Source organism: Mauremys mutica, chromosome 15, assembly GCF_020497125.1.
Source record: "Mauremys mutica isolate MM-2020 ecotype Southern chromosome 15, ASM2049712v1, whole genome shotgun sequence".
NCBI lineage: Eukaryota > Metazoa > Chordata > Testudines > Geoemydidae > Mauremys > Mauremys mutica.
In genome coordinates, this window is record NC_059086.1 from 27,389,209 (window position 1) to 27,460,311 (window position 71,103).

General features: G+C 49.1%; 1 protein-coding gene and 2 long non-coding RNA genes across 3 annotated transcripts; all 3 read left to right on the forward strand.

Annotated features, from left to right (window-relative positions):
• The first annotated feature begins 515 nt into the window (after window positions 1-515).
• Window positions 516-6,583, forward strand: LOC123350597. Its single transcript, XM_044989245.1, has 6 exons — window positions 516-638; window positions 1,572-1,654; window positions 3,436-3,474; window positions 4,365-4,667; window positions 5,737-5,820; window positions 6,510-6,583. The coding sequence occupies exons 1-6, from the start codon at window positions 598-600 to the stop codon at window positions 6,581-6,583; spliced, it is 624 nt and encodes a 207-aa protein (XP_044845180.1). The 5' UTR covers window positions 516-597.
• A 600-nt stretch (window positions 6,584-7,183) lies between these two features.
• On the forward strand, window positions 7,184-14,919 carry LOC123349747. Its single transcript, XR_006573632.1, has 4 exons — window positions 7,184-7,251; window positions 10,606-10,655; window positions 13,579-13,610; window positions 14,664-14,919. It is a non-coding gene; the product is annotated as an uncharacterized LOC123349747 (long non-coding RNA).
• A 4,935-nt stretch (window positions 14,920-19,854) lies between these two features.
• LOC123350061 lies at window positions 19,855-21,871 on the forward strand. The gene is made up of 3 exons (XR_006573704.1): window positions 19,855-20,092; window positions 21,051-21,145; window positions 21,777-21,871. It is a non-coding gene; the product is annotated as an uncharacterized LOC123350061 (long non-coding RNA).
• Window positions 21,872-71,103: the final 49,232 nt, after the last annotated feature.

Here is a 71,103-nt window from a genome sequence, read left to right on the forward strand (position 1 = left end):
CCCAGCTTCTCTCTGACACTTGCCCTGTGTTTTCGGGCCCATCCCAGCCAGGCTCTCCCCACACTGGGACACAAACAGCCATTATGTGTTGGCTTCCAGGGCCAGAAGGGACCTTAGCTCAGCCAGTCTGACCTGGACAGCTCAGAGACTCCCCCAGCCCCCTGCATTGAGCCAATAGCTCGTGTGGGACCAAAGCCTCTCCCAGGAAGGCCTCCAGCCTGGCTCTGACACTGTCAGAATCCCCCCTGCCCTGGATGATTTGTCCCGGGGTTAATCACCCGCCCAGATAGAAACTGGAGCCTGTTTCTCACTGGGATGTGTCTGGCATCAGCTGGGCCCAGGCTCCCCAAGGCTTAGCCTGTTCCCAGCGTTAGAGGGAGGAGGGACGTGATGGGGGAGGTGGGAGCTTTGGGCGAATAGCCCCAAGTCACTGGAGCCCTGGGCTGTGGGCTCAGCTCTGACGTAGCATTGTCAGCCCTAGAACTCAGATCCTGTCACCAAGGGGGGCTGGACAGGTGGGAACTGGCTGCCCCACGGGCCCCCACGAGGGAACGGCAGAGGGGACGGAGCCCAACTCCCCTAACAACTGGGGACTGGATGGCGCCACCTCCCCGGAGTCAGCAGCATGTGGCCCCGAGGTGATAACTAAGGGCTTCCCGGGTGACACACGGCTACAGCTGCTGTCCCAGCAGTGACCACCCAGCGCCCGTGCAGGGCACAGCTCACACATGAGGGCAGGCGGCTGGGGTCTTCCTGGCCCTGCTCTGCACGGAGAAGGAGCTGCCCTTTCTCACCTGCTCCAGGTCCTTCATCACCTGGGGCCAGATTCAGGACCCCAGCAATGCAGATGGGCACCTTATGTGACAGACAGAGTGCCCAAGGGAGTGATGAGCCTAACTCTCATTGGCTGCCAACAGGAGTCAGGCACCCCGCCTGCCCAGGAGCTCTAGTGAATCCCACTAGGCGCCTGGCTGTGTCACTAGGTGCCTAAATACCATTGTCATACTGGCCCCTGGTGCAGAGAGGCAGCATGTCCTAGTGGTCAGAGCACTGGCCTGGGAATCAGGAGATCTGGCTTCTGTTCCTGGATCTGCCCTGCTGGGTGACCTTGGGCTGGTGTCCCCACCTTCCTGTGTCTCAGTTTTCCCATTTGTTTCCCTCCTGTGTAAAAGATTTTGAGATCTATGTATGCTCTAGTTATGGTTATTGTTAAATGCTCCAGCCAGGCCTTGGTTTAACAGGGTGGGTTTGGCTGTGTCCTCTGTTACTAAATCAGGAGAGGGGTTTTATCAATGTATTTAATGTGTGTTTGATTCTCAGGCTCCCAGCACTAAATAAAGATGCTGTGGCCAGGGGGGTGTATAGGACAGGAAACGGGGAGCAGTGACAATCAGACGTGAGGACAGGACAGGCAGAGCAGAGAGGGGCTGCGGTGTCCCTGCTGCCTCAGCCATACGGCCCTGACGGGGACTCAGAGCAGCGACAGTGTCTGGGATCACAACCCTGAGGGGCAAAGGGAGCAGGTCAGAGCAAAGAATCACTGCAGATTGTCCCATCCTATCCCTATCCAGAGCAGACATCGCTGGGCTGTTTCTGTCCCTCTCGGTTCCCACCACTGCCTCGATGATCCTGTCTCTGTGCCTCTTGCTGCCCGGTGAGTATCCAGGAACCCTGTGCTAATTTGTAGGGGGTTGGGAGGAAACAGACCCGAGAACAGCCCTTGGCCCAGGGAGTCGGCAAATCCCCTTTAGTGGCAGAGAGGGTTGTGCTGTTGCGATGTTTGAGGGAGTGGGACTGTCCCAAACCAGCACAGGGCCAGCACTCAGTGCTGGGGATGGGCCGGGGCTAGCAGTCAGGCCAGGCTGGGGTTACAGTCATAGCTTCACAGAGTTTAAGGGTGGGAGACACCATTAGCCCATCCAGTCTGACCCCCTGATAGTCCAGAGCAGAGAACTTCCCCCAGCTCCCCTGCACTGAGCCCAGTCACTTGTTTTTGACTAAAGCATCCTCCAGAAAGGCCTGGCTGTGACTCCCCCACTTCCCTGGGGAGCTGGCGCAGGGGGTTAATCCCCAGTGTGGTGAGAAACTGCTGCCTCCTTTCTCACTGGAGTTTGCCCAGACTCAGCGTCCAGCTCTTGGGTCTGGTTCTGCCTGTCTCTGCTGCACTGAGGAGCCCGTCAGCACCTGGGATTTCTCCCCAGGAAGGAGCTTGGACACTGTGACCAGCTCAGCTGTCTGACTAGCTCCACACACGGAGGTCCCCCAGCCTCTCCTGGGAGGCCTCTTCTCCAGCCCTCGCAGCATTTTTCTGGCTCTGTTCTGCACCTGTGCACTTTTCCAACAGCCTTTTAAACTGGGACTCCCAGAACCGAATGCAGGATCCAGTATCGGCGTCTCCAAGGCTGCATGCCGGGGGAAATCCCCTCCCTGCTCCTGCTTCCTGCTCCCCTCGTTACACAGCCCAGGAGCCCATCAGCTCTGCTGCCCTCATGGCGCCCTGGGAGCTCATGTCGAGTTACTTTTCCCCTGGGGCCCTAAATCCTTCCCCTGGTCCCTGCTGTCCTGGCCCAGGCCTCAGGCTGCAGGTCTGGCTGGGTTCCTTTTTGGGAGCTGTGACCTGGCATTTGGCTGTATTCAAACCCCTGGGTGTCCCTGGGCCCAGCTCCCCACACCAGGGACATGGAGTCGGGACGGGCTGAGCTCGGGGCAGGATGCTCATGGGGTTTCAGCTCAGCCTGGAGGCAGAGAGAGCAGGGAGGGCTATTGTCATTGGAGGGTGGGGGATTATCGGGGTCCAGCCCCAGCGCTCCCTGTTACCAGCAGGCCAGAGACACTGAGCTGGGGTCCAGGCTGGACTCCAGTTCTGGATTCCCCCAGAATTCAGGGGTTCTTCATCTGGGGCTCGGAGTCAGACTCGTAAAGCCAGGTCCAAGTCACACAGTTTGGGTCCAATCCCAGATCTGTGTTTTTGGGGGGAGAGGGTTAGGATCGGGGGTTCTGCTTTTGGCCTGTCTCTCAAACATCTGCATCAGATCTGGGCTCAACCCTCTGTCTGTCCGTACCATGTTCCGTGCTGCATCTCTGCTGGGGGAAGTGAGGGGCTGAGCTCAGTTAACGGGTCTGGGGATGAATGTAGGCGCTGCTGGGCTGTTAGCAGAGCCCCATGCAGAGACGCTCAGTGCTGATCCCCTGGGGGCATGGGAACCCTCCAGGCCGCCCACCTGGGCCTCACCAGCCCAGAGGGGACCTGCGGGGGTCAGGGCTCTGCACAGTGCCTGGCACAGCCTCATGGAGCAGATGGAGGTGCCCTTGGTGGGATGAATTGGGCAGGAACCAAGACTCGGGGGGAGCACAGACCCCATCAGACATTCAGGGCATCTCACAGCAGGGGAGATTGTAGCTCGGCACTGAACACAGTCACCTTTCTGTTCCCAGCGCTGAGTCCCAGCAGCCAGGAGATCTGCTCAGCTCCCGGTGAGTCTGTCTGTCTGTCCCCAACCAATCCATAGCCTTTAGCTCTCTGTCTCCAGGCTTCCAGCCACCACCCATTGGGCCGCTCCCTGCTCAGCACCGTGTCAGCGGCAATGGCACGGGAAGGTGGATGGGGCTGTGTGAGATCTGAGCTGGGCGCCAGGTCCCCTGGCTGACCCCTTCCTGCCCCGATGCCTTGCAGCTCTACACTGACCCAGGTCCGGTGTGACACATGGGTGAGAGAGTCACAGCCACGGCCCATCCCATGCACCGGGCATGGCCAGAAGGGATCATTAGCTCATCCAGGCTGAGCTCCCGAATGACCTGGGCAGGGAACTGCACCCAGCAACCTTTCATCCAGTCTAGCAGGGGCTGGCAGAACCGGGATGCGGCTTTTCAGTCATGGCCGCGTTTCTTTTCTGGCTGCCTGGGCAGCAGGACTAAGAGATGCTGCCGGCCAAGGCAGCAGCCGGGGACACTGCCAGAGCAGGGAAGTTGGTGGACAGATATTGACCTGCCCAGAGAAAGCAGCAATATCCCTGCGAGTTCAGAGCTGGTTCCCATCCCCCTGGCGATTCCCCTGCCACTGCTCCAGGACCTTCCCTTCGCCTGGGCCTGGAGTTGCCCTTGGATCCCCTGAACCAGCTGGGGGTGGGAGGGCATAAGGACAAGGAGGATGCTAGAGCAGATGCCGAAGGGGTTAGGGACTGGACACAGTGTAACACTGACAAATGATCTGACATGGGCCAGATGCAAGTTTTTAATTGCAGCGTAGACATAACCTTAGAAACTGCAAGCTGCTTCCACGGCAACCAACTTTCTTTGGCAAAATGGTCCCTGGGCTCCCCATAAAATGGGAGCCACTGACAGCTCTGACTCATTCCCCTTCCCAGGCACTCTCCGTGCCCCCACCCTCTACCTGAGCCTGATGTCCGCCCGGCAGGGGGACTCCCTGCTGCTCCAGTGCTCCGTGTTCTCCCAGGCCCCTGCCACTCGAGTCATCTTCTGCAAGGACGGGGAGGAGGTTTTGTTTCAGATGGGTTCAGAGGAGAAGATCACTTACATCTATAACCATACGGTGTCCAGTGACAGCTCTGGGAATTATGCCTGTGGCTACGAGATCAAGGACAAGAATAATCGGGTGATCAAATCCCAGCTCAGCCCTGTTAAGCACCTCAGTGTGACATGTGAGTCAGGTGAGTCTGTGTCTGTGTGTCAGACCGTGAGGAAGGGAGGGAAAAGGCATTTCTCTCCTGCAGGAAATTCTGATAGTTTAAATTTTATTTTCATATGGAATCAAGACAAAAAGTCAAAATTTGATATATTTCACGGAACAGAAATTCAGCAACATTTTGATTCAGAAACATCAAAGATTGTTGTTGAAAAGTTTTTATTGTGGAAAAGCAGCATTTTCTGATGGAAAACTGTTCTGTTGGATATTTGTTGACCAGCTCCACACACATTTCTACACACCATACTGATCTTTGGTTCCAACTCGGGAAAGTTCTCAGCTTTGTGCTCAAGTCCCACCCTATTCAGTACAGCACTTATGTAGGGGCTTATTTTTAAGCACCTGGTAAAATTCCATTCATGGAACTAAAGTGGTTGTTTAAAGTTTTGTACCTGGGTGCTGTCCCTAATAATGATGCTTCCCTGAAGCAGGGCAGTTCCCACAGGGATATTTCCACAAAAAATTGTGAACAAAACTATTTCATTCAAAACTCATTATGGAAATGTCAGTGCTTTGATGAAAAAATATTCATGAAACTCAACATTTTTCCTGTGATCTCATTTTGACTAGATATTTTCCTTTGATTTGGGTTTTCAGAACAAAAATGAGGCAAAAACGTCAGTTGGAAACACAAATAGTTTTGCTTTGTTTCCTTTCAAAGGGCCGTTCTCCTATTTCTGGATTTGGAAACCCAAAATGAAACAAAACCATCAATTCAAAACAAAACAAAATGTCTTTCTTTTCAAAATTATTTTTCTAGCATGACTAAGAAGATCATTGCATGTACACTGTTTGCGGGAAATATTTTGATTCAATCAAACTGTGTTTGGATTAAAAAATGTTGGGTCAAAATGATGTGTGGAAAAACTTTACTCACAAAAAACAGTCAATAATGTCACCCTGCAGATAATCATGGGGTGAGCTCCCTGGGTATGTTCATGAGGACCTGAGGGGTCACTTACCACAGGACTCAGCCAATAGGGAATTGCTGCTGGTTGCTTGGAGAGGCCATTCACATTGAGGTTCTTCCTTAGGGCTGGATCTAAAGCTCCTGTTGGGAATTACAATCCCTGCTGTCCTGGTTCTGGCTGTGGTGCTTTATCTGCTGGGAAAGAAAGGTGGGTATGACAGTGAGGCCAAGCAGTGTTAGCAAATGTACAGACAGACGTGGCAGAGAAAACCCCTTAGATTCCCTGTACCAGTGTGTCTGGGATGGGCCACACAGATCACTAATGCTGCAGTTCAGGAAGGCATCCCCTAGTCAGGAAGGGCCCTTACATCTGTGCCCTTGTGTAAGTGCTTTCCTGAATCAGGACCTAACAACTCTGAAACTAGAGCTCTGGACACAACTCTGCCCTGACAACCTTTCCTCACACAGCGTCCCCAGCCCCAAGCTTTCACAGCACTCGAGTCACCCCAACAATCTCAAGACTGGCTTAAAACTCATGGGATTTCCAAGAAGTCACCAGTGTGGGTTCTTTGTATTTACCTGAGGGTTTTGATCTTTGGGGGCCTTTGAGTCATATTTTCAGGCTTTTCTCCCCAACAGAGTTAAAATTTATGTGTAATGAAAGCTGAGATTCTCACTAACTCCCCTGACTCTCAGACCTGGGGCTTTATGGAGAACATAAAATGCTGTGAGACTGACTCTAAAATTGTTAGACTTGGTCACACCACTCCCAGGGACAGTCAGTGGGGCTGGTGCAGAAGAGCTCAAGGCTGGCCCATGGGGACAGGGCTTGGCACAATACAACGATTAATTGGGGCCATGTCGCTGAGTTTCCATCTTTCTCTCTCTGCCCACAAGGAAACGTGTCCACGCCTCTGATAACATTGTCTAACTGCCTTTCAGCCATGTCTGTACCAAGGAATCAAAGGTAGGAGAAATTATTCCCTTCCCCCATCTCATTTCCATTCTGCGTCTCTTCCCTCTGCCTCACAGAAGGGCCAGTGGCCACTCCAGCATCTCAGCAGAGCTGAGCTCTCCTGCTGTGGGGGGTTTCAGTCTGTTTGTTATCTGGAGGAGTTTTTGAAAGCTAGGGCAGGATGAACTCCCAGGTTGGGGTGGTATTTGGGGGTTCCATGGAAACGCTTTAAGGAAGGCGTTTGCTAAAGTGGTGTGTTCCCATCGAATTCACCAGCAGCAGGGTGAGCGTGTTTGACAGTCTCCCCTGGGTGTGTGAAGGAATGAAAGTGACCCTGTTCTACACTCAGGGGAGATCAGGGTTGATTGGCCACAAAGTAGCATTGCCTGACCCAGCAAGTTCCTTAGAACCGGGTCTGTCCTTCTGGGGCAGGGCTGGGAGTGACCAGGCCTGGCTGGGAACCAAGGGTCTCCAGTCCATCCAGCTGCAGTGGGTAACACCCAATGTTAGCTCTATCAGCTGCATCTGGTTTAGTGCCAGGCTCGGTGCATCCACACACTGACTCACCTCGAAACACCCACAGTGGGTTTCCTCACAGCGTCTGTGATTTCGTTGCAGGTCTGTGCATGGAGTAGCTGTAGCATTTTCCCGCCTGCTGGGGAGAGCCAGGCAGCAGGGACGCCCGTGAGTATTCAGAGTGAACTGTACGTGTAAGCAACATGCTGTGCTGAGGGGCTCTGAGCTGGTTGCCTCTTCAGCACGGCCCAGGAGGACCAGCTCATAGGGACCTCAGGCTTCCCCTAGCTCCAGGGGAGCTGCCAACTGCTGCTGGCTTGCTGTCTGCCCCCCACCCAGCCAGGGGGCTCTGAGAGAGCCCTCCCAGGGCCCAGCACACACAGAGACCCTGAAGGGACCCCCCAGAGAGTCATAGAATCATAGAATCTCAGGGTTGGAAGGGACCTCAGGAGGTCATCTAGTCCAGCCCCCTGCTCAAAGCAGGACCAAACCCAACTAAATCATCCCAGCCAGGGCTTTGTCAAGCCTGACCTTAAAAACCTCTAAGGAAGGAGATTCCCACCTCTAGGTAACCCATTCCAGTTCTTCACCACCCTACTAGTGAAAAAGTTTTTCCTAATGTCCAACCTAAACCTCCCCCTCTGCAACTTGAGACCATTACTCCTTGTTCTGTCATCGTCTACCACTGAGAACAGTCTAGATCCATCCTCTTTGGAACCCCCTTTCAGGTAGTTGAAAGCAGCTATCAAATCCCCCCTCATTCTTCTCTTCTGCAGACTAAACAATCCCAGTTCCCTCAGCCTCGCCTCATAAGTCATGTGCTCCAGCCCCCTAATCATTTTTGTTGCCCTCCGCTGGACTCTCTCCAATTTATCCACATCCTTCTTGTAGTGTGGGGCCCAAAACTGGACACAGTACTCCAAATGAGGCCTCACCAGTGCGAGGGGAATGATCACATCCCTCGATCTGCTGGAAATGCCCCTACTTATACAACCCAAAATGCCATTAGCCTTCTTGGCAACAAGGGCACACTGTTGACTCATATTCAGCTTTTTGTCCACCGTAATCCCTAGGTCCTTTTCTGCAGAAGTGTCTAAGGATCACTCCCCATTACTCTGCAACTAGCACCTGCCACTCAGGGCTCCCCCTCAACTCCTGCTCTGATTCCCGATGCTTGTTCTGCAGCCCAGTGGAGCAGCTGCACTTCTGAGGGCCACGGGACCCATATGCTTGTTCTAAGGCCTGCCTGGCCCATGCCGGCCTCACAGCCCAAAGATCAAAGCAGATTCATCAGCTGCACATTGCCCCTAGAGGGACTCCAGCAAATCTACCCGGCCACGGCCCAGAGGGGCATGATGTGGGGAGCAGCCTGCCCTGGGCTGTGGGTGGGGCAGAAAGAGCCAGGTGGGAGTTCAGGAAGCCCCTGGGGTGACCAGCTGAACACAGAGAGGGAAAGAGGCAGATTCCAGGCTCTGCCAGTATCCGGCCCAGTCTGGGTTCTCAGTGCAGCGACTCTGCCAATAAAACTGGTGGGGGCAGGGGGGACACGACACACAGACCCTCAGTACTGGGAGCCCCTACTCCGCAACTCCCAGCTGTGTGTGTTCTCTACCTGTCTCCTGTCCCCAATTTAGGGCTTTAAACAGCTGCCTGTCTCCAAACATTCCTCCCTCCTTCCTCTAGCCATGTGACTAGCCTGTCCCCACAAACACCCCCACTTCCCCTCCTGACACATGGGAGCTGGTTAGCAGATTGGGCCAGCAGTAATCTGGCTGGGGATCTGAAGCTGAATTTCCTTTCTGTTCTAAGATATTGAAGCTGAGCCTTGATTATTGTAACCCTTCTGCCAGCTGGAGTTGGCAGGGATGAGGGCCCGGTTCAATATCTGGGGGTTCCTTTTCAACAATACAACCAGAACTGGCTCGAGCCCCACCCAGTGACCTGAGACAATTACACACCATCCCTGGGTGCCTCTGAGAGGCAAAACTTCTGCACTCACAAGCACAGAGTCTGAGTGTAGAAAAGAAACTTTTAATGAAAAGAGGGAAAGTAACCCAGCATTAACTTGGGAAAACACCGCAAGCAGGATTCATAAACATAAAACTATGAGCAAAACACCCACCCAGAGTACATTGGGCTGTGTCCTTTTGCCTCAGGTTCTTAAGTCTTTAACATTTCCTTCCCTTCTCCCACCACCACACCCCACTTACAGTTGTTATCCTTGGTCAGTGAAACCTCAGACCCCAAAGGTGCATCTGCAAAGTTCACCTCCCCACCTGAAACTGGGTGCATGTGGGGAAAATACCTTGCTTGTTCTGCTGTCTGGGTACTCAGTCTGGCAGCAGTGACCCCACTAATCATTCAGTACTCTACGGGCTAGCCTACACCCTCTGTAATGTTCTGAGGTTCTATCTTTCCATACAGTACCAAGCTCTCAATTATTTCAACTATTAATGGTAGAACCTCACTGCTAGTGCAGATTCTTGTATCAGAAACACTGTCCCCATCCCCTGCCTAGCGAGTACAGTTATGTAGAGGGTGAGTCCCTCAATCAGGGTATGCCAAGCACTATCCTGCTTCCCTTGATTGACACAGCAAAGATAACAACGCTTTGTTACTCCTGCCCCCAATAACAAAGTGACGACAACAACAGCCAAGAGTGACCATTCTGGCAAAGCAGCTCCATGAGGCTGTGCACCTAGGCAGAGTGGGTGTGTCTATGCAAACAAGATTGCTTCATGAAGTCTCCTTCCCCAGCTAATCATTGGATTTCAGGAGAGAGCACATGCAGACCCTGCTTACAACATATATGTTTAGTTTTCAGAATCTACATATTGTGAGCCAAAAATGCAGTTTTATTTCAGTGAAAAAATTGCAAACAAACAATGTTATTGATAATGTTTCATAGAACACATTGGGGTTTTTTGACAGAAAAAATCAAAGTGAACCAAAATAAAACTATTCATTTCATTCTGAAAATAAAACAAAAATGTCCATTCAAGACAAACAAAATTGTTTCTTTCAGATTTTTTTCATTGAAAATTTAATTAAAATGAAACTGTTTGGGCCAACCATGTCATTTTGTTTAAACTATTGTTGGGGGTCGGGGGAAGCCATTGAAAAATTTTACCAAATTCTAACTGAGCACAAATGACAACTTCTGTCCTGAGATGTCAGGGATTTTTGATCCTCCTCCCTCCACCCATCCCAATCTTAACTCCAACCTGACCAAGTGGAGCTTTAGCTGGCTGTTTTGTTGGCTGTTTTGCTGAAATAGGACAGGACATTAAATTCTCATCTTTATTAGACATTCTCTGCATAAATGGTGAAGCCGCCATGTTCCCTGATTATCCAGAAGTAGGGTTTGCTGCCTTTCCACTGAGTGTGAGCTGAATCAAGATCCAAGGTCCTATGAGGAGGACCAGTCATCACAGGAAGAAATGTGCTCACAGCTGGATTGCTGAAAACAGAGACTGAGCATGCAGTGTGACTGATACACCCTGTCCTTATTCCTCCCTACAGGGAACGAGTCCAGCGTGACACCAGTAACCCTTATGAAGAGGATATTCACTGTAAGAGCTTTTGGAGAGTATTGGGGTTAGTGGGGTCACATGAGGGAGAAAGGTGGGGGTTGAGGGTAAATGTGTTAATTGGTGGGGGATGGACAGATCCCAGCTCAGACTGTCTGGCCAAGAGTTAGTCCGACAAACTGCCTGTGATAAAAGTGAGTGAGAAGAAAGAGTTTGCAGGATCCCAGGGATTGTGCATCTGAGTTCCTGAGGTTCCTTTGTCCTACCTTTTGTCTGTAATCCCCAGTCCTGCATTGCCATGGCTTAGGTGACTGACAAAGTGTTACCCGTTCCTGTCTCTCATGGAAAGGACACATCCAGAGAAAGCTCCCATTGGAAAGTCTTCCACTCCCTTCACTGGGAGCTGGGTCTGCTCGGTGATGACCAGTCCTTCCTGCCCCGTGCTAACATGGACCTGTAGCCATCTGACAGCTGGTATGGCTGAAGTGGCCACCGTGTTTTCCCCTGACTCACAGCTTGAGGTGTTGGGAGTTGCCCAGGTTTTGCCAGGTTGCCTGCTGCACCTCCGGGTCCACGTAGAGGGGCTGGCATTGAACCGTGTCAACATCTATGCCCCAACATCAAGCCTGGACCAGGGGCGTTTTTTTCAGCAGGTGTCCACCTTCCTCAGCTCCTTGGTCCTTGAGAGTGCCTGGTCATGGGTGGGGACTTCAAGACCACCCTTGAAGATTGGGACATTGTAGATCATCATGCCCTGGTGGACATCTGGTGCGACTACCACCCAGACAATGAGTCCACTTTTACTTATGTCTGGGTGGAGGTAGCTTGGTTACACCACTCCCAGTTGGGTTACATTTATTTATCCCATCATCATCTCTCACGGGCCCACTCCTCCAGCATTCGGCCAGCCCGTTCTCGGACCACCATCTCATCTGGTGGCTGTGACAGCCTCTCTCATCTTAGAGAGACCAGGGCCAGCCTACTGGCATTTTAACAATAGCTTGCTGGAGGATAAGGGCTTTGTGGCATCTTTCTGGGAGTTTTGGCTGGCCTGGTGAGGGCAGAGGAGTGTCTTTCCCTTGATGCTGTGGTGGTGGGATGTGGGGAAGGTATGTGCCTGGCTTTTCTGCTGTGACTACACCCAGGGCGCCAACTGGTGGAGGAATGTGGTGATAGAGCAGTTGGAGTGGGAGGTCTTGGAGCTGGAGAGGCATCTGGCCGCCAGCCCCAGGGATCTATTCCTCTGTGGAGCATGCCGGGAGAAGTGGGAGGAGCTCTGGGTTCTTGAGGACCATCTGGGCTGGGGCATGTTTGTTTGATTCTGCATCTGTCTTCTTCGGGAGACGGATCATGGCTTCTGTTTCTTCTACACCCTGGAGAAAAAGAGTAGGGGGCTAAGAAGCATGTCACCTGCCTTTTGGCAGAGGACAGCTCCCCCCTCATGGATCTGGAGGAGATGCATGGAAGACCATGACCTTCTATGCCACCTCTTTTCCCCAGACCTGACCAATGCTGACATTTGCAGAGTGCGCTGGACTGAACTCTCAACGGTCAGCATGGGTGACCAGGACTGGCTGGAGCTGCTTCTCACTCTGGCTAAGTTTTGGGAAGCCCTTCATCTCATGACCACTAATAAATCCCTGGGCATGGATGGGCTGATCATGGAGATCTACCGTGTGTTCTGGGACATCCTTGGCCAAGACCTAGTCACTGTCTGGGCCAAGTCTTTTGGGAGCAGGGTTCTCCCTCTGTTATGCAGCTGAGCTGTGCTCACCTTGCTACTGAAGAAGGGGAACCTCCTCGACCCATCTCGCTCCTCAGCACGGACTACAATGTCATAGCAAAGGCCATCTCACTGCAGCTGGGGTCTATGCTGGCAGATGTGGTCCACCCCAACCAGACCAACACCGTCCTGGACTGCTCCATCTTCTACAATCTATACTTGGTCCAGGATCTCTTGGAGCTTGGATGTAGGGATAGTCTGTCGTACCCCCTCCTGTCCCTGGACCAAGAGAATATGTTCAACAAGATGATCCATGGGTATCTCCTGGGCACTCTGTGGGCATTTGGCTTTGGATCCCAGTTTGTGGGTTTTCTCCAGGTGCTGTACGCCTCGGCGGAGTGTTTGGACAGGCTCAACTGAACCCTGACCAAACTGATCAGCTCCGGGTGAGGGATACATCAAGGGTGTCCAGTGTCAGGCCAGCTATATACTCTGGTGATCAAGCCCTTCCCCTGTCTCCTCCGCCAGAGGTTGACAGGGTTGGTGCTTCGAGAGCCAGAGTTGCAGTGGGTCCTGTCGGCCCAACTGCCGATGATGTGTTCCTCATGTTCCTCGTGTTCCAGGACTTGGGTGACCTGGTGTGGGTGGATACCTGCCAGGCTATCTATTCGTCGGCCTCCTCCACCCAGGTCAACTGGGTCAAGAGCTCTGGCCTAATGGTTGGGGACAGGTGGGAGGCGAGCTTCCTCCCACCCACACTTCAAGCCATTTGGAGGAGCGCAGGTCCGATGGTCTATCTTGGTGTTTCCTTTCTGCCATGCATCCTTCTGTGCTGGAGAACTGGAAGGATTTGGAGGACAGGGTGGGTGAGTCCCATGCAGCACCAGGCTGGTATTTTGAATCAGAATATTTCCGGTTTTGGCCAAAATATTTCAGTTTGGCGGCATTTGCGTTTTGAACAAAATGCTGAAATTTTCTGCAAAAAGCTGCCTCTGTTTGTGACAAAAGAGCTCTGTAGAAACCCAGACAGACAATTTCCACTGAACATCTTCAACAATTGTATTTAAAAGTCCTTCTGCCATGGTATCACCTAGCAACCCTGCTCAGGATCAGGCTCCATTGTGCTCAGTGCTCATGGGGGATCCCTGCCCTGCCTGGGGGAGGTGGGAGCCGTGGGGTTATAGTTTGTGCTCGGCGTTGTGCCTTCCAAGTGACAATGTGTAACTGTCATTCTGTCCCCAGACGCCTCGGTGGATTGGCTGGGAAGCTCCAGGGTAAGTCACAGTTTTTATTAATGATAAAGTGATAGAAAAGAGTGACTTGTTTGCCTGTTCCAGCTCTCCAGTGACTCGTTGGCTTGGAACATGGATTTACTCAGGATTCCCAGGCTTCAGGTTATGAAGGAACCAGAGAAAGCAACAAGAAAGACAGACACAGGCAGAGAGCACTTGGAGCAGGACACTGAGAAAAAGCTGAGAGGGAGAGAGAGTTTTTGGGCAGAGTGCTGGCTGGAAAAAGACGTGGAGCGGGGATCAAAGAAAGTGCTTCTGAGGTGTTTCTGCTGCTTGTGTCTCACACACAGACACGCAGCTGCAATCAAATCAACCCCTGCCCCTTAATTTCTTAGCAGACCCTTAGGAACTCACTTAAACCACATGACTCTGCCATGCCCAGACTTGCCTGAGCTCCAGTCCTTGGGTGCTGGTTGCCTATTGCTTCAGCTGAAACTAAATAAAGGGACATTTAATGCTGCCCTTATTTAGTCTCAATCAAAGGTTGCTGTGTCAGCCACCAGCTCCAGCAAGGTGCTACGATTGTCCATAGATTAGAGAAGTACTTGTTAGGAGCAACTAATCTCCAGCATAATAATATTATTTTTAAAATTGCCTAGAATCATTATAAATGTCGCCATTAATAACATCAGTGATTTAAATATGAAACTGGACAGGAAAAAACTACACTGCCTGCAGCACAGAAGAATCCTTATTTCAGATAATAACACCCCACCACAGGGAGAACCTGGCACTACCTGGATGTGTCAGCTGGCATGGAGAGAGGGAGAAGGACTCCTCTGCCCAGCTGGCAGGTATCACGGCAAAACCCGGCTGCCTGGGGGCAGAAAAGGGCCAGACTAAGGCTGGGGAGGGGGAATTCTGAGCTGCCTGCCTCAGAGCGGTTGATGTAGGAAGTGGGCCCGTTGGTGTTTCTCAGCCTAGATGCCCATTAGAACTGCTCCTGATGTACGTACAGCAGTGCTATCAGAGAGACATTTTCTGGCTTTAGACTGGCTTAGCAGAAAAGTAACATTACTGTGTTTTATCTTAAAGCAACCACTGCCCCAGAGAGAAGAGACACTGACATACGCGGACATCAATCTGCAGCGGGGCAGATGTCATTAATGCTCCACTTGCTGAAATGTAGGACTCAGTGTGCAGCTGCATCACAGAACCTCCCAAAATCAGAGGCAACTGTAGGGGCCGTGCAGCTAGGCAGTGGGGATCCTTCTCCGGGGACACACCTGGATAATGCAGTGTGCCCAAAGTGATGCATGAAAAAATGTTTCTGCTGAATAAAATTGGGGAAAATAAGCAAACTCTATATTCCTATGCCTTGTCTCTTTATATCGACATCTCCGCACTGAAGTCCACTCAGTGCTGTTTAGAGATTCCACTGCCAACCCAAAGTGTACCAGAATCATGAGGAAGGCCCTCCAAAATCCCAAGATTGTGTTTCAATTCATAAGATTTTTTTTTAAAAGTACGATTTTTGTATCCTTTTATTTGCCTTCTGGTGTTTGAGCCTTTAGGGGTCAGGTTTTCCAGTTTTTCTTCACAACCAGGAGGGCTGGAAACTTAGTTTTTTAAACAAAAGCCCAAATCCCCACCTAATCTGAACAACCCAGGAGCTGGGGCTCTAAGAAAAGCAGCAAATAGTTAGTAACACATTGTAAAATCATGAGGACTTACAACAGCATCAGCGTCACCTTTGAATTTGCAGGTTCTGTGACCCACGTCTGTTAAATGCCATGTTGGTTTGTAGGGAGGTTATGAAATTTAAATATCAAGCAAAAAGAATTTGTCACAAACTATGGCTTTGTGAAACTGTGTTTGTTCCCCTCAGCCAGATACTGTAGCCATGTGGGTGCAAGAGAACATCACGAGAGCATTTAGCTCCCTGGAAAGCAGTTACTGCATGAAGCAATGCCATTACTTTAGTGTATGTGATCCAAGGACTTCTGGAGCCAACTACCACAGGTCCCAAGGGTACATAAGGGTTACAAGGATCCCTGCGGTCTGGGATTTACATTTCAGTTCACCAAAGTGCACCATGTGAGGTTTCTACTGAAAGCCTGAGTCACACCTGGCCTCATCATTTTTGTTTTGTAGATGGCGGCATTAATGAGTGACTGGAAACAATAGGTAAAATGGAGTTTCCCAGTGAGATTGGTGCAAAGCCCCGTCTAGTGGATGGGAAGGTGCCTTCACCTGGACAAGGGTGCAGGGGTCAGAGATGAAATATTTCCAGGGGTTTGTGATCTCTGCTGCCCTTCTTTAAGAATTACGTGTTGTCTATAAACCTCACAATGGAACCATGGCACCATTCCATTCCCAGATGTGAAATGCACTTAGGTACATCTTGCTGAAGGCTCTGTTTACACATAAGACATCCAAGGGGGTGTATGTCCTGCCAGTGGTGGGAAGTGCCCTGGCACCACATACAGATTAGCCTCAGTCACTGTTCTTTGGTCAGTCATCCAATGGCTAACCTGACGGGAGTCTTACTCTGATGAGAAAGTAAAACCCAGGGAAACTAACAACAGAAACCCAAATAATTAACAGTAGATTTAAGTAGACACTTAAACATTCTGCATCTTTATGATTTACCATTTTTATTGTGGTAGCACCTAGAGACAGACTGTAGCGGGGTGATCACCCCACTCCGGCCCTGGAAGGGTAAAAGCAGCCCTGGAGAGGGCTGCAGCAGGGTAAGAGGGATTAAGAATGGCTGGGGAAGCTAAGTGGGTAGCTGACCACAGCTGTGGCTGGCTTAATGAGGGCCCAGCTGGCCCTTATAAGAGGGCTGGGGCCAGAAGCCAAGAGACAGTCTCTCTCTGGATGTTGAGAGGGATGCACCTGGCTGCTGGGAGCTGACCAGGGTACCTAAAGTGGAGCAGGGCTGGGGAAAGGCCAGAGGAGCTGGGGAGATCCGGCCTGGAAAACCGCCAAACTGCAGGCCTTGTTAAAGGCTGAGTAGGTACTGGGGTTGCAGAGGGAAAGCCTAAGGGTAGGCAGAGGCAGCAGCTCCAGACCCTCCTCGCCAATGATGAGTGGCAATTATACTACAGTCTGCCCCAGTGAGTGTGGGGGCTAGATGGTGACTGCAGTAGCCCAAGACTGAGGCGAGGTGGAGATAGAGGGTTGGGGGTCCCCCAGGAAGGGGAGACCCAATGAGACTGTGGGGTACTGCGGGGGGAAGAACCCTGAGAGAAGGGGCACTGGGGTCCGGGAGGGACACGGGGAGCCAGCGGCAAGGCGAGGCACTGGCCTGCAGAGGGCGCTCCGGAAGCTGGCAAGCTAATTCCCAGGATGACCAGCAGGAGGCGCTGCCCTGGTGAGTCGTTGCTCTGCTACACCAACCTAGTCAGGGGCCTTTTGTGCCAGTGCTGTAAAAACAGAGAGCAAATGACAGCCCCTACCCCCAAGAGCTCAGATAACTTTTGAGTGGGCAAAAGTACAGCCCCTCTCCTAGTGCTTTAACACCATTTTTATACAAGAGCAGGTGGAAAGCCACAATATAGTTATTTGAGGATTTTCAGCAAGGATTGCATAGGGTTGACTCTTTTAAAATTAAATTTAAACAGAATAAAAGGAATGAACTTAATTCTTTTATGAATTAACTTCATAAAATTGTATAATGATAAAAAATAGCCTAATTTTTACTAAATAACAAGACTATTTTATAATTTGTGTATATTACTTTTCCTACATATACATATAAAGAAAAGGGAAAATTAAATTTGAACCAGTTAGTTACACAAGCAGTGAGAAGTATCTCAGAGTTCTAAAAGCTTCGATTGCATGCACCCAAGTTTTAGTTAGCATCTTTGATAATCATCTTTATATAGTTTGCTGAGTGAAAAGCACTGTAATTTTTTTTTCTCTTGCTAACCGATCATTTTAATTGGAATTCATACAGACTTTTTCTCTTCTGGATTATGGCATTACTTAGCTAATTAACTAATTAATTAGTATTAAATATATAAATGAAAAGCCTTGTTACAAGCAGATACAAAAACGAAGAATAGCAAAACTGTCAAATACATGTGTGCAACATACAAAGAATTCACAACCTTAACCACTCAGCCACTCAGCCATCTTATGTGGTGTGGCTATGGGCTTGGCATGCCGGCAGGCCAGCCCTATGTTTTCTTCTCTACTTTCACTTGGATGCCTGGTATTAGCTGACTAAATGACAGCTCAAGCAAAAGATGCCCCATTGGGTGATGAGGTAGCCAAGAAGTTAAGGCTGATTCAGTGTATTTGGTATGGGTGGGTTTGAATCCCACCTTTGTTGCTAGCCAGCCTTTCCTTTGGCAGTGGTGGCCACTGGCTCTTTCCTCTTCAGGCCTTCGCTACCCCAGCATCCCTTACCACAAAAAGTGGTTGTCGGCAGTGTTTTTGTAGCCATGTAGGTCCCAGGACAGCAGAGCTGTGTAGCTGGAAAGCGTCTCTGTCACCAGCACAAGTTGGTCCAATAGAAGGTTTGACCTCACCAGCCTTGTCTGGCTAATAAAAACCAGACACACCCAACAAACCAGGGGCTCCACAGTCCCTGGGCCAGCTGGACTCCAGGCTCACAAAGGTGGGAATTTTGTCTGGTGCCTCTCCAGCGCTGGCACCTCAGCAGGCAGAGCCCGTCTCTTCCCCACGCTCGCTCGGGTGTCTGGCCGCGGCTGAGCAATGCCAGCGTAACCCCCGTGTTTGCATTTCAGGGCGCGGTGATGTCACTAGGGGAGCAAACAGTCAGGGGCTACGTGGCCCTTTGCTCTGTGGGCTGGAGACTTGCTGTAGCCTGGTGGGGCCCTGCTGGGACGGGCCGAACCCTCCAGTCCTGAAACATAGAATATCAGGGTTGGAAGGGACCGCAGGAGGTCATCTAATCCAACCCCCTGCTCAAAGCAGGACCAATTCCCAACTAATCATCCCAGCCAGGGCTTTTTCAAGCCTGATCTTAAAAACTCCTAAGGAAGGAGATTCCACCATCTCCCTAGGTAACCTATCCCAGTGTTTCCCCACCCTCCTAGTGAAAACGTTTTTCCTAATATCCAACCTAAACCTCCCCCTCTGCAACTTGAGACCATTACTCCTTGTTCTGTCATCTTCTACCACTGAGAACAGTCTAGATCCATCCTCCTTTGAACCCCCTTTCAGATAGTTGAAAGCAGCTATCAAATCCCTCCTCATTCTTCTTTTCTGCAGACTAAACAATCCCAGTTCCCTCAGCCTCTCCTCATAAGTCATGTGCTCCAGCCTCCTAATCATTTTTGTTGCCCTCTGCTGGACTCTTTCCAATTTTTCCACATCCTTCTTGTAGTGTGGGGCCCAAAACTGGACACAGTACTCCAGATGAGGCCTCACCAATGTCTAATAGAGAGGAATGATCACGTCCCTCGATCTGCTGGCAATGCCCCTACTTATACAGCCCAAAATGCTGTTAGCATTCTTGGCAACAAGGGCACACTGTCCACTCATATCCAGCTTTTTGTCCACTGTAACCCCTAGCTCCTTTTCTGCAGAACTGCTGCCTAGCTATTCAGTTCCTAGTCTGTAGCAGTGCATGGGATTCTTCCATCCTGAGTGCAGGACTCTGCACTTGTCCTTGTTGAACCTCATCAGTTTTCTTTTGGCCCAATCCTCTAATTTGTCTAGGTCTCTCTGTATCCTATCCCTACCCTCCAGCGTATCTACCACTCCTCCTAGCTTAGTGTCATCTGCAAACTTGCTGAGAGTGCAGTCCACACCATCCTCCAGATCATTAATGAAGATATTGAACAAAACTGACCCCAGGACCGACCCTTGGGGCACTCGGCTTGATACCGGCTGCCAACTGACATGGGCCCATTGATCACTACCCGCTGAGCCAGATGATCTAGCCAGTTTTCTATCCACCTTATAGTCCAATTATCCAGGCCACACTTCGTTAATTTGCTGGCAAGAATACAGTGGGAGACCGTATCAAAAGTTTTGCTTAAGTCAAGGAATAACACATCCACTGCTTTTCCCTCATCCACAGACCCAGTTATCTCCTCATAGAAGGCATCCGGGGGTGGGGAAGATGGCCAACTGCCACCTGGGGAGATGGGGGGATGTCACTGGTCTGGGGGGGGGGGGGTGTCAGGAAAAGCCTTCAGATAAGAGGGGGAGAGTGGGATAGAGGGAGGGGATGGGGGCTGGGCAGAGGGAAGGGGGATAAAAATGGGGAAGGGAGGAAAAGGGAAGGGAATGGAGATGGGGGAGGAGAACAGAGAATGGAAACAGGATGAGAGGAGAGGAGAGAAACAGGATAGAAACAGCGGGTGGGAGTGAGAGCCCAGACAAGGCCCAGGAGAGGTGCCCTTTTTGTCTCTGGATGACTGTGGATCTTCCCCCAACACACACTCACATAACCCTTCTCCTTAGCGCATAATTAAAGTTCCCGCCTTTTCCAGTTCCCTGATCATGGGACAGGGATCCGCTGATGGGGATGCGGCAACCAGGTCAGATAATCTCTTATGTCACATGGGATATGCTGGGACCCTCAAGTGACAGAGGTCAGGGGAAGCCAGTGGAAGCCGGATGGCAAACCCCCCACCCCAGACCCCAAGGTGCCTGCAAAGGGGTTGACCCCCCCCACCCCCCGAGGCTGCAGAGCACATCCCAGAGCTGAGGTGCCACCCCAAGGTCTGTCTAGATTTCATCCATTTCTGATTGGTGTGTTTTGCTGACATTCATACTGGGTTTATAGGCTTCTGCGATGTTGCTTTATGGGTAGAATAGGGCGAATAGTTGATGTTTCAGTCCATCAGCAAACTGAAAATCAGAGCACGTATTTGGGTGTTTTGCCTGTGGAATTTGTCAGTAAATCAGGAAAGTCTGTTTGAGGTCATAGAAAACTTTTCATTCAGGCCATTCTGGGGTGGGCTGCTCTCTTGTCAAAGCACAAAGCACTTTGGCACAATTAATATTTATATAGCTATGCAAAGAGTGAGCTAGTGAAAATGACTCTGTAGGTTGGGGATTGAGGGGCTCACCTGTGTGGTAGGAGTGATGGATTCAAATCCCTCCTAGGAATGAGGAAGAGAGAAGATTTGAGTCAGTGTCTCCTACCTCCTGAGTGCCTTAACCCCCAGGCTGGAGAGTCGTTCTCGTGCTCCTTGGCCCAAGGAATAACAAATTATTAGCTGATAGTTAGGGGTCAAACACACACTTCTGAAGCTGACCTGAAAAACATACTAAAAACTTTTGCCCAGCTAAAAACTAATCTTGTCAAATTCATGAATAGATTTGGATTGGCCAAAACTTCATTTTCCAGTGAGGAAAGTATTCATCCAGTAATTTTCTCCCAGCTCTGGTTTGGTTTGTTGTTGTGGGTTGTTGGTGAGTGCCAGGACTGCACACAAGTGTTTGTTTGAAGGTTTGTGACTGTTGGAGTTACTTTTTGATTTATTTTTGTAGGTGCATCTATGAGCCCTGGGACATTTTCCATGTGGGATTGTTATTGTGTCCATAAGCATTGAGGCTATTCATATGCTGAAGCTGCATGAATACAGGTTTGTTATCACAGGGTCTTTTCATGAATTCTGGGGACTACTCTTTCTGGCTTGTTATTGTAGGGTTACTTGTGAGTGCTGGTGTTATGATCACTTTGGTTTGTTATTGTAGGGCTGCTCATGGATGCTGTGTGTGTTAATAACAGTAGTGAAGTGGAATGAGAATCCCCAGTTGTTTCCATGTGTAAATTGCCACCCTTGTCAGAGTCAAACCCCCATGTGCAGTGAGTCTGTTCTATGTGCAGGGGAGGTGACTTCACTGGGAGAGACCTCCCTGTATTCCTGTTTCCCCAACTCTGACACAGAGCAGAAACTCCTTGTCTCTCTGAAAGTCATCTCTTAGGGGATTGGTTTCTTTTATAAATCCCGCTGCTGGGATAAGGGCAGGTCTGTGGGCTTGGGCCCTGTCCCACAAAGGGTCCCCCTGTTATCGTTTGACCAGAGTGAATGAGAAACTGAAGCCACTCATAGCCGGGGACCACCAATCCCACTGAGTGCCCCCTCATGTCAGGACCCTCCCACATTGTGTCATGTGACTGAGGAGTGCAGGGGCAGTCACAGAGATTGATGCACATGTTCTGTTGGAGGAAAGGAGGCCACTATCCATCCCTGTGTTTGTGCCCTGGGACAGGAGCAGAGGCCCTTGAACCTGAGATGTCAGGGAATGCCGGGGAGTGGTAGCCCAGAACCCTGAGGAGGCACTGAGCAGGAGCAGAGGCAGAGAGGTAAGCACACTGGATTTTTCAATAATTTATCGCTTGGTTTGTATCCCGTGTGTGTTTGGTAATGTCAGCCCCGTGTTACCTTTTTTTGTTTTTTTTCCTTCAATAATGCTGTTTTTTCTATACAACGCCTTGTTTAGTTTTGTGGTTTTCTTTTGGGTTCTGGGGCTGCACATGTGGCTTTATTAGACTCATAGACTTTAAGGTCAGAAGGGACCATTATGATCGTTTAGTCTGACCTCTTGCACAACACAGGCCACAGAATCTCACCCACCCAATCCTGTAATAAACTCCTGACCTATGTCTGAGCTATTGGAGTCTTCAAATCATGGTTTAAAGATCTCAAGATGCAGAGAATCCTCCAGCAAGTGACCCGTGCCCCACGCTGCAGAGGAAGGTGAAACCCCCCCGGGGCCTCTGCCAATCTGCCCTGGAGGAAAATTCCTTCCCAGCCTCAAATATGATGGGTAAGACTCATCCAGCAGACATCCAGGAAAGAATTCTCTGTAGTAACTCAGATCCCACCCCATCTAATATCCCATCAGGCCATTGGGCATCTACCGCTAATAGTTGAAGATCAATTAATTGCCAAAATTAGGCTATCCCATCATCATCTCCTCCATAAACTTATCAAGCTCAGTCTTGAAGCCAGATATGCATTTTGCCCCCACTGCTCCCCTTGAAAGGCTGTTCCAGAACTTCACTCCTCTGATGGTTAGAAACCTTCATCTAATTTTAAGTCTAAACTTCCTAATGGCCAGTTTATATCCATTTGTTCTTGTGTCTACATTGGTACTCAGTTTAAATAATTCCTCTCCCTCCCTGGTATTTATCCCTCTGATATATTTATAAAGAGCAATCATATCTCCCCTCAGCCTTCTTTTGGCTAGGCTAAACAAGCCAAGCTCTTTGAATTTCCTTTCATAAGGCAGGTTTTCCATTCCTCGGATCATCCTAGCAGCCCGCCTCTGAACCTATTCCAGTTTGAATTCATCCTCCTTAAACATGGGAGACCAGAACTGCACACAGTATTCCAGATGAGGTCTCACCAATGCCTTATATAACGGTACTAACAGCTCTTTATCTCTACTGGAAATACCTCGCCTGATGCATCCCATGACCGCATTAGCTTTTTTAACGGCCATATCACATTGGCGGCTCATAGTCATCCTGTGATCAACCAATATTCCGAGGTCCTTCTCCTCCTCTGTTACTTCCAACTGATGTGTCCCCAATTTATAACTAAAATTCTTGTTATTAATCCCTAAATGCATGACCTTGCATTTTCACTATTAAATTTCATCCTATTACTATTACTCTAGTTTACAAGGTCATCCAGATCTTCCTGTATGATATCCCGGTCCTTCTCTGTATTGGCAATACCTCCCAGCTTTGTGTCATCCACAAACTTTATTAGCACATTCCTGCTTTTTGTGCCAAAGTCAGTAATAAAAAGATTGGTCCCAAAACCGATCCCTGAGGAACTCCACTAGTAACCTTGCTACAACCTGACAGTTCACCTTTCAGTACAACCCATTTTAGTCTCCCCTTTAACCAGTTCCTTATCCACCTTTCAATTTTCATATTGATCCCCATCTGTTATGGCAGGCTCAAATATACCGGCACTGCACACACACTGATTTGTTGTCATTTTCATGGTCTGCTTTCAGATTTCTATTGGTTGTTTACACCCATATGAAGCACACAAATGTTATTTGCTCTGGCTTTGGAAAGGGCAAACTGAGGCAGCCAGACAGGGGAGACTTACCAAAGCTCACTCTGTGAGTCACTGGCGCAGCTGGGACTAGAACCTCAGAGCTGACAAGCCGTGGGAGTTGGGCCCAAGAGCTTTCTTCCCACTCTGAATGGGAAATCTCATGTCTTATCAGTGGACTAAATTGACACCATTGGTCATGGAAGCAAAACATAACCAGGGGCTGGAATCTGTCTGGATTAGGGTGCAGTGGTAGTTACACCAGAGCTAGGGTTCTGTTAGACATTTGTGTTTTTGACAGTGGAAAGGATGGTGAATATCTTGGGTTTTTTTGAGTGAGTTTTAATAAAACAAAACCTGGGTCTTTATCCAGTGATGGAATGTTTGGTGGATTGATTGTACAATGTGCAGTTCTGGAAAGTTTATGATAAGCTGTTGAAAAATAGGTATGTTGGTGTTTTTTCCCCCTGTGGAGTGTTTCCTTCTTTTTAATACTCCTCTAGTGGAAAGATCCAGGCACAGACAAGGTCCACACTTGTATATATCATAATTTTTTATAATAGGAATTCTAAGAATACCAGGTTTAGCTCAATGCCTGGCATTTTTGTTTCTAAAAAGTACTTTACAATTATAAAAATAAATTTGTGTGCCAGTCTGAAGCTGCAAAATGTTAATATGATGACAAAAAATGTAGCATGGCAAAAATGAGAGCCAGAGCAACTCCCAGGTTGTTAAGACAACAAACCCCACTCAAATTGACTAGTTCACCACAACGCCTTTCAGAGTGACTGATGTAACTTGGGTTAACCCATTTCTAACCACTATAAGCCACACTCCTCTCCCAGAGCTGGGGTAGAAGCCACGATTGCTAATCACCAACAGCCTACGGTTGACAAGTCAATGCTTGTGTAACTCATTGAGAAGTCATGTGTCATGTCCTTCTCCACTGGCTGGTATAAAAAGAGCCTAGTAATTACTCATGTGGTTCGGCTAGCATGGGCCTAAAGTCGGGAACTGATACTTAAGGGTTCAGACCCTCCTGCTGATCTGCATGGAGGGGGAGTGTTTTTATGTTCAGGGCTTGTACATCACCTAGCACAATGGGGTTCTGGGCTGTGACTGGGGTTCTAGGTGCTACTACAATGCAAATAATAAGAGCAGTTTGGCTTTATGGGATTCACACAGTGAAGAGCCAATTTTTAAAACAGATTTGTACTTAAAAATGATGCTAATCTGTAAATTATGGCGTGAATCACCAAAATACTGTAATCGAGTTACTGTGCTGGCAGGATTGGCTGATGGGGGGCACATCCACAGTCAGTTCCCAAAGGGTGTTGCTTCTCCCAGTCAGGATGCCCTCTTCCCCCCCCCACATACCGAGGAAGTAGTCCTGAGAGGACAGCAGCGGTGAGGGTGCTTCCTTTGCTCCCTAGGGAAACTGAAAGTGTTTTTGGAGTCAGCTGCACTAGGAGCAGGATAGGAGCTGCCACTGTCCCCTCTCCCAGCCAGAAACACCTGTGCTGATCTTACTGAGCTTGTGCCTGCATCATCATTCCAGGCACTCTCTTGGGCCCCACCAAGCAGGAGACTCACAGTCCCGCAACACTGGGACAGCCCTGGGATCAGCTGCTAGCAGGGAAGGAAAATGGCGGATGACAGCAGGGAAGAGGGAGACATGCAGCAGGGAGCCCCAGGAGTGGGAAGACCAAAATGTCCAATTTTTCTGACTGAACCATTTCCAGGGGCTGAGGGTGATTGGAGTCATGCCTAGACAGAGCTAAATCAAAGTAAGTCCACTTTCCTTGGACATCTTCAAGTTTTCATTGGAAACAAATCCCTCCCATCCCCCCATATTTCTTTTCTTTTCAGCCAAAAATCTCTCCCCCAGCTCGTTTTTCAGGCTTTCAGTTTTTAAAATGGAAATTTAAAAAATTTCTTGTTGAAAGTTTTTCAATGGAAATTCCTCTCAGTTTTGCCCAGGGGGAAAAAAAACATCTCCCACCTGCCCCCAGAGTGCACCATGTTTAAGCCCTCACTGATAGTAAGTGGAATCTGCCATCCTCCTGTCTCATGTTCAAGGCCCTTGTGTTATTTTGCACTGCACCTTTGACCCCTGGGCTGCTGTTGTCTATGGACAGGAGGGGCAGCTTGGGAGTGGGGAGCAGATCCAGGGGAGGTGAGTATCAGCACTCAGTGCAGACCTGCAATGGGCCTCCCAAGTGATGGGAGGATGAACAGGAAATCATTGGCGGATACACTCCTCACTGCTCACCGTGTCTCCACAAGTAACCTAACACCTGGCCAGATAATACCTCTGGCAGTAATTAGCCTTGTGTGACGAGCACTGTGCTGAACACGGTTTTGCTCTTGGTGTGGAAAAGGATGGCCTGATGACCATGGTCAGAGTAGGACTCTAGGTTATCCATGACCAGCTGACACCATGTTACACATGGCATGGCATGTCTACACTGCTCTTATGCCTGGTGTGACAAAGTTCCTCCTTTACCTTAGTGGGTCCTGCGCTTATTGGCGGATTTGCTCACCTCAGTGATCTTCCCCTCTGGTGGAACCCACAGTCTGGGTCAACTCCTCCTGTGTCTGATCAGGAGTTGGGAGGTTTGGGGGGAACCCAGGCCTGCCCTCTACTCCGGGTTCCAGCCCAGGGCCCTGTGGACTGCAGCTGTTTATAGTGCCTCTTGTAACAGCTGCATGACAGCTACAACTCCCTGGACTACTTCCCCATGGCCTCCTCCAAACACCTTCTTTATCCTCACCACAGGACCTTCCTCCTGGTGTCTGATAATGCTTGTACTCCTTAATCCTCCAGCAGCACACACTCTCACTCTCAGCTCCTTGTGCCTCTTGCTCCCAGCTCCTCACACGCACTTCCTCTCCTCTAGCTTCTCTTCTCTTCTCCTGACTGGAGTGAGCTCCTTTTTAAACCAGGTGCCCTGATTAGCTTGCCTTGATTGGCTGCAGGTGTTCTAATCAATGTAGCTATCTCCACTGCCTTCTAGAAAGATCTTAATTGGCCCCAGGTGACTGGAGCAACTGCCATTTGGTTACCACGGTACTAGGGATTTGTTTAGCCTGGGGCTAACATACCTGTTCCTCAGTACTTTACTGTAGCCATTTGGCCTTGCCCCATCACACTGGATAGACAGACAGGTGTCATCTTGCCTTTGACAAGCCAATGCCAATCACGTTGTTCTGATGCAGCAGGAGGGCCCATCTGCTTTCTATAGATGACTGCTGGAGTGCAGGCTCTTCTGGGCCATTTCCCAAAACATGGAGATGAGCAGGCTCTCATTTCCATGCTTTGTTGCCAAGGTCAGATCCCAGATGTGAGTTCCGATTATCGGCACGTTCATCCCCTAGTTACACCTGGTGTGTGCCGATTTGATGCTCCAAAGAACTGTTAGTACCATAGAAAAGGAATTCTCCTGAAATGGAAGGGTTGAGAATATTAGACCTGTGTAGAGCCAGACAAGCCTTCTCCATCAAGGTTAGATGCTTTGCAAATCCCAGCCTGATTTTTATCCTACCAGTGTCCACTTAAAATTCCCCGGTCTGCTGGGGACCCACACAGACAAACAGCTTCTTACAGACCTGAATTCTGCTCTGGATGATGACAGTGTAAATCCAGATTCATTCCAGTGAAGCACATGGAGTTATTGTGGATTTACAGAAGCATTATTGAGAGCAACATTTGCTCCAGTCCCCGATACTAAGAGGCAATATAAAGGCATCCCTGAGAGCTGGTTGTTGCAGTTACCAGAAATCTCTGTAGTGAAAGGGCCTGTCTGTCACTTCACACAGCCGGGATATTTCCCCTTCTGCGGTGAGAGCCCATGAATTACATGTAAAGTGATCACAGGGTCACAGAGCAACTCCCAGAACTGAGCCCTCTACCTAAATGACAGGGAATAACTCCGTCTCTTTCCATTTCAGGAAGTCCTGAACCCAGACCCGTCCTGCCAAGCTGAGGGCCTGAGCAGCCACCTCCCTGCACCTGTCCTGAGATGACACTTCTGCCTTCTCTGGAGCCCAGGGAATCAGCCCCGAGGGGTCACTGCCCTGTGGAGCAAGTGACTTGGGAACAGGTGGACACGGGGCTATGTCTGGAGTGAGCCACACAGACTGAATTTGGCCAGTTATCTGCCCTTCTCACTGCAGTGGGATTTGGACAGTCCAAGGACACAGGGCAGGGAAGCCCTTTCCATCCTCCCCATGTCACACAGCAGGGCAGAGACAGTGGACCTGTGCTGAGTGGGTCATGAAATCTTTATGGCAGGGAGCAGAACTGAGCTCTCCCTTCCCCCCGGATCTCCCAGGTGGAATCCCGGGATTGTGGGGTCTTTGACTGACCTGTGGCTAATGTTTTTTTTTGTCTTTCTCCCCAGTTCCCATCACCCTGGAGTTACAAACACCCCAACTCATTGTGTCTGCAGATGGCAGAACAGTCTGGCACAACCCCGCAGCCCCTGGGCTAGCTACCCCCTCTGGGGCTCTGATCGCCATGGGGAGGGAGGGGTTTGTGTTCAGGAGGGATCACGGTCGGGAGGACGGGGTTTGTAGGTAATACTGGGAGGTGGAGGTGGGGGACAACCTGGATGGGGAGTTGGGGGTGCTGAGTGAGACTGCATCTGTAATTTTCACTCCTTGCATCTGAAGAAGTGGTGTTTTACCCATGAAAGCTTATGCGCAAATAAATCTGTTAGTCTTTAAGGTGCCACTGGACTCCCGGTTGTTTTTGTGGATACAGACTAATACGGCTACCCCCGATACTTGTTAAATGTAGGCAATTCAATACACACCGGTCGGGGGATGCAGAGGGGAAGGGTCTCTTATGGCACTGACTCACTCCCATTGCAGACACACACATGCTGTTCCTGCCAGCCTCAGGCTGTGAGAGTGAGTAATAGGACTGGGCCCTCTGTGTGTCAGATTGGGTTATGATAGCCTCACATTGAGCAGCACTCTGCCCCCCCTAACCTCCCCTGGGCTCTAGCAGACCTCCCCTGTCTGGTCTCATGGGGCACCAGAGATGATGGATGATGCTGCAGAAGCTTCTCATGGAACAAGGACATGGGGAAGTTCAGATGCTGTTGGATATTGTAGCAAGGTGGCTGGGGTGCAAGAGGAGAACAGGCTGCCAGTTGCAGCATTGCCAAGTCTCATGGTATCTGCTGTTTCCCCTAAATCCCCAGCTCCTGGAGTCCTGGGATTGTGGGAGAATCTCAGCTTTGGTTTAAAACAAATAAAAAGTCAGTTTCTAGCCTATGGCTGTGGTGTGGAGCTGTAAAGTGTGACCTCAATGTCCCTGTGTGCCATGTGTGGTTTTACTGCTGGGTGTGCTGCATTTAAACTCTAGGGCCTGGTTCTTGGTTTATTGCAGGTCACGATGGGACCCAGCAGTGAATGGGGGACAGGGAGCCTTGGGCAGCACCACCCACAAATGCTGGGTCCACACTAGGTAAAAGGTGTGAGTGCGATGAACCGGCCGGGACAAGCAGTGTTCTCCTCATCAGAGCCTAGAGGGGACAAGGCCACCTCGGTGCCATGGGTGTTTCACATCCCTGTAGTTGGTGGAGGTGAATCCCAGGGAGGTGTTTCTGTGTGAAAACACCTTTCTTCAGGTGTAGGCCATGTCCAAACCAGCCATTTCTACAGGGGCAGCAGCTGGCAATCAGATTCCCAGCACAGGTGGGACACTGGTTGCCATGGGTTGGGGGGAAGGTGGGTCTTAAGGGAACAAATTGAGAATCACTGGGTGTGATGGGATTGGGGCTGCCCTGTAATAACCTTGGAACGTTGCTCTGTTTGTCTGACTGTTGTGCAGAGGTCACTGTATGAACACAAGGGGTTAAACTGAGTAGGGGTTGGCTGCCCCTCCCACACACCTCCTGGCAAACACTGCAAGGGATAAGAGACACTGCAGAGCTATCCATGGCTCTGCCACCTCACCCGTTAACCAGTCTCAGGGATACAGGAGGGAACAGAGACCTCGTGTTGCACTAAGAGACACCCTGAAGGACAGGGAGGGAACAGGCAGAGACATGGGGACCAGATGGCCCCACCCCCAGAGGTGAGGGCCTGGGGTAGGACAGGCTGCCTAGGTCTAGGGATGAGGTAGATTTGCAGGGAGCCCCTTTACTGTGTGAAACCCTGTTCTCTGGCTGTGCCTGGCTCTGGCTGTGGAGATCAAACAAGACTTTGTGTAAGAAGGTATTTGGGTCTGTCAGGGTTCCCTCCCCACTCTGAACTCTGGGGCCCAGATGTGAGGACTTGCATGAAAGACCCTCTAAGCTTATTTCTACCAGCTTAGGTTAAAAACTTCCCCAAGGCACAAATCCTTCCTTGTCCCTGGATTGGTATTGCTACCACCACCAGGTGAGTTAGACAAAGATTCAGGAAAAGAACCACTTGGAGTTCCTGTTTCCCCAAAATACCCCACCCCCTCCCAAGCTCCTTCACCCCCGTTCCCAGGGAGGCTTGAGAATAATCTACCAACCAAATAGGTAAACAAGGTGTGCACAGACTAGACCCTTGGCTTTTTAGGACACTAAAAACCAATCAGGTTCTTAACAAAACAGAACTTTATTATAAAGGAAAAAGTAAAAGAAGCACCTCAGTCAGATCAGGATGGAAGGTGCCAACCAGGTTATTTGAGCTTCTTAACCCTTTACAGGCAAAGGAGGGATTTTATGCTACCCTTAGCAATAGGTTTATAACCCCCCACCCCCACAAAATCACAGACAGTGCTGGACAGCCTGCTCCACACTGGCTGTGATTTCTTCCTGGAGTTCAAGGAGAAAACAGAATTAATAAGACACATACACCTCTAGATATACTACTGATTATATAAAAACTAACAATATTTTCCACATTTCAAGGATGATTTTAACCAGTTGATTCTGGGAAACTTTGATGGGAGAGGGCATCAGCCACTTTGTTAGAGGCTCCTGAAATGTGTAGTATTGCAAAATCAAAATCTTGGAGAGCTAAATTCCACCGAAGACTTTTTTTTGTTATTGCCCATGACGGTATGAAGCCACTTCAGCACAGCATGGTTGGTTTGCAGGTGGAAACACTATCCCCAAATGTATGGGCATAGCTTTTCCAGAAGTACACAATGATGTAGCATTCCTTTTCACTGATTGACCAGTGGCTTTCCCTCTCAGACAGTTTTTTTCTGAGAAACACAACAGGCTAGAATTCTTGATCTGGTCCTTCCTGCAATAAAACTGCTCCCGCTCCATGCTCAGATGCATCTGTGGTAACTAGGAATGGTTTGTCAAAGTCTGGGGCCCTTAGCACAGGGTCAGGCATAAATGTCGCTTTAAGCTGGTTAAAGGCCTTCTGACACTCTTCAGTCAACTGAACTGCATTTGGCTGTTTCTTTTCGGTTAGGTCTGTCAGTGGGGCGGCGCTTTGGTTTTAGTGTGGTACAAATTGCCTGTAATATCCGGCCAAGCCTAAAAAGGGTTGGACCTGTTTCTTTGTCTTTGGGACAGGCCACTTTTGGATAGCATCCACTTTGGCCTGTAGGGGGCTGATAGTTCCTTGATCCACCTGGTGTCCAAGGTAAGTCACTGTTTAGGCCTATTTGACACTTTTTCACCTTAACAGTCAGTCCTGCCTCCTTTATGTGCTTGAAGACTTTTTGTAGATGCTCCAGGTGTTCTGCCCATGAATCAGAAAAAATGGCCACATCATCAAGGTAGGCGACTTCAGATTCTCCCAATCCCGCTAGGAGACCATCTACAAGTTTCTGGAAGGTGGTGGGTGCATTTTGCTGCTCGAAAGGGAGCACATTAAATTCATACAGCCCTGCATGGATGATGAAGGCTGACCTTTCCTTGGTGGATTCATCTAGCGGTATCTGCCAGTACCCTTTGGTTAAGTCTAAGGTAGAGATGAACTGGGCACATCCCAGTTTCTCCAATAGCTCATCTGTGCATGGCATTGGATAGTTGTCTGGGCGAGTTACAGCATTTAGCTTACGGTAGTCCATACAAAAGCGTATTTCCCCATCTGGTTTTGGAACTAGAACCACTGGAGATTCCCATGCACTGTTAGAGGGGCAGATTATACACATCTGTAGCATGTCCTGGATCTCCCGTTCTATAGTAGTTTTGGCTTGAGGAGACACCCAGTAAGGTTGAGCTCTAATTGAGTGAGCATTACCTGTGTCAATGGAGTGGTATGCCCGTTTGGTCCATCCTGAGGTGGCTGAGAACATCGGCGCAAAGCTAGTGCACAGCTCCTTGATCTGCTGTCGCTGCATACATCCAAGGGTCATGGAGAGGTTCACCTTTTCCACACCACCATCACATGTCCCTTCATAGTAGACACCTTCAGGCCACTCAGTGTCATCTCCTCCCTGGGCTGTAAACTGACAAACCTTTAATCCTCTGAAATAAAAGGGCTTCAGAGAATTAACATGGTATACCTTAGGCTTTAGGTGGGTGATGCTATGAAATAGTTAACAGCTTCCAGGCGCTCTCGAACCGTGAATGGCCCTTCCCACAACACTTCCATCTTATGGGCCTGGAGCACCTTCAAGACCATGACTTAGCCCCTACTTTAAAGGAACACTCTCTGGCATGTTTATCATACCAGGCTTTTTGCTCTTCCTGAGCATCTTTTGAGTTTTCTCTAGCAAGGGCTAAAGAGTTTGGAGGGTGCTTTTTAGGTTGCTTATAAAGTCTAAAATGTTAGTTACTGGAGAAGGAGCAAACCCCTCCCATTGCTGCCTCAGCAACTGTAATAGCCTCTTAACCTCACAGCCGTACACAAGTTCAAATGGTGAAAACCCTAAACTGGGATGTGGTACAGCCCTGTAGGCAAAAAGCAACTGCTGAAACACTAAGTCACAGTCATTGGAGTGCTTATTTATGAATTTATGTATCATGGCCCGAAAGTTCCATTAAATCATTCCCACCCTCTTGACTAGCTTCACATGGTTGGCCAAGTCTTCCCTCAGCAGCATGGGAATGGGATAATCATCATAGACTGCAAAAGCCCACATTCCTGACCAGCCCTTGTACTGGGCAGGCAACTTGGCTATAGGCAAGTCAAAAGAGTTTGACTTGAAGGGTTGAATCGTCACTTGGGCTTCCGGGTTGATGAATTTGGGGTCCACTAGGAATTGGTGGATAGTTGACACCTGTGCTCCAGTATCCCTCCACGCAATAACTTTCTTCCCATCCACACTCACAATTTCTTTTTGCTCTGAGGATATCTGGGAGGCATCTGGGCCTGAGGACCTTTGGTGTGATTCTGGTGTAATGAAGTCTGTTGGGTTTCTAGGGGTGGTTGGCCTTTACATGTCCCAGCTCATTGCATTTAAAACATCATCCAGCTGGCTGGTCGCTGGGGCGAGGTGGGTTGCTGGAGAATGGTGTGGTGGGACGATAAGGTGTCTTGGATTTTCCTTGGGGTGTAGTTGGGGCCTTGGGCTGCCCCCAGTGGTATGGTATGGTCTTGGGGTGTCCCTTCAGGCATCCTCCCAAACTGCAACTAAGGTTGTTCCTCTCTGCTATCTCCACCCGTTTTGTTCCGATTTGTCCCACCTCTCTGACAATCTGGGACTGCTTGTATTGATCAGCATAAGAAGCAAGATTTTCTGCTGAGTCCATTTTCTTATCCCATAAACACTGTTTTACATTGTTATTAGTCATTGGTCATAGTCGGGAATTGCTCCTGGACAACCAAATCACATATTCCTTCAAAGCTAGTTACACCCCTGCCTTTGATCTGGTTATCTAACAGATCTGTCATCTGGTTTACATAAGCCACATTACTTAGTCCAGCCCCCCTCTCAAAGGCTCTAAATTTGACTCTCTAAGTTTCAGCTGTAATTTGAATTGTTTCATAACCAAATCTTTAAATTTACCATAGTCAGAAACATCCTCAATAGGTATCTTGTTGAATATGTCAGAGCTCTTTCAATCAATTTTGCTACCAGTGTGGTCATCTTGTGATCTCCAGGAATTGCATGGAGGGTGCACAGTCTCTAAGGTGATGAAATATTCAGCAATATCACTGGATTCATGATACTGTGGACATAGTCACTCCCATTTCTGGATTTTTGGGTACGTGGTGTCAGCTGCTGAAGGGTTTTGTCATTTCAACTTCATCACCTCCCGGTCATGCTTCCTCTTTCTTTCCCTCTCCTCCTGAGCATACTTCTGGGCCTCCCTCTGGGCCTCCATGGCTCTCTTGTGGGCAGCCTCTTCCCTGGCTGTTTCTGCCTCCACAGCTATCTTGTGGGCAGTTTCCTCTGCATTAATTTCTAATTATCTTAATTCCATCTGTCTCTTATGTTCATTTTCTTTCTCTTTTGCTTCCAGTCTAGCTAAATCTAGTTTCTTTTGGACATCACTTCCTGTCATCCTAGCCTCCCTGCGCTTAGCTTCGCCTAACCCGAGAGCTAGAAAGAAAGAAAGAAAAAAAAACCAACAGCTTATGAATTCCTTTGCATGACTTAACTACTCTGCCCTGTGGCAGAGAGGGAAAAAAAAAACAACCTCCAGATGCTCTCAGCTAAAAGAAAAAAAGAATGTCCTTAAAACAAACAAACCTACCTCCCTGGTTTTCAATCAGCCAAAAGAAAAAAATGTTTTCATTTTAAAATCCTAAGGTCTGTGCTTCTGGTTCAAAATGATCCCACCACTCTGGCACCTTGCTACCCTTAGCTGTAGGTTTATGACAGGGTCACTGCAGTCACCGCTGGTCACAGCTCCAGTGGGTGGAACCACAGGTATCGAGTCCAGTCAGACCTGCTGGGGCTCAGCATGGCCAGTACACAGGGTGTGAGACAGGGGAAGGCCTGAGGGGTCACCCAGAGAGGACACAGAGGAGCAGCCAGTTCCATAACTGTGAGATGAGGTTTGTGCAATAACCCAGTTAGGGCTGTCAAGAAAGGAGGATTTTCTTGGGAGAATTTTCTCAGAAATAATCCTCACGTGAGATGTTCCCCTTGGACTCTCCATGTCTCTGTGGAGGGAGTGGGGGTGAAGGGATAATGATTTTCCAACACTGTCATTACTGGTTTCTAGCTGTATCAGGAAGAAGAGGTGGCAGCGTTTTGTGTCCCCCACTTTCTCACACTCAGGAATTCTCCTGCAGGATCAATCCCAGCTGCCATTGGCAAATCCTAATTTCAGACAAACCAGATTTTCTATTGGGAAAATTGTCAACCAGGTTCTAACCTCAGCCACTAACTCTAAGGTCTGAGCGTTTTTCCACAGCTAAAGAGAGAGCAGGCCTACAGCCCCCTCCTGAATGGCATGGACCATCTCCCCATCTATCTTTCACCCTACAGCACCTTGGGGCAGCTGCTCCTGCCCCCAACTGCTGCTCAGCCCAGCCCCCATTTCTCATAAGCTGGAATTGGTTCTCTGTTGCCTCTTTCACTAGACCAGGGCAGGAGCTGAAACGGGGAGAGCAGCGATGGGAAAATGTCCCCAGCTGCTGCCTGTGTGCTGGTGGGGCAGGAAATATGCCCCATCTGTCTGTGAGGCCCAGCACACTCTGCTCTGGGTACTCCCAGGCTGGCAGATGTTTCGCCAGACACTGGAGAGGGATCACCCAAGCTGGGCTATTCTGAGCTCCCAGGGACTGCAGCTGAAACCTCAGCCTCTCCTGTGCATGACAGGGCCATTCCCAGAGCCCCAGGGATCTCTTGTGGCTGCATTTCTGCTTTATCCTCAGCTCCCTCCAGCCCCTTCCCTACCAGGCAGGATTCACCCTCCAAGGAGGGCTCCCTACAGGTCCCATCATTGCTGTATGTCCCGTATCCAAGGTCACCCGTATATGGCCAGTCACTCCAGGGTAGCTGCTCCAAAGGCTTTGCCCCAGGAATGTCCCTTCTGAAAAGTGGGGGGATGTCAGAAACAGGGGGCTCTTTCATTTCCTTCAGAAAACACATTTTTGATATTTTAACAGGAAATTCCAGCCCAGAACAATGGCTGGTGTCGATTTGGGTTTTGAAAACTAAAACATCTGGAAATTTCAGTGTGTGTCCCCCGACCCTTCCTTATTCTCACGTTTGGTGCTGAAGGCAGCAGCAGGAGAGACATTGAGGGGGCTGGGTTCTCTTTGCGTGATAGGCCCCCTCCGGCTCCTCAGCTGGTCACCAGTGGGGTTGCTCCATGTCTCGAGGTGGCCATTGTAGGGAAGTGAGGATGCAGCATCTGACCCATCCAAGGAGGCCCTGCAGAAGCTCACGTGTCTCTGCGACTCAGCCAGTGGGAGTGCTGGGATCTCTGTATCCATCAATCTGGGGTCTGGCCAGCACACAGCAAGGAGAGTGCGTGTCCTGCCAGGCCCATGTACACCTGCCCCGATCCGTGTCTGCCCCCAGAACAGCAGTTCAAGGCTCCTCCCAGGTGTCACTGGGGATCACAGCATCCTCCCAGCTGGAGGGGAAAAGCTCTCACAGCCCATCAGGCCAATGCCCACTAGCGCCTAGGAGGTCACAGGGGCCTCATGTTGTAGGGCAAAGGGCAGGAGGGAGGATGGCAGATTCCACAGGGTGCCAGTGCACTGTTAGTCATCATTAGGGATCAGCTCCTCGTGGCGGTGGGGCTGGTGCTTTACAGACCCTGGCCCAGCAGAGCTGGCAGGTTCCACTATAAAAGTAGATTTTTCTTGGGCATCAGCATTTTAGGGAATTTGCCAGTAACCACGAATTAAGTGCAGAGGGCTTAGGAACTTTACATCCCCATTACAGGGTTGCCAACGTATTACAAAGGACGTCCCTTATTGAAATAGAAAATTGCCTGTCCTGTGCTAAATCAGTGCGGGTGCCTTTTTTCCTGTATGTCAACAGCAGGGAGCCGGTACTCACGGGTGCATCTTTCCACTCCCCTCCCGGTCCTGGCCTTTCAGTGCTGTGCAGGGAAAGCAGCCAGGGCCACACTCAAGGGCCGGGGCGGGAGGGGAGTGGAAAGATGCACCTGTGACTACTGGCCCCCTGCTGGACAGGGCCCCCTGCTGACTCCAGTCCTTGAGCAGGGCCCTGTTCACTTTCCCTGCACAGGCTCTGTCTCGCAGGGCGAGTTGACGGGCTGTGTGCCCTGGAGCTGCGCTGAAGGGCCAGGATCAGGAAGGGGCTCGGTCTGGCAGGGGGTCAGTACTCCTGGGATAGACTCATAGACTCATAGACTTTAAGGTCAGAAGGGACCATTATGATCATCTAGTCTGACCTCCTGCACAACACAGGCCACAGAATCTCACCCACCCACTCCTGTAACAAACCCCTAGCGTATGTCTGAGTTATTGAAGTCCCCAAATTGCGGTTTGAAGACCTCAAGCTGCAGAGAATCCTCCAGCAAGTGACTCGTGCCCCATGCTGCAGAGGAAGGCGAAAAACCTCCAGGGCCTCTGCCAATCTGCCCTGGAGGACAATTCCTTCCCGACCCCAAATATAGCGATCAGTTAAACCCTGAGCATGTGGGCAAGACTCACCAGCCAGCACCCAGGAAAGAATTCTCTGTAGCAACTCAGATCCCAGCCCATCTAACATCCCATCACAGACCACTGGGCATACTTACCTGCTGATAATCAAAGATCAATTGCCAAATTAATTGCCAGAATTAGGCTATTCCATCATACCATCCCCTCCATAAACTTATCAAGCTTAGTCTTAAAGCCAGATATGTCTTTTGCCCCCACTACTCCCCTTGGAAGGCTGTTCCAGAACTTCACTCCTCTAATGGTTAGAAACCTTCGTCTAATTTCAAGTCTAAACTTCCTAGTGTCCAGTTTATATCCATTTGTTCTTGTGCCCACATTGGTACTAAGCTTAAATAATTCCTCTCCATCCCTAATATTAATCCCTCTGATATATTTATAAAGAGCAATCATATCCCCCCTCAACCTTCTTTTGGTTAGGCTAAACAAGCCAAGCTCTTTCAGTCTCCTTTCATAAGACAGGTTTTCCATTCCTCGGATCATCCTAGTAGCCCGTCTCTGAACCTGTTCCAGTTTGAATTCATCCTTCTTAAACATGGGAGACCAGAACTGCACACAGTATTCCAGATGAGGTCTCAACAGTGCCTTATATAACGGTACTAACACCTCCTTATCTTTGCTGGAAATTCCTCGCCTGATGCATCCTAAAACCGCATTAGCTTTTTTAACGGCCATATCACATTGGCGGCTCATAGTCATCCTGTGATCAACCAATACTCCGAGGTCCTTCTCCTCCTCTGTTACTTCCAACTGATGCGTCCCCAATTTATAACTAGAATTCTTGTTATTAATCCCTAAATGCATGACCTTGCACTTTTCACTATTAAATTTCATTCTATTACTATTACTCCAGTTTACAAGGTCATCCAGATCTTCCTGTATGATATCCCGGTCCTTCTCTGTGTTAGCAATACCACCCAGCTTTGTGTCATCCGCAAACTTTATTAGCACATTCCCGCTTTTTGTGCCAAGGTCAGTAATAAAAAGGTTAAATAAAATTGGTCCCAAAACTGATCCCTGAGGAACTCCACTAGTAACCTCCTTCCAGCCTGACAGTTCACCTTTCAGTATGACCCGTTGTAGTCTCCCCTTTAACCAGATCCTTATCCACCTTTCAATTTTCATATTTATCCCCATCTTTTCCAATTTAACTAATAATTCCCCATGTGGAACCATGTCAAATGCCTTACTGAAATCGAGGTAAATTAGATCCACTGCATTTCCTTTGTCTAAAAAGTCTGTTACCTTCTCAAAGAAGGAGATCGGGTTGGTTTGGCACGATCTACCTTTTGTGAAATCATGTTGTATTTTGTCCCAGTTACCATTGACCTCAATGTCCTTAACTACCCTTTCCTTCAAATTTTTTTCCAAGACCTTACATACTACAGATGTCAAACTAACAGGCCTATAGTTACTTGGATCACTTTTTTTTCCTTTCTTAAAAATGGGAACTATGTTAGCAATTCTCCAGTCGTACGGTACAACCCCTGAGTTTACCGATTCATTAAAAATTCTTGCTAATGGGCTTGCAATTTCATGTGCCAGTTCCTTTAATATTCTTGGATGAAGATTATCTGGGCCCTCCGATTTAGTCCCATTAAGCTGTTCGAGTTTGGCTTCTACCTTGGATGTGGTAATATCTACCTTCATATCCTCATTCCCAATTGTCATCCTTCCATTATCCCTAAGCTCCTCATTAGCTTTATTAAAGACCGAGGCAAAGTATTTATTTAGATATTGGGCCATGCCTAGATTATCTTTAACCTCAACTCCATCCTCAGTGTTTAGCGGTCCCACTTCTTCTTTCTTTGTTTTCTTCTTATTTATATGGCTATAGAAACTTTTACTATTGGTTTTAATTCCCTTTGCAAGGTCCAACTCTACATGGCTTTTAGCCTTTCTCACTTCATCCCTACATGTTCTGACCTCAATAAGGTAGCTTTCTTTGCAAATCCCTCCCATGTAGCCTCCCCGCTCGCAGAGTCTCTGCCAACATCCCCAGCAGAGTGCACAGCCTGGCAGCAGGCAAAGACCAGCTACTGAAGCCACCAACTTGGCTCCTGGCGCCTGTGCAGAACCTGAACAAGTCACAGCAGGTCCCTGGGCTCTCTGCAGCATCCAGAGCTGGAGAGAGAGAAATTCTAGGAAGTGGGGTGGAGGGAAGGGACTTGTCCCAAGAGGTTCAAGTCAAGACAGGGGATATCTGAGGTCTGGCCTGTATTGTTCAAATACAATGTTGCCAACCCTGCCTCCAACAGATCCAGTAGCTCTCCTGTGTGTGTGTGTCGGGGGGTCTGGATCTGGCTGGGGGACGGGTTTACTTTCCTAAAAGTCCACAAAACACCTCGTGGTTTTATCCTTTTCAGGTGCCATCACAACAGCAGATGCTGAGGGGCTTTTGGTCTGAGCCTGGTGGGACTCACTCACTTTCCCACACTCTGTGAGGGCGGCTCTGTCACTGCTCAGACCCCCGGCTCTTGGGCTTCAGAGCCAGGCTCCTCTGGAGAATGTAAGAGACAGAGAGAAGGATCCACAGAGACACCAGCTGGGCCAGAAATATCAGTGTGAGAGGTTCTTCAGTCCCACATCACAGTGTGTGATACACCCTGAACTCACTGGGCTGCGTGTTTGTGGTCAGGCTGGGGTGAGCTCACTGCTGGGCAGGGGAAGAGGCATCTGCACAAGGGACTCTGCAGATGCTCAGGGCTTATCCTGTGGTTCGCTCTCTGCAGAGCTGCACAGAGCAGCTGGACTGGGTGCAGAGAGTCACTGAGCAGCAGCCAGTTGTTCTCTACTCCCGCAGCACCTGGCTCAATCCATATCCCCTGCAGGGCTGGGAGATGGGTGTAATTCTGCCCTGGCTGCCCAGGAGGTTGGGCGGGGGGAGGGAGCTAGGATTCAGCCCAGGACCCAGGTCCAGCAAGTGGGGGACACTCTGTGAGGTCAATGAAACCAGCTCAGCCTATTTCCAAGCTTGTCTCTGACACTTTCTCTGTTTTCGGGCCCATCCCAGCCAGGCTCTCCCCACACTGGGACACAAACAGCCCCTGTGCGTTGGCTTCCAGGGCCAGAAGGGACCATTAGCTCAGCCAGTCTGACCTGAACAGCCCAGAGACTCCCCCCAGCTCCCTACATTCAGCCAATAGCTCGTGTGGGACCAAAGCCTCTCCCAGGAAGGCCTCCAGCCTGGCTCTGATGCTGTCAGGGGATGGAGAATCCCCCTTGCCCTGGGTGGTTTATCTCAGTGGTTAATTATCCTCCTGGACAGAAATTGGCTTCTCAGTTCTCATTGGCATTTGTCTGGTGTCAGCCTGTTCCCAGCATTAGAGGGGGAAGGGACGTAATGGGGGAGGGTTTGTGGGAGGTGGGAGCTTTAAGTGAATAGCCCCAAGTCACTGGAGCCCTGGGCTGTGGGCTCAGCTCCGACGTAGCATTGTCAGCCCTACAGCTCAGAGCCTGTCGCCAAGGGGGGCTGGACAGGTGGGAACTGGCTGCCCCAAGGGCCATCGCAAGGGAGCAGTGGGGGGATGGAGCCCAGCTCCCCTAACACCTGGGGACTGGATGGCACCGCCTCCCTGGAGTCAGCAGCGTGTGGCCCCGAGGTGAGGGCTGAGAGCTCCTCAAGTGACACACGGCCACAGCCACCGTCCCAACAGTGACCTCCCAGTGCCCGTGCAGAGCACAGCTCACACAAGTGGGCAGGCGGCTGGGGGCTTCCTGGCCCTGCTCTGCATGGAGAAGGAGCTGCCCTTTCTCACCTGCTCCTTCATCACCTCGGGCCAGATTCAGGAGCCCAGCGATGCAGACAGACTCTTTGTGCAACTGATGGAGTTCCCAGGGGAGTGATGCACCTAACAACCATTGGCTGCCAACTGGAGGCAGGTGCCTGGCATGCCCAGGAGCTCTAGTGAATCCCACTACGCACTTAGCTGCAGCACTAGGTACCTAAATACTTTTGTCATGCTGGGTCTTGGTGCAAAGAGAGGCAGTGTGGCCTAGTGGACAGAGCAATGGCTTGGAAATCAGATCTGACTCCTGTTCCTGGCTCTACCCTGCTGGGTGACCTTGGGCCATTCATGTCCCCACCTTCCGGTACCTCAGTTTCCCCATTTTTCCCCTTCTGTGTAAAGCACTTTGAAATCTTTGGATGAGATAGGAGGAATTATTGTTAAACCCTCCAGCCAGGACAGACCTGTGTTTAACAGGGTAGGTTTGGCTGAGTCCTCTGTTACTAAATTAGGAGAGGGTTTTTATTGACATAGTTGATGTGTGTTTGAGTCTTAAGCTGCTGGCGCTAAATAAAGACACTGTGGCCAGGGGGTGTACGGGACAGGAAACGGGGAGCAGTGACGATCAGGTGTGAGGACAGGACGGAACAGAACAGAGAGGGGCTGCGGTGTCCCTGCTGCCTCAGCCATGCGGCCCTGACGGGGACTCAGAGCAGTGACGGCATCTGGGTTCACAGCCCAGCCCTGAGAGGCTGGCAGAGACTCCGAGCAGGGAGCGGGTCCTTCTGCCCTGAGCCCAGTGGGGCAGGTCAGAGCAAGGAGCAACTGCAGATTGTCCCATACTGTCCCCTTCCGGAGCAGACATCGCAGGGCCATTTCCATCCCTCTCGGTTCCCTCCACCGCCCCGATGATCCTGTTTCTGTGCATCTTACTGCCCGGTGAGTATCCTGGAACCCTGTGCTAATTTGTAGGGGGTTGAGAGGACACAGAATCAAGAGCAGCCCTTGGCCCAGGGAATCAGCAAATACCCTTTAGTGGCAGAGAGGGTTGTGCTGTTGCGGTGTTTGAGGGAGTGGGACTGTCCCAAACCAGCACAGGGCCAGCGCTCAGTGCTGGGGATGGGCCGGGACTAGCAGTCAGCCCAGGCTGGGGTTACAGTCACAGCTTCACAGAGTTTAAGGCCGGTAAGGACCATTCACCCATCCAGTCTGTCCCCCGATAGCCCAGAGCAGAGAACTTCCCCCAGCTCCCCTGCACTGAGCCCAGTCACTTGTGTTTGACTAAAGCGTCTCCCAGAAAGGCCCCCAGCTGTGACTCCCCCACTTCCCTGGGGAGCTGGCGCCAGGGGTTAATCCCCAGCACGGGGAGAAACTGCTGCCTCCTTTCTCACTGGAGTTTGCCCAGACTCAGTGTCCAGCCCTTGGGTCTGGTTCTGCCTGTCTCTGCTGCACTGAGGAGCCCATCAGCACCTGGGGTTTCTCCCCAGGAAGGAGCTTAGACACCGTGACCAGCCCAGCTGTCTGACCAGCTCCACACACGGAGCTCCCCTGGCCTCTCCTGTGAGGCCTCTTCTCCAGCCCCTGCACCTGCTGCACTTTTCCAACAGCCTTTTAAACTGGGTCCAAAATCCAGTATTGGCCACACCAAGGCTTCACGCTGGGGAAAATCCCCTCCCTGCTCCTGCTCCCTGCTAACCTCCACATCAGCACATCATCTCTGCTGCCCCCGTGGCACCCTGGGAGCTCATGTCAAGTTACTTTTCCCCTGGTGCCCTAAATCCTTCCCCTGGTCCCTGCTGTCCTGGCCCAGGCCCCAGGCTGCAGGTCTGGCCGGCGTTCCTTGTTGGGAGCTGTGACCTGGGATTTGGCTGTATGCAGACACCTGGTGTGTCGCTGAGCCCAGCGCCCCACACCAGGCACATGTAGTCAGGACAGGTTGGTCTCGGGGGACGATGCTCATGGGGTTTCAGCTCAGCCTGCAGGTAGAGAGAGCAGGGAGGGCTGTTGTCATTAGAGGATGAGGGATTATCGGGGTCCAGCCCCAGGGCTCCCTGTTACTGACAGGCCAGAGACACTGAGCTAGGATCCAGGCTGGGCTCTGGTTGTGGATTCCCCCAGAATTCAGGGGTTCTGGGTCTGGGGCTCAGGGTCAGATTCATTATAGGGCCAGGTCCAAGTCACACAGCCTGGATCTCACCCAGATCTGTGTTTTGGGAGGCGGGGTTGGGATCAGGGGGCTCTGCTTTGGGCCTGACTCTCTGTCTGTTGCAGGTTCCCTGCTGCGGCTCTGCTGGTGAAGTGAGGGGATAAGCTGAGTTAATGGGGCTAGAGATGAATGTAGGCACTGCCTGGCTGTTAGCAGAGCCCTGTACAGAGTCGCTCAGTCCCCTGGGGACATTGGAACGCTCCAGGCCACTCCCGTGGGCGTCTCTGTCCCAGAGGGAACCTGGGGGTCAGGACTCTGCACTGTGCCTGGCAGAGCCTCATGAAGCAGGTGGAGGTGCCCCTGATGAGATGGATGGGGCAGAAACCAGGACTTGGGCGTATGGGGGGAGCAGAGACCCCTTCAGACATTCAGGGCATCTCACAGCAGGGGAGATTCTAGCCTGGCACTGAACACGTGTCACCTTTCTGTTCCCAGCGCTGAGTCCCAGCAGCCAGGAGATCTGCTCAGCTCCCGGTGAGTCCATCTGTCTGTCTGTCACCTCCCTCTCCAGGGCATCCAGCCGCCACCCCTTGGGCTGCGTGCTGCTCAGAGCAGTGGCCATAGCAATGGCACAGGAAGGCAGATGGGGCTGTGTGGGATCCGAGTGGGGCGCGCGTGTCTCCTGGCCGATTCCTCTCTGTCCTGCTCCCTCTCTGCTCTGTGCTGACCTGGGGCCACTGTGACATTCGGATGAGAGAGTCACATCCACAGCCCATCTCATCCCTGGGGCACTGGCCCTGGGAAGTGGAGAACGCCATGGCTCTGACCCCAAGGGATTTACCTTCTCAGGGCACTGGCTCCCAGCCCCACATGGCCGCAGGGCTTTCCCAGGAGCTCCTGTCCCAACCCAATGGATGCAGCCTTCGCCTCCTCCTTATATATCAGCAGCACCATTAACAGTGAGCCCCAGCTGGGCAGGGAGCTTTCAAGAAGGGACAATTAAGTCACCAGGCTGAGCTCCTGTAGGACACGGGCCAGGGAACTGCGCCCAGTGACCCTCTCTCCAGCCCAGCAGGGGCTGGTGGAGCAGAGATGTGTTTTTTTGGTCGTGGCTGCATTTCTTTGCTGGCTGCCTGGGCAGTAGTGGCAGGGGATGCTGTCGGCCAAGGAAGCAGCAGGGAGCACCGCAGGGGTGGGGAAGGTGGTGGGTAGATATTGACCCGCCCAGAGGCAGCAGCAATTCCCCTGCGAGTTCAGAGCTGGACCCATCACCCTGGTGATTCCCGGGAAAGGGGGATCCTCTCCCTGCTGCTGCTCCAGGGCCTTCCCTTAGCCTGGGCCTGGAATTGCTCCTGGTGCCCCCTGTGCCAGCTGGGGACTGTGGGGCAGGAGAGGCAGAAGGACAGGGAGGATGTTAGAGCAGACACCGGAGGGGTTAGGGACTGGACACAGCTCCTTTGCTGTTAGTGAGCTCCCTGGGGCAGTGACTGGCCTTCAGCCTCAGATCTGACATTATCCCCCCATTACCCAGCTGTGCTGAAATAAGAGCCTGCTCCAGATACAGTGCGTAGACCCCCAGCCCTTCCGCAGGCAGAGTTTCTCCTGCTCTGCAATTTGACACTGGTCCGTTCCATGTACACAGCCCTGAGCTCAAACCCCACGAGCCCAAATGAGCTCACATGGGTCAGCTGCGCCTCCAGGTTTTTGATTGCAGGGTAGACAGACCCTTAGAAGCTGCAAGCTGCTTCCATGGCAACCAACTTTCTTTAGTAAAATGCTCCCTGGGCTCCCCCTAAAATGGGAGCCACCAACAGTCCCACTGACAGCTCTGACCCATTCCCCTTCCCAGGTGCTCTCCCTGCCCCCGACCTCTATCTGAGCCAGACGTCTGCCCAACTGGGGAACTCCGTGCAACTCCAATGCTCTGTGATCTCCCAGGACCCGGCCACCCGCATCATCTTCTGTAAGGACAGGGAGGAGATTTCATTCCAGAAGGGTTCAGAAAACAAGGTCATCTACAGCTATAACCATACGGTGTCCAGTGGCAGCTCCGGGAATTATGCCTGTGGCTACGAGATCAAGGACAGTGACAAACGGGTGACCAAATCCCAGCTCAGCCCTGCTAAACACCTCAACATGACCTGTGAGTCAGATGCGTGTGTGTGTGAGAGACAGAGAGAGACCGCATCCCAGCTCAGGCCTGGCCAGTAACGGGGGGAAATGGGGAGGAAAAAAGCATTTTTCTCCTGCAGGAAATTCTGACATTTCAAATTTTATTTTCATATGGAATCAAGACAAAAAGTTGAAATTTGATATATTTCATGGAACAGAAATTCAGCAACATTTTGATTCAGAAACATCGAAGCTCCTTGTCAAGATGTTTTTATTTTGCAGAAACAGCATTTTCTGGTGGAAAACTGTTCCACTGGAGATTTGTTGACCAGCAATACACATATCTCTACATGCCCTACACATCTCTGGCCCCAACCCAGGAAACCTCTGAACATGTGTTCAAGTCCAACCCTATCAAAGGACAACACCTTCTATGTATGTGCTTATCTTTAAGCACCTGCTAAAGTCCCATTGATGGAACTAAAGTGGTTGTTTGAAGTAAAGTTTGTACCTGGTGCTGTCCTGAAGCAGGGCAGTTCCCACAGGGATGTTTCCTGCCTTGAGGAGCTCGCCCTGAGATCTGGAGGGGGGGGGGGAATCCAGATTTATTGACACAAAAAATTGTGAACAAAACTATTTCATTCAAAATTTGTGATGGGAAATGTCAATGTTTTGATGAAAAAAATACACATGAAACTCAAAATTTTCCCTTTGATCTCATTTTGACTAGACATTTTCCTTTGTTTTGGGTTTTTAGAACAAAAATGAGACAAAACGTCAGTTGGAAACACAGAGAGTTTTGTTTTGTTTCCTTTCAAAGGGGCATTTTCCTTCCATTTCTGGAATTGGAAAACCAAAATTAAACAAAACTCAGTTCAAAACAAAACAAAATGTTTTCTTCCATTTCAAAATTATTTTTCTGGCAAGACTAAGAAGATCATTGCATGTGCACATTCGGGGCAAAACATTTGATTCAATTAAACTGTGTGTGGAATAAAATCTGTTGGGTCAAAATAATTTGTGGAAAACTTTACTCAGAAAGAACAGCCAATAATGACGCCCTGCAGATAACCATGGGGTGAGCTCCCTGGGTAGGTTCATGAAGACATTAGGAGTCACTTACCATGGGACTCAGCCAGCTCCAGACCGTGGGGACTTGCCGATGGCTGGTTGGAGAGACCATTCACATTGAGGTTCTTTCCTAGGGCCGGATCGGAAGCTCTTGCTGGGAATTACAATCCCTGCTGTCGTGGTTCTGGCTATGGTGCTTTATCTGCTGGGAAAGAAAGGTGGGTATGAGAGTGAGGTCAAGCCGTGTTACCAAATGTACAGACGGACATGGCAGAGACACCTCCTTAGATTCCCTGTACCCAGTGTGTGTGGGTGAGGGGGAGAGAGATGTTCAAAGACACAGTGAAATCGATCATTCATTACTGGGAGGCTGGCTGGGGAGAAAGATCAAAGAGATGATGAAAGGGATTATCATTGTGATTTATTATTTGTATTACAGTAGCACCCTGGAGCCCCAGTCAGGGATCAGAGCCGCACTGTGCTAGGTGCTGTACATTATTTATTAGGTATGTCACTGTTGTGCCCTGGAGCCCCAGTCAGGGGTTAGGGCCACGCTGTGCCAGGCACTGCACAAATCAATAATAAAGGGGACAGTCTCTGCCCCAGAGATGGTCACAATCTAGGGCTCAGCCAGGGGTGTGTGTCTGGATGGAATATCTACCTGCAGGAACTAAGGCTGCAGTTCAGGAAGGTATTCCCTTGTCAGGAAGGGCTTACACCTGTGCCCATGTGTAAGTACTTTCCTGAATCAGGGCCTAAGAACTCTGGAAATAGAGCTCTGGACACAGCTCTGCCCTGCCAACCTTTCCTCACACAGCATCCCCAGCCCCAAGATTTCACAGCACTCGAGTCACCCCAACAATCTCGAGATTGGCATAAAACTCATGGATCGTAAGGCTCAATGGGTAGTGATCAATGGCTCCATGTCTAGCCGGTAACAAGCGGAGTGCCCCAAGGGTCGGTCCTGGGGCTGGTTATGTTCAATATCTTCATTAATGATCTGGAGGATGGTGTGGACTGCACTCTCAGCAAGTTTGCAGATGACACTAAACTGGGAGGAGTGGTAGATATGCTGGAGGGTAGGGATAGGATACAGAGGGACCTAGACAAATTAGAGGATTGGGCCAAAAGAAACCTGATGAGGTTCTACAAGGACAAGTGCAGAGTCCTGCACTTAGGATGGAAGAATCCCATGCACTGCTACAAACTAGGGACCAAATGGCTAGGCAGCAGTTCTGCAGAAAAGGACCTAGGGGTTACAGTGGACGCGAAGCTGGATATGAGTTAACAGTGTGCCTTTGTTGCCAAGAAGGCTAATGGCATTTTGGTCTGTATAAGTAGGAGCATTGCCAGCAGATCGAGGGATGTGATCATTCCCCTCTATTCAACATTGGTGAAGCCTCATCTGGAGTTCTGTGACCAGCTTTGGGCCCCACACTACAAGAGGGTGTGGAAAAATTGTAAAGAGTCCAGCGGAGGGCAACAAAAATGATTAGGGGGCTGGAGCACATGACTTCTGAGGAGAGGCTGAGGGAACTGGGATTCTTTAGTCTGCAGAAGAGAAAAATGAGGGGGGGATTTGATAGCTGCTTTCAACTACCTGAAAGGGGTTCCAAAGAGGATGGATCTAGACTGTTCTCAGTGGTACCAGATGACAGAACAAGGAGTAATGGTCTCAAGTTGCAGTGGGGGAGCTTTAGGTTAGATATTAGGAAAAAACTTTTTCACTAGGAGGTTGGTGAAGCACTGGAATGGATTACCTAGGGAGGTGGTGGAATCTCCTTTCTTAGAGGTTTTTAAGGTCAGGCTTGACAAAGTCCTGGTTGGGATGATTTAGTTGGGCATTGGTCCTGCTTTGAGCAGGAGGTTGGACTAGATGACCTCCTGAGGTCCCTTCCAACCCTGATATTCTATGATTCTATGAATTTCCAAAAAGTCATCAGAGTGAGTGCTTTGTATTTGCCTGGGGAATTTGATCTTTGTGGGTCTTTGGGTCATATTTTCAGGTTTTTCTACCCAAACAAAATGTTTATAATCTTTGTTTGTTTGTTTGTTTGTTTTAATGAAAGCCAAGACTCACTGAATCCCCTGACTCTCAGACCTGGGGCTTTATACAGATCATCAAATGCTGTGAGACTGGCAGTTAAATCATCAAACTTGGCCACACTGCTCCCTGGGGCAGTCAGTGGGGCTGGTGGAAGAGCATGCTGGGCTGGGCCAGGGGGACGGGTCTATGTGTTAATACAATGAGGAATTGAGGCTGTGTCACTCATTTTCCATCTCTCTTTTTCTCTGCCCATGAGGAAATGTGTCCACATCTCTGATGACATTTTTTCACTGCTTCCAGTTGCATCTCTGCCAAGGGATCAAAGGTAGGAGGAGAGTATTCCCTCTCCCATCTCGTTTCCATTCAGGGTCCCTTCTCTCTGCCTCACAGAGCTCAGCTCACCTGCTGGGAGTAGGAGGGAGGAGTTTGCCTGTTTGCTGTGGAGGAATTTATGAAAAGACCAGGGAAGGATGAAATCCCTGGTTGCAGTAGGATCTGGTGGTTAGGAAGAGATGCTTTAAGGAAGGTGTTTGCTAAAGCAGCATGTTCCCATCAAATTCACGGGCAACAGAGTGAGCACATTTGAAAATCACCCTTGGGTGTGTGAAAGAATGAAAGTGACCCTGTTTTACACTCCGGGTGTCGGGGCTGGTTGGCCACAAAATGACACCGACCAATCCAGCCAGTTCCCTAGAACCGGGTCCGTTCTTCTGGGACAGGGCTGGAAGTGGACAGGTCTGGCTGGGAACCAAGGGTCTCCAGTTCATCTAGTTCTAACTGAGCACATATGATGGTGTTCTCTGTAACTTCTGTCCCGAGATGTCAGGGATTTTTGGTCCCTCCCCCCATTTTAACTACAACCTGACCGACTGAAGTTTCAGCTGGGTGTTTTATTGGCTATTTTGCTGACGTAGGACAGGACGTTCACTTCTCATTTGTATGAGACATTCCCTGCATAAATGGTAAAGCCACCACATTTCCTGATTATCCAGAAGTAGGGCTTGCTGCCTTTCCACTGAGTGTGAACTGAATCAAGATATACGGTAAGTCCTAGCAGGAAATCCAGCCATCATGGAAAGAAATCTGCTCACAGGTGGATCACTGAAAACAGAGATTGAACACACAGAGTCACTGATATGCACTGTCCTTATTCCTCCCCACAGGGAACGAGTCCAGCGTAACACCAGCAATGCTCGTGAAGATGATATTCACTGTAAGAACTTTTGGAGAATACTGGGGTTAGTGGGGTCACCTGCACATGAAGGAGAAAAGCTGGGGTTGGGGTAAATGTGTGGGGGATGGACAGATCCCAGCTCAGACTGTCTGGCCAAGAGTTACAACAACAAACTGCCTGTGATCAAAGTGAATGAGGAGAAAGAGTTCTCGGGCTACCAGGGCTCATGCATTTGAGTCTCTGAGGTTCCTTTGTCCCAGCCTTCGCCTGTAATCCCTAGTCCTGCATTGCCATGGTTTAGGGGACTGAACCAAACTGTTACCACTTCCCTTCCTTTATGGAAAGGGCACATCCTGGGGAAAGTTCCCATTGGAAAGTGTTCTGTTGCCTTCCCTGGGAGCTGGCTCTGCCTGGTGCTGACGAGTCCTTCCCGCCCTGTGCAAACAGAGACCAGGATGTGACAACACAGCAACAAGTCCCAACAGACTTTGCCTTGTCTGGCAATTGGTGGCCCCCTGTTGGCTGTATTGTGAGGCCCAAGGCTGATGGTTGAGATACGTACTTGGGGGATATTCTTATCTCAGGATATGTGAGGTTCAAGGTATAGAAAAAACTCTTGTTTAAAATCCTCTAAATATATAAGGCGTTTGGAAGCCCTGAGGAGTGGGTGTCAAGTCCCAGAGGGAGATTTGGCCCCCGGAGAAGCACAGTCACACACAACCTGCTGGACTCTGTTCACCTTACAGTCTGGCTCCCTAATTATACATTTTTATTATAAAAATTAAAAAGCAAATCCTAGCTCTGGTTGGAAAATAGGAATTTTTCCTGTGGAACTTTTGGACAACAAATAATTTTTTTTAGCATTCACCAAACTTTTCTGTGGGACATTTTAACTTTTCAGTGAGAATCAAAAATCAAAATCTTTGAGCTGAAAAAGAAAATATTTTGATTTATAATAGTGCAAGAGTTCCTTCTTGGAGCTGTAACTCAGATGCCTCATGCTCCTGGTCTCCTTTGAGACAAGTATCGGGTGTAACCGTGTTAGTCTGTATCCACAAAAACAACAAGGAGTTCGGTGGCACCTTAAAGACTAACAAATTTATTTGGGCATAAGCTTTCATGGGTAAAAAATGTTGTTTTTGCCTTTGAGACAGGCTCTCTGGCTCTCCTATGATGCACCACTTTCTCCCCTCTTGGTGATGGGAAGTAGTACATGGTGGGACTCCTTGGTTCAGGTGCATCATGAGAGATGAAGCTCAGCCAGCCCATTCCAGAGAGGAGAATATCCACATGATGCAATTGAACTTCAAGTCCCCTGTGATACCATGGTGGTATTTTTAATCACAATATTTCCATTTTGGGGCATTTGTTTTTTGAAAATGAAAGCTGCCTCTGTTTGTGACAAAAGAGCTGTGTCGAAAACCCAGAGAGAAAGTTTCCACTGAACATCTTCAACAGCTGTATTTAAAAATTCTTCTGCTACAGTATCGCATAGTAACCCTGCTCAGGATCAGGCTCCATTGTGCTCAATGCTGCCCATGGGGGAGCCCTGCCCTGGCAGGGGGAGAGGTGGGAGCCGTGGGCTTATAGTTTGTGCTCAGTGAGGTTCCTTCCATTAAAGGCATTTACACCCAATTGACAACACGTAACTGTCATTCTCTCCCCAGATGCCTCGGTGGATTGGTTGAGAAGCTCCAGGGTGAGTCGCAGCTTTTAATAATGACAAAATGAAGTGATAGAAAAGAGTGATTGGTTTGCCTGTTCCAGCTCAGCAGTGATCTGTGGGCTGGGAACATGGATTTACTTGGTATTCCCAGGCTTCAGATTACGTGCCTGGTAACCCTCCCTGCTACAGGCCTCCCAAAGGGGAAGGAAGACAGGCAAGGGGTGGAATCCTGGGAGTTTCCCATTGACTTCAGTGGGGGCAGGATTTCCCCCAATGGGTCTTGTAGCATGGCAGGCCCTCACCGCCATGGCGTCTCCTGCTGGTCAGTCCAGGAATTAGCTCAGCTCAGTCCCAGAGCACCCCCTGCTGGCTGGTATCTCCCTCCTGGTACCTGCTTCCTCGTCAATCTCCACCACTGTACTTCAGGCCCCACATCCCTCCCTGCCCCTCATCCTGGGGTGCTGCCCCACAGCAACACCCCCACACTCTGGGTCTCCCCTCCCAGGGAAACCCCTTCCCCTATGCCCACCTTGCCTCGGTGGCTATTGCCAGTCATCATCTAGCCCCCTTTCTCTGGGGCAAACTACAGTGTGTAATGGACCCTCATCATTGGCAAGGGAGTTGGACCTGCTGCCTTTCTAGCCCCAGCTGTCTCCCTACAGCCCCAGTACCTCCTTAGGCCTTCCTGCCAGGCCTGAGTTCCCAGCTCAGCCTGACCCTTCCCCAGCACTGCCCTATAGAAGGTACCCTGTCTCTCCCAGGCAGCTAGGTCCTTCTCACTCCATCCCTGCTCCTTACTCACAGCCCTCTTATCAGGGCCAGCTGTGCCCTGATTGAACTGGCCATACCCATGGCCAGCTCCCCAGCAGCCAGCTCCCCAGCCAACCTCCCTCAGGTGCTCTCACTTCTTTTATCCCAGGAGCAGGGTAACCACCCTGCTACAGGTCTCCATGTGATGTAGGTCTCAGAGGGAGGTGCACGGGCCTCTACTGCTAGCAGTGGCTGTGTGGTGGTGCATGTTAGTGGCAGGGAAAGCTGCTAACACAGAGCTTCCTTCCACAAACTGCTTCCTTATGGTAATTATTTGTCAATACTCCAGCTGATATAGGCAATGAGCAATGAATAACCCTTGATTTTTATTCCTCCTCCTGTAAAGCTGCATGGAAGGAGTTTGGGTCACTGAAGTTCTGTCCTTTTATTATTGTTTTTAATATGTATTATTTTATTGAGCATTTAAATCAGTGTCCCAAAGAGAAGAGCTCTGCGCTGCTATCATGGGGGGATACCTGGTGTCCTGAGAGTTAAAGTTGAAGTTAGCATCTCGATATCAGCCTGATTTTAACACACATGTTCTCTCCCATGGACATGAAATTTTCATCGCCACCTCTCACCACCAGGGACATCTTGCCCTGAAAACTTGGGGTCAGGAACCTAAACAATCTCAGAGAGATGGAGGCTCATTCACTTTCCAGAGACTTTCCTAGTATTATATGATTTACCCCTTAGAGCTTTTAGTACATGACCGTAGGACAGGGTACTACGAACAGAGATATTTATAGGTTTCAGAGTAGCAGCCGTGTTAGTCTGTATCCTCAAAAAGAACAGAAGTACTTGTGTCACCTTAGAGACTAACCAATTTATCTAACCATAAGCTTAACCATAAGCTTTCATGGGCTACAGCTCACTTCTTTGGATGTGGGCTGTAGCCCACGAAAGCTTATGCTCAAATAAATTTGTTAGTCTCTAAGGTGCCACAAGTACTCCTGTTTTTTTTTAGAGATATTTATGACTCATGTGAATTCAGAAGCTTATTTAACCCTATCAAAATTATACATATTTGTCCCCCTTTCACGCAAGCAGATAGCAAATGTTTGGGGTCTTCTGGGTTGTGTTGTGGAGAGGAGAAAGGGATGAGAGAGTCAGGTATGTTTATTGATGCAACCCCATTTATTTACAGAATCCTGTTTCCCTGAACACAACAGGAATCAAACTCCAGGAGGCACTTTTCTTTGCTCCTGGCTCCAAGCCAACACTCTACCCAAAATCTCTCTCTCAGCTTTTTCTCAGGGTCCTGCTCCAAGTGCTTCTCTGGCTGTGTCTGTCTTTATTGTTGCTTTCTCTGTTTGCTTCTGCTTCTTCTGTCACACTCACCACCCCTGCATTTCTTATCAGACCCAGAGGAACCCCGTTGGCCCACATGGCCCTGCCATGCCAGGGCTTGCCTGCAGTCTAGTCCTTGTGTGGTGGTTGCCCATTGTTTCAGCTGAAACTAAGCAAAGGGGCATTTAATGGTTCATTTATTTAGCCTGAATGGCAGGTAGTTATCACAGCCACCAACTTCAGCAATGTGCTGTGATTGCCCGTAGATCAGAGACACGCTAGTTGGGGGCCACCCAATCTCCAGCATAACAATATAATAATAACAAGTGCAAATAACCATTATAAATATTGCCATTAATAACATCAGTGATTAAAATATTAAACTGGACAGGAGACAACTAAACTGCCTGCAGCACAGAAGAATTCATATATCGGACAATAACACCCCATCAGGGGAGAACCCAACACTTCCTCGATGGGGCTGGCACGGAGAGAGGGAAAAGGTTCCTCTGCCCAGCTGGCAGGTGTCAGGGCTAAACCCAACTGTCCTAACTGGGGGGCAGAAAAGTACCAGACCAAGACTGGGGGGGAAATCTGAGCTGCCTGCCTCACAGGGGTTGATGTAGGAAGTGGGGCCGCTGGTGTTTCCCAGCCCATTAAATGCCCATTTAGAGCTGCTTCTGATTTACATTCAGCAGTGCTGTCAGAGGAGCATTTTCTGGCTTAATTTCTCTGGCTTTAGGCTGGCTTAGCAGAAAAGTAACATTACTGTGTTTTATCTGAAAGGATCCACCGCCCCAGACAGAAGAGACGTTGACATAGGCGGACATCGCTTTGCAGCAGGACGGATGTCATTAATGCTCCACTTGCTGAAATGTAGGACTCATCAGTGCACAGCCGCACCACAGAACCTCCCAAAACGAGAGGCAATCATAGGAGTTATGCAGCATTGAAGAGGGGGACCTACTCTGGGGCCACAGCAGGACAATGCACAGCACCCCAAGGGCACTATAATATTCTCAGGACACATGAAGCATGTTTGCCTTTTGGAAAAAATGTTTCTTCTGAATAAAATTGTTGGAAAATACCCAAACTCCATATTCCTACCCACCGACTCTTTATATAGATCGCTCAGCTCCCAAGTCCTCTCGGCTCTGTGTAGAGATTCCACTGCCAACCCAAAGTATCCAAAACTCATGCGGCAGCACCCATCCCCTCCCAAATCCCAAGTCTGACTTAAAATTAATGAGGTTTTTTTGTTTTTTGGTTTTTAAAAAAAAAAAAGTTTTTTTGTGTCCTTTTCTTTGCCTTCTGATATTTGAATCTTTAGGGATCACATTTTAAAAAATCTCTTGATTTTTAAACCAACAAGTGTTGTTCTTTGTAGGGAAAAATTAGAAAAGCCAAGGCACAAAACAAGATTCAACTAGCTAGAAACATAAAGGGTAAGAAGAAAACATTTTACAAATACATTAGAAGCAAGAGAAAGACCAAGGACAGGGTAGGCCTGTTACTCAGTCCTGAGGAAAGACAATAACAGAAAATGTGCAAATGGCAGACATGCAAACTGACTTTTTTGTTTCAGTTTTCATCAACAATGTTAGTAGCAATTGGATGTCTAACATAGTGAATGCCAGTGAAAACGGGACAGGATCAGAGGTTTAAATAAGGAAAGAACAAGTTAAAAATTATTTAGACAAGTTAAAAATTACTCAGACCCTATGCCACCAGCTCCCCCAGCTGGGGCCTGATGAAATATATTCTACAATAATCAAGGAGATGACTGAGGAGATATCTATCATCTGAGGAGATAGCAATTATCTTTGAAAAGTCATGGAAGCCAGGAGAGATTCCAGATGACTGGAAAAGAGAAAATATAGTGCTTACCTATAAAAAGGGAAATAAGGACAACCCAGGGAATTATAGACCAGTCAGCTTAAATTCAGTACCCAGAAAGGTAATGGAGCAAATAATTAAGTAATCAATTTGCAAACATCTAGAAGATAATAAGGTGATAACCAGGGCTGGCTCTGGCTTTTTTGCCGCCTCAAGCAAAAAAAAAAAAAAAATCCTGCCCGGTGGCTGGAGCAGCAAAGGTGGTGGTGGTGGGAGTGGGGACAAACCTGCTGCTCAGCTGGAGCGGCGAAGGGAAACAAACCTGCCGGCCGGCCAGAGCAGCAAAGGGAGTGGGGGGGCGGCAAACCTGCCAGCCAGCGGGAACAAACCTGCCACTCGGCCGGCACGGCGAAGTGGGGACAGGAAACAAACCGCCCGGCCTGCCGGAGCAGCAAAGGGAAGAAAAAACAAAAAAACAAAAAGAAAAAAAAATACCTGCGGGGCGGCGGGTGCATGGGGACTCGCAGCCCTGCAGACCCCGCGGCAGCAGAGAGCACACCCCAGCTAGCGGGGGGGGGGGGGGTAGAGGAGAGAAAAGGGGGGCAGTCTGGGCTTCCTTAAGTGGGGCGCTCGCCATGCGGCCCCTCCCGCTGTGCCACCTGCTGGGAGGGCTCCATGCCGCTCTGGTGAGCAGGCAGGGAAGGACGTGGGCTGCAATGCCGGGCTTGCTGCAGACCTGGCACCGCTCCCAGCAGCTCCCCTCCTCCGCGCCGCCGACCCCTATCGGGCAGCCGGAGCAGTAAACCAAAAAGAAAAAAAACCTGCAGGGGTGGCGGAAGCAGCGAAGTGCAAAAAAAAATAAAAATTAGATGGAATGCTTCCCCTTGGAATCTGCCGCTCCAAGCACTAGCTTGCTCGGCTGGTGCCTGGAGCCGGCCCTGGTGATAACTAACAGTCAGCATGGATTTATCAAGAACTAATTGTGTCAGATCAACTTAGTAGCTCTCTTTGACAGGGTAACAAGCCTTGTGGACAGGGGAAAACAGTAGATGTGGTATATCTTGACTTTAGTAAGGCTTTTGATACTGTCTTGCATGACCCCCCCATAAACAAACTAAGAAAATACAACCCAAATGGAGCTACTATGAGGTGGACGCATAACTGGTTGAAAAACCATTTCCAGAGAGTAATTATCAGTGGTTCATAGTCAAGCGGGAAGGGCCTATCAAGTGGGGTCCTGCAGAAATTAGTATTGGGTCCAGTTCTGTTCAATATCTTCATCAGTGATTTAGATAATGGCATAGAGAATATACTTATAAAGTTTGTGGACGATACCAAGCTGGGAGGGGTTGAAAGTGCTTTGGAGGATAGAATTAAAATTCAAAATTATCTGGACAAACTGGAGAAATGGTCTGAAGTAAATAGGATGAAATTCAATAAGGAAAAATGCAAAATACTCCACTAAGGAAGGAAGAATCAGTTGCAGACATATACAATGGGAGATAACTGCCTAGGAAGGAGTACTGCCGAAAGGGATCTGGGGGTCATAGTGGATCACAAACTAAATATGAGTCAAAGGTGTAACACTATTGCAAACAAAGCAAACCTCATTCTGGGGTGTTGTAGTGGGGTGGCTGACCCACTCCTGGATAATGGGATAAAGCAGCCCTGGAGAGGTCTGCAGCTGGGAAAAGCTGGGCCAATTGGGGAAGCAGCCACAGCTGGGGCCACACCCAATCAGGCCCTATAAAAGGGCTGTGAGCCAGGGGCTCAAAGACATTTCACTCTAGCCCTGGAGTGGGACGAGCTAGCTGCTGAGAGAAGGTACCTGAAGCAGAGCAGTGCTAGGGAAGGGCAAAGAGAGCTGGGGAGCTCCAGCCTAGTAAACCCCCAGGCTGCAGGCCTTGTTAAGGCCCAAAAGGTACTGGGGCTGCAGAGGGGCAGCCTGAGGATAGGCAGAGACAGCTGGTCCAACCCCCCTTGCCAATGATGGGTGGCCATTACAGACTGCAGTCTGCCCCAGTGAGCGGGGCCTAGAACATGTCTGGCAGCAGCCATTGAGGCAAGGTGGGTTTAGAGGGTTGGGGGTTCCCCTGGGAGGGGAGACCCAGAGTAAGGGGGTACTGTTGGGGACAGAACCCTGAGGTAAAGAGGCACCAGGATCCAGGAGGGACACGGGGCCAGCGGCAGGCAATACACTGGCCTGCAGAGGGTGCTGAATATGCTGGAAAGCTAATTCCCAGGACAACCAGCAGGAGGTGCCGCACTGGTGAGTAGTCGCTTCACTACAGATGTATTAGCAGGAGTGTTGTAAGCAAGACAGAAGAACTAATTCTTCTGCTCTACTTCGCACTGATTAGGCTTCAATTCGAGTATTGTGTCCAGTTCTGGGAGCCACATTTTAGGAAAGATGGGTCATCTATGGGTCAAGACAAAGGAGTTGATGCTAATGATGAACCCTGTGAAAACATGTGCCATCCCTGATTTTGAGGAAAAACTTTTGTACATGCTAGAGATGGTAACAAGACAGTAACACAAACATGATGCTTCTCAGTTAATACCTGTAAACGGGCTTAGAGGTTGGCTCAGTGCCAGAGCTTAACAGACCTACACTGCTGTGTGGAAGGGGAAACTGAGGCACACCACCTCACGGCATTGGTGGCTATATGCCAAGACACTTACACCTTAACAGATATTGCTGTCTGCATTCTGTTAGCAATATTACACTCCAACATGTTTTCAGGCACCCAGGAACTAAGAACCCCAAATCTTGCAAGAACACCTATGAATGACATCATAGGGTTTAAAGGTACTGGAAGGGTGTGTAACCAAAGAAACAGGGATATTACATGTACTGCCTCCATCATGGACAGTGTCCAAGACTCCGGCAGTACGTTCAGGAGGAGGGTGTGACATTGCACTCCATATGTTTTATGGAAATATGCTTATGAGTGTGAATATGATGTAACTGGAATATGCATTATGCAAAAGGACTCTTGTAAGGTATCATAAAGATTATAACCTACTGAATATATTCTTTCTATTTGTATGCATGTATCATTCTTGTATCCGAAGCTAGAAATATGAATCATAGAATCTCAGGGTTGGAAGGGACCTCAGGAGGTCATCTAGTCCAACATCTAGTATAACTCTGAGGTCCTAATTGTAATTATGCAAAGTGTGGGCCATTAATGGCGGTTTATAATCTTGATGGCTCCCACTGACTAGGACAATTGGTTGTCAATGGTTTATTTACCTGCAAACCTTCCTGTGTATGTGTGGGACAACCCAGGAAGAATGGAGACTAGGGATCTTACAGTGACATGTGACCATTTCACCTGATAATGAAATCCATCTTACATCTGGTACTTTTCCATTTAGAAGGAGGGGTGGGGACATAGAGAGACAAAAGATTCATGGCTTGTGCCAAAGCTATAAAAGGGGGTGGAGCAGGACAAAGGGAGAAACCCCCTGCTTACCACCTGAGATGTCTGCTGGATCCAACAAAGGCTGGACCAGGGGAAAGAATTGGTTCCAGGCTAGGAAGGAGATTAGTCTGTGAAAGAAGCTTATTGGAACATCTTTGAGGATCAGATATTACATGCAATCAGTTTCTTAATCTATTAGGCTTAGACTTACATGTTTTGTTTCATTTTGCTTTGTGATTTAGTTTGTTCTGTCTGTTATTAGGTGAAACCACTTAAATTCTACTTTTTATACTTAATAAAATCACTTTTGTTTATTAATAAACCCAGAGTAAGTGATTAATGCCTGGGGGTGCAAACAGCTGTGCATATTTCTTTATTAGTGCTAGAGAGGATGAACAATTAATGAATTTACTCTGTGTAAGCTTTATACAGAGTAAAATGAATTTATTTGGGGTTTGGATCCCATTCAGAGCTGGGTGTCTGGGTATCCTGCTGAGCTGTTTTTAGTTAAACTCTGCAGCTTTGGGGGCATGGCCCATATCCTGGGTCTGCGTTGCAGCAGGCTGGCATGTCTGGCTCAACAAGTCAGGGTTCTGGAGTCCCAAGTTGATAGGAAAATGGGCTCAGAGGTAATTTCAGCACATCAGGGGACAGTCCCAAGGGGATCTCTGTGACTGAACCGTAACACCTTGTATATCCCACGTCATTGTATCTGAGCCCCTCACAATCATTTATGGATTTTATCCTCACAGAAACCTAACAGGTAAGGAAGTATCATTCTCATTTCACAGATGTGGAAACTGAGGCACAGAGAGAGAGAGACTAAGTGCCTGAGCCCAGAACACACAAGCGTCCACAGCTGAGTCAGGGAGTGAACCCAGGACTCTTGATCCTCAATGTATTAGTTCATCCTTCCTCCACAACCTTGACCAATCTTGCATCTGCCTGGAAGGCCAATGACCCTGGGCTATTTCATCCAAAGAGGGGAAGAGCCTGGATGGGACAGGACAGAGAAACAGGGAAAGGATCAGAGACACAAGCTGGGAAATCTGCCGCAGGGGATTTAATTGATCTCACAGAGCATCCCATCCCCTATTCCTTCAGGACTAGATCATGCCTCCCATCCCCAGGCCCAGACTCCAGGGCAGAATTAAACTAATTTCCCCACATCCTGCAGGGAATATTGAATGAGCCAGACACTGTAGGACTACAGAGCCATCAGCTGCTGCTCAGAAGCAGGAGAGGAGAGTCTGTGCTGTGAGCAGTGGCTCCTGCTCAGCGACTCTACACACAGTCCAGCTGCTTCATGTAGCCATGCAGTGAGGGACCCGCAGGACAAGCTGACAGCACCCTGAGCCGCAGACTCTGCAGCGCAGCCATCTCTTCCCACACTTAGCAGTGAGTTCTCGTCAGGCTTGACCCCGAGCTAGCAGCCCAGCGAGGCGGGGGTGTATCACACTCTATGATGTGGGATTGAATAACCTACTCTCATGTTATTTTTGTCTTTGCGCGGTAACCTGCCTCATTCTCTCTCTCTCTGTCTCTCCATTTAGTCTGTTCTCATGAGGTTTCCAGGGCAGTTTATTTTAATAGTCGGACATTTAAAGGCCAGAAGGGACCAATGGTTCCATCTAGTCAGACCGTCTGCACAGTCCAGACCAGAGAGCCTCCCGCAGGGATCCCTGCATTGAGCTGCTCACTTCTGGCTGAGCTAGAGCCTGTCTTGTAGAAAGAGACGTCCCCTCTTGGTTTAAAGACCACAAACCGTCTCTCATTTCTAAACACTAAGATGGTTGTGATCAGTGATCAGTGAAAGAGGGGACCAGGGGAAAGGGAGATGCTGGACTGGGACAGAACAACTGGAGATGGGCCATGAAGACCCAGCTGTGGGTCCTACTCTGACCTTTCTTAGAGTTTGGGGGTGTGGACTTGGGGTTCTAGTTTGGGTCTATGATAGAGACAGCTGCAGGCCACAGTGTTAGGATCTAAACTCTCCTATTGTCTGGGTCTGAGACCAAAAGCACAACAGATACCAGAGATGATGATTCAGAACCTGACAAATGCGGGGAAGAAGATGCCCGTTCACTGTTAGGTGGCCCACCACCCCAGACTGAGCAAGAGGAACAAGATGGAGCTGTTGGTCTTCGCATTAATTTCAGGAAGCTCAGTGGAGCATCCAGATCTGGTGCATACTCAAGACCTGCCGCTGACAGAGCACATAGGCCAGGCTACAGACATACCAAGGACTTTGGCAAAGGATGCTGGGAGGATCAATGTTCTAGTCAAGAGTGTAACACACAGCAGGCTGTCAGGGCAGGGATGGTATTGTATACTGCCTGACTGTACAGCACCATGTACACCAATGGCACTGAGGAAACTACACATTCACAGTGATGACTGCACCAGGACTGGCTGGGAATTTTACAATAAGACTTTTTTTATATAGAAAACTAAACTTTTCACTAAATGTTTTGTTATTTTATGTATTTATTTATTTAGTGATGTTTCTGCTTTCTTTGACATTTTTTTCATTGGAAAACCAAGCCCCCCCAATATTTTAGTTTTTGGAAGTTTAAAGCTGAACATTTTCAATTTCCAGTTGCCAAAACCTCATATTTTCCCCCAGTTTTCAGGTTTTCAGTTTGTGAATAAAAAGTTAACATTTTATTGCTGAAAATGTCAATGGAAATTCACCTACATTTTCCATGGGGGAAAAAAATCCATTTTCTGCCCTGCTCCAGAGTGCACCATGTTTAAGTCCTCACTGGTCGCAGGTGGAATCTGCCAATGCTCTGTTCTGCCCTATGTCCACAACTCCCTTGTGACCTCCTAGAGGCCAATGCACATTGTTCTGTAGGGCTGTGTGAAGAGTGTGGGAATGTTGGTAATCCTAGAATCATGGAAATGTCAGGCTGGAAGGGACCTCAAAAAGTCATCAAGTCCAGCCCTCTGCACTGAGTTAGGACCAAGTGAACCTAGACCATTCCTGACATGGAGTTTGTTCAGCCTTTTCGTAATAACCTCTGAGGGGATTTGACAATGTCCTTTGTAAGCCTATTCCAGAGCTTAACTGCCATTATCTTTATAAAGTGTTTGCTACTATCTAACCTAAATGTCCCTTGCAGCAGATTAAGCCCCTTACTTCCTGGCCTACTTTCAGTGGGACCAGGGCCGGCTCCAAACACCAGCGCGCCAAACGCACACGTGGGGCGGCATTTTAACTGGAGGGCGGCAGGCGGGTCCAGCGGACCTTCCACAGTCATGCCTGCAGGAGGTCCAACGGCGCCGCGGGACGACTGGACCTCCCGCAGGCATGACTGCGGCAGGTGCGCGGGTCCCGCGGCTCGTGTGGACCTCCCGCAGGCATGCCTACGGAAGCTCCACCGTAGGCGCGGGACCAGCGGCACGTCTGCGGGAGGTCCCGCAGAGGCGCGGGACCCGCGCCCGGGCGCGCCGCCCTGCTTGGGGTGGCGGAATTCGTAGAGCCGCTCCTGATTGGGACTGAGAACAATTGATCACTGTCCTCTTAATAACAGCCCTAAACATATCTGGAGACTGTTATCAGGTCCCCCCCCCTCCTTTTCTCAAGACTAAACATACTCTGTTTTTTTAACCTTTCTACATAGGTCAGCTTTTCTGTTCTGAGGAAAGCAGGACAATGACCTCCCAAGTCTTACATATGACTCTCTTGTTAATACACCATAGAATGACATTAGCCTTTTTTGCAACTGAATCACATTATTGACTCATATTCAATTTGTGATCCACTGTGAGCCCCAGAGCCTTTTCAGCAGTACTGACACCCAGCCAGTTATTCCCTATTTTGTAGTTCTGCATTTGATTTTTCTTTCCTAAATGACATACTTTGCACTTGTTTTTATTGAATTTTATCTAGTTTGATTTCAGACCAATTCTCCGATTTGTCAAGGTCATTTTAAGTCCTAGTCCTGTCCTCCAAAGAGCTTGCAACCCTTCCCTGCTCGGTCTCATCTACAGATATTATAAGCATACTCTCCACTCCATTATCCAAGTCATTAATGAAAATATTGAATAGTACTAGACCCAGAACTGAACTGTGTGGGATCCCACTAGATACACTCTCCCAGGTTGACAGTGAACTATTGATAACTATGCTTTGAGCATGGTCTTTCAACCAGCTGTGCATTTCTCTATTTTGTTTATGAGAATGTCATGGGATTGATTCAGAAGTCTTGCTAAAATCAAGATATATGCTTTCTATTGCTTCCCCGCATCTACAGTACTAGGCCAGTAACCATGTCAAAGAAGGAAGTTAGGTTGTTTTGTCATTATTTGATCTTAACAAATCCATGCTGGCTATTCCTTATAACCCTGTTCTCCTCCAGGTGCTCACCACCTGATTGTTTTATAATTTGTTCCAGTATCTTCCCAGGTATGGAAGTTAGATTGACTTGTCTATAACTCCCTGGATCCTGGTTCCGTTTTTAAAGATAGGTGCTATGATTTCCCTGCTCCAGGCCTCTGGAGGTGCAGGAAAAACAACAAGCACATCTGCAAGTTGCTCTTGGTACCCTTTGAATCCAGGCAGACAGAGCACAATGGATAAGCAATCCAGTTATCTGCCAAAGGTGCCCCTTTGCCACCAGCTGTGCCTTGGTCAGCCTAGGCCAGGCACCCAAGCTAGAATAGAGAAGGCATTTTATGAGAGGCCTGCAAGCAGACCAGTGGTGTAGTGGGATCATGCAAGTGTAACCCTCTGCCAGGCAGAGTTGACAGCAGCAAGGGCCGGGTTCAGTACCTAGGGGTTCCCTTTCAACAATACAATGCAAAACTGGCTCAAGCCCCCACCCAGTGACCTGGGAAAATTACAAACACACCCCTGGGAGCCTCAAAGAGGCAATACTTCACCTCTCACAAGCACAGAGTCTTGGTATAGCAAAAGTCTTTAATAACAGGCAGTAAACAATTCAGCATTAAATTGGGAAAACACCAAAGCTAGGGTTCACAAACACGAACCAGAAGACCCACCCCCAAGCAGATTGGGCCATGTCATTTCCCTTTGGTTCTTGAGTCCAGCAACCCAAGAGTCACCCCTCCAACAGTTTCTGTCCTTGGTCAACGCAACCCCCAGAGTTCAGAAGTCCATCTGCAGAGTTTACCTCCCAGCCTGGGTGGAAGGGAGGGAAGGTATGAGGGCATCTTACATGCTCTGCTGCTTGTTCCAATGGCTGATTGCTACATCTCTCATGGGGATCTGCTGCAATCTTCACTGCAAGCCATACCTCTTCACCAGCTGCCCATTCTGCTATCTAATAACTAATATATCTTCAGCCCTCCACCCTTAGCACAGGTCTCAGTGATTTCAACTGTTAACAGCATCAGCTTATTAGTGAATTCAGCTGTTAGTAGAGGACTCCCAGTGCTAGTGTACTTAGAACCACTATCTCAAAGTAGATCAAATGCTTAAATATAGATATCAGTGATTTTAGCTCCTGAGCACATAAGACAACCAAAAAAGTCAAAATTAATTCTGTTATTACACAACAATACCATATTATCCATAGTAGTACAAAACCCTTCTTTCAATTCACTAGGCTTTGGAACCCATGTCCCTTGCCTAGCGAGTGCTTCTTAGTTGAGGGCGAGTCCCTCCATCATAAAATGCCAAGTACAGTGCTATTGTGCTTGATTCCCATAACCAAGATAACAACACTTTATTACTCCTGCCCCAATAACAAAGAGACTGGGTATCCCACAGCAGCCAAAGTGACCATTTGGGCAAGCAAGTGACACAGCATGCTAGGCAGGGTGGGTGTGCCCATGCAAACGAGATCAGCCCCTGAAGTCCTTTTCCACAGCTCACCACCAGATGTCAGGGGAGAGCTCATTCTGACTCCGATTACATAAGAGATCCCGTCTTGTAAAGTAGATTTAAGTCCTACCTGGTGTAGGCAGTGCTGTGACACTCAATTTGTGGGGAGTTTTCTTCTTTTGACAACTGTAAGGCTTAGCTGGGTGAAGAGGCACAGAAGAGGGAACCAGTGGCTGTCTCCACCAAAAGAAGGGTGACCGACAACCAAAGGGGAATTTGAACATGTGTGTAGCACACAATAGATTAGTAGTCTATTGCCTTCCTCACTCAACCATCTTGTGTGATGGGGTTATGAGCTTGGTATCTCTCCAGGCCAGCCCTATTTTTTCTTCTCTACAATCACATGGATGCCTGCTCTTGGGTGACTAAATGATAACTGTGTGAAAGATTCCCCATTGGGAAAGAGGCAGCCGGGGAATTAAGACTGAATATTTGTATTTGGCATGGGTGGGTTTGAATCCCATCTTTGTTGCTAGCCAGCCTTTCCTTTGGTGAGCACTGGCTCTTTCCTCTTCAGGCCACGGAGATGGATTCTTCCTAAAAGAGGGGGAGCCATGAGGTCCCAACCCCTCCATGGCCACGTCCTTGCCCCTCCTCTTCCCCTGAGGCCCAGCCCTGGCCCCTCCACCTGCCCACGGTGGGGGGCCTGAGAGCAGTTCCTGGCCCATGTCCCCATCCATGGTTCCCCCACCCAGAGCAGATGGATGGTCCGTGGCTCCCCACAGCTGCCCACGTGGCACTTACCCTGACCCTGCTCCAGCTTTTGGCTTGGCCTGGGGGCAGGGAGTTTCGAGGGCTGAAGAGCTGCATCCAGACCATGGTAAGAGCTGCCAGGGCAGCTGTGAGGAGCCCTGGACTCTCCATCTGCCCTGGGCAAGTGCTCAGGGGCGGAAAAATGAGCTGGGGGCTGTTCTCAGGCCCCCTGAGCCCGGGCAGGTGGCACATCTGCTCTTACCTGGGCCAGGCTCCAGCTTCTGGCCTGACCAGGTGTGGGACCTTAGGGGGAAGAGGAGGTGCAGGGGGCCAGGCCTGTGGCAGAAAGAGGACCAGCCAGGCCTGTCCACTTTCAAAAGTAGTAAGTCACCAGGACCAGATGGTATTCACCCAAGAGTTCTGATAGAACTGAAATGTGAAATTGCAGGACTACTAACTGTAGTCTATAACCTATCATTTAAATCAGCTTCTGTACCAAATGACTGGAGGATAGCTAATGTGATGCCAAGTTTTAAAAAGGGTTCCAGAGGTGACCCTGGCAACTACAGGCCAGTAAGCCTGACTTCAGTACTGGGCAAACTGGTTGAAACTATAGTAAATAACTGAATTATCAGATACATAGATGAACACAATTTGTTGAGGAATAGTCAGCATGGTTTTAGTAAAGGGAAATCATGCCTCATCAATCTGCTAGAATTTTTTGAGGGGGTAGGCAAGCATTTGGACAAGGGGGATCCAGTGGATATAGTGTATTTAGATTTTCAGAAAGCCTTTGACAAGGTCCCTCACAAAAGGCTCTTACGCAAAGTAAGAGGCCACACGATAAGAAGGAAGGAGCTCTCATGGACTGGTAACTAATTAAAAGATAGGAAACAAAGGGTAGGTTTAAATGGTCAGTTTTCAGAATGGAGAGAGGTAAATAGTGGTGTCCCCCAGGGGTCTGTACTGGGCCCAGTCCTATTCAACACATTCATACATTATCTGGAAAAAGGGGTGAACAGTGAGGTGGCAAAATTGGCAGATGATACAAAACTACTCAAGATAGTTAAATCTCAGGCAGACGGCGAAGAGCTACAAAAGGATCACTCAGAACTGGGTGACTGGGCAACAAAATGGCAGATGAAATTCAATGTTGATAAATTCAAAGAAATGCACATTGGAAAACATTATTTCAACTACACAAATAAAATGATGGGGTCTAAGTTAGCTGCTAGGAAGAGATCTTGGGGTCATCGTGGATAATGCTCTGAAAACATCTGTTTGATGTACAGCTGGAGTAAAAAATGCTAAAAAACATGTTAGGGACAGTTAGGAAAGAGATAGATAAGACAGAAAATATCACAACACCACTATATGAATTCATGCTGTATGAAGTTCTGGTAACCCCATCTCAAAAAACAAACAAACAAACAAACAAAAATATATATAATTGTAAGAAGTCAGGATGAGCTCTGCCCTGACATCTGGTGATGAATTATGGCGAGTGTGGAAAAGAATTTTAGGGGTGGGATGGTTGTTTTGGCAGCTGTGGAATCCTCAGTTTCTTTGTTGTTGGAGCAGGAGGAGTTGAGTGTCCTCACCCTGATTGTGTGGATGAGGAACTGTGAAACTGCTTTGTGACAGGGAATCTCACCATCAATTGAGTGGCATTCGCTAGACAAGGGAGTGGGCTCCTTGTGTGACACAGAAGACCAATTACACTTCTTTTTTTTTCCACTGTGGAATGTCAGAGCTGTTTTTTTTTAACCAGTGGGAGAGCCTGAAGCTATATTGTGGAGCAGAGCAGTTTGTGGGACAGTTAGAGTGGCCTGTGGAGCTGAGCAATTTGCAGGGATGGCTGGAGCAGATCACAGATGGCTGGTGGAGCAGAGCTGAGCATTTCATGGGGAAGGCAGAAGCAGAATCCTATGGAGAGGCAAGGTAGTTGGCCCTGAACCATGTAAGGTGCCCCTTTCTACCCAGGCTTGAAGGGGAAGGGGAAACTCCTGCAGATAGACTCTTGAACTCTGGGGCTACACTGACCCAGGATAGAGACTTTTGGGTTGTGGGACTTTTGGGACTGTGGATGATTTTGGGGTTGCTGGACTCAAGAGCCCAGGGAAAAGGATATGGCCTGGTTGAGGTGTTTCTCCAATTTAATGCTATGTTGCTTATCTCATGTTATTAAACATTTTCTGCTACACTGAGACTCTGTGCTTGCAATAGGGGAAATATTGCCTCTTTGAGGCGCCCAGGGGTGTAAGATTTTCCAAGGTCACTGGGTGGGGGCTCAAGCTGGTTTGCATTACGTTGTGGGGAAGGGACCCCTATGTATTGAACCCGGCCCTTGCTGCTATCAATTCGGCCCAGCAGAAGGGTTACATAATATATATTAGACTTGGAAAACCTACAGAGAAGGCAACAAAAATGATTGGGGGTTTAGAACAGATTCCATATAGGGAGAGATTAAAATGACTGGAACTTTTCAGCTTGGAAAAGAGACGACTAAGAAGGGATGTAATAGAAGTCTATAAAATTGGGATTGATGTTGAGAGAGTGAATAGGGAAGTGTTATTTATGCCTTCACATAACACAAGAGCCAGGGAGCTAATGTGGCCTGCATCTTGCAGGAGGTCAGACTAGATGATCATAATGGTCCCTTCTGATCTTGAATTCTATGATTCTATGATTCTATGATTCAATGCCATTAATAGGCAGCAGGTTTAAAACAAACAAAAGGAGGTATTTCTTCACACAATGCACAGTCAACCTGTGGAACTCCTTGCCAGGGGATTCCGTGAAGATGAAAACTATAACAGGGTTCAAAGAAAGAGCTAGATAAGTTCCTGGAGAATAGGTCCATCAATGGCTATTAGCCAGGATGGCCAGGGATGCAATCCCATCCTCTGACTGCCAGAAGCAGGGAGTGGACAACAGGGGATGGATCACTTGATGATTGCCTGTTCTGTTCATTCCCTCTAAGGCCCCTGGCATTGGCCACTGTTGGACCATTGGTCTGACCCAGTATGGCCACTTTTATGTTCTTCACCTAAATGTAAATCCCAGACCTAGGGCTTCCTTATAACCCTCATGTACTCCAGACCTTCTGCTAGTCAGCCTCCAGAGGTACATGGATCACACACACTACAGTAACGTAATAGCTTCACACAGTAACTGCTTTCCAGGGAGCTAAATGCTCTCATGATGTTCTCTTGCAATGTCACGGCTGCAGTGTCTGGCTGAGGGGAACAAACACAGTTTCACAAAGCCACAGTTTGTGACAAATACTTTGTGGTTGATATTTAAATTTTATAACGTCTCTACAAACCAACAAGGCATTTAGCAGATAGGGTCACACAAACTACAAATTTTCCCAATTTTATTCAGAAAAAAACATTTTTTTCCTAAAGGAAAACAGGCTGTATGTGCCCTGAGAACATTCCAGTGTCCAGCAGCACTTTGGGTCACTGTGCATTTTCCAGCTGTGGTCCCAGAGAAGGGTCCCCAGTTCCTTGCTGCATGGCCCCTCCAGTTGCCTCTGATTTTGGGAGGTTCTGTGATGTGGCTGCACACTGACGAGTCCTGCATTTCAGCAAGTGGAGAATTAATTACATCTGTCCTGCTGCACAGCGATGTTCGCATATATTGATGTCTCTTGCCTCTGGGCTGGTGGATGCTTTAAGATGAAACACAGTGGTGTTACTTTTCTGCCAAAATAGCCTAAAGTCTGAGAAATGAAGCCATAAAATGTCTGTCTGACAGCACAGCTGAACATACATCGGGGCACAGTGACAATGAGCATATAGACTGGGAAACACCAATGGCCCCACTTCCTACATAAACCCCACCCCACCTCCGCAGCCTTGGTCTGGCCTTTTCTGCCCTCCAGTTAGGACAGCTGGGCTTTGCCCTGACACCTGCCAGCTGGGCAGAGGACCCCTTCTCCCTCTCTCCATGCCAGCCCCATTGAGGCAGTGCCAGGTTCTCCCTGTGATGGGGTATTATTATCTGAAAGAAGGATTCTTCTGTGCTGCAGGCAGTGTAGTTTTGTCCATCCAGTTTCATATTTGAATCACTGATGTTATTAATGGCGACATTTATAACAGTTCTATGCAATTTTTTGCTGGAGAGTGGCTGGGAAACAGCACTCTGAGTCATTATAAATAAGTGGGATTGCATCGACCAACATACCTGACTCTGTCATCATGTTCTCCTCTCAACAGAACAACCCACAAGACTCTAAATATTGGCCAGTTGCATAGGTCAAAAGGGGGACCAATACATACAATTTTGAGAGGGTTCAATCAACTTCTGAATTCATTTAAAATGAATCATAACTTGCTCTGTAAGTAGTACCCTCTCCTAGAGTCATTTACTAAAAGTTCAAAGAGATAAATCCATTTTGGTTAGTATAAGAGCAGCCAGCATAATACTAGGAAAATCTCTGGAAAGTGAAGGAGATTCCATCTCTCTAAGATCCTTTATGGTGTTTGGCTCAAGAATTCAGGACAAAATTTCCCCAGTGATGAGACTTGAGAATGTAACTTTGATATGGGCAGGGCTGGTTTTGTAGAAGGTGAGGGTGTATATGAAAATCAGGCTGCTAACAGGATGCTAACTTCAGCCTTAACTCCGAGGAGACCAGCAATCCCTCCATGATAGCAGCGCACAGCTCCTCCCTTTGTGACACTGCTTTAAATGCTCGATAAAATGTTACATATTAAAAATAATAATAAAAGGACAGAACTTCAGTGACCCAAATTCCTCCCATGCAGTATCAGAGGACAGGGAATAAACCCAGGTTACTGTTCATTGCCAATATAAGCAGGTCTGAAAGAGCTTTCCTCTGGCAGCTAGTGATCAGCTGGGTAAGGGAAAAGATTTCAGAACCAGATTGTATTTATATGAACACATCCACTCTGCTGAAGTCTGATGGTGTTATCTTTATTGTCTGAGTAGCAATACTGTGGCAGAACTGTGCTTATCCTGCCCTGACTGAGTCACCCTCAGTTGTTTTGTTCATAGAATACCAGGGTTAGAATCAGGAGGTCATCTAGTCCAACCCCCCGCTCAAAGCAGGACTAATCCCCAGACAGATTTTTACTCTAGTTCCCTAAATGGCCCCCTCAAGGGCTGACCTCACAACCCTGGCTTTAGCAAGCCAATGCTCAAACCACTGAGCTATCCCCCCTCCTAGATGAGCAGTGATTCACTAGAGCTGAAATCATCTGTTGTGGGACAGCTTTTCTGCCAAGCCTGCTTCAGCAGTGAGGTTCCTTTACTAAGCACTGATAATGACTGAGAACTGGGTAGAGGGTCAAGAGACAGACCTGCAGACATCACAGTAGAGAAGCAGGTGGCAGAAGCAGGTGATGATGTACATTGATAATGTTTGGTGGAGCGGTGAGTGGGCAGCCAGTGGAGTCAAGCAGCTGGCGGAGCAGTGAGTGGCTGACACTCTGGCTGGCAGAGCAGCACCAGAGCAAGTGCCCCGATGGTGGAGCAAGAAAAGTACTTTCCCCCCACCCCGTATGGTGGGAGGTGAACTCACACAGATGCATCTCTGAACTCTGGGTCTTCACTGACCAAGGACAATCACTGTGAGTGGAGTATGGTGAAGGGGAACATCAAAGGAATTTTTGGTTGTTGGACTCAAGAACCTGAGGCAAAAGACACTGCCCAGGTGTTTTGCACATGGTATTATGTTTATGAGTTCTGCTTGCAACATTTTCCCAAGTTACTCCCCCGCTTTTCATTAAAAGTTTCTTTTCTACTGTGACAAAGCTCTGTGGGTCTGTAGCTTCCACGCGGATTGTGCTAGCCTCAGAGGATCACTGTGACCCTCAAGGTAGCCTTTTCTCTCTAGAGGCAAGGCCTACCGTGCCACTTACATCATAGGCCAGCAAGGGCATTGGTGGGAGAACTCCCACAGTCTCTGTTGGCCCCTTGGGCTTAGTAGGAACAGGTTAGCCTCCTGTCCTACAGGAGCCTGTCTTCCCTCTCAGGGCATGTCTCTAGTGCATCGGGGAGGGTTGGGGGGAGGGTGACCAGATGTCCCAATTTTATAGGGACAGTCCTGATATTTGGGGCTTTCTCTTAAATAGGATCTTATTACCCCGTCCCGATTTTTCACACTTGCTGTCTGGTCACCCTAGTTGAGGGGAACCCAGGTCCTCCCTCTACTC

Excerpts from the sequence above, each read along its gene's own strand:
- LOC123350597 (XM_044989245.1), top strand. The coding sequence starts at position 598 with ATGGCGCCACCTCCCCGGAGTCAGCAGCATGTGGCCCCGAG. Across the intron at positions 639-1,571 it reads CAGCAGCATGTGGCCCCGAG|AGCAGACATCGCTGGGCTGT; the intron begins GTGATAACTAAG and ends ATCCCTATCCAG. Across the intron at positions 5,821-6,509 it reads TTATCTGCTGGGAAAGAAAG|GAAACGTGTCCACGCCTCTG; the intron begins GTGGGTATGACA and ends TCTGCCCACAAG.